This window comes from Struthio camelus, chromosome 1 (genome assembly GCF_040807025.1).
Source record: "Struthio camelus isolate bStrCam1 chromosome 1, bStrCam1.hap1, whole genome shotgun sequence".
Lineage (NCBI taxonomy): Eukaryota > Metazoa > Chordata > Aves > Struthioniformes > Struthionidae > Struthio > Struthio camelus.
Genome location: NC_090942.1, coordinates 188,411,998 through 188,484,086, shown reverse-complemented (window position 1 = coordinate 188,484,086; position 72,089 = coordinate 188,411,998). Strand labels below are relative to the sequence as shown.

At 39.1% G+C, this 72,089-nt stretch overlaps 1 long non-coding RNA gene across 1 annotated transcript; it reads right to left on the bottom strand.

Annotated features, from left to right (window-relative positions):
• Positions 1 to 17,312: 17,312 nt before the first annotated feature.
• On the bottom strand, positions 17,313 to 39,297 carry LOC104142496 (uncharacterized). Its single transcript, XR_693720.2, has 4 exons — positions 38,765 to 39,297; positions 28,069 to 28,175; positions 26,861 to 26,917; positions 17,313 to 19,546 (listed from the first exon to the last, which is right to left on the bottom strand). It is a non-coding gene; the product is annotated as an uncharacterized lncRNA (long non-coding RNA).
• Positions 39,298 to 72,089: the final 32,792 nt, after the last annotated feature.

Below are 72,089 nucleotides of genomic sequence, written 5' to 3'. Positions count from 1 at the left end.
ATTTAGACCTATAAGACAATAAGAACAAAATTACAAGATAGTCATAATTCATTACTGATTCTGTTAAAAAATATCTATACAGATGGAGCGGAAAAAGTATCTGCAATTTGGGGAAGTGTATAAACAGATGTTTTTACTACCTCCTACTTGGAGATAGCAACTTTGGGCTAGAACTAGCAGGTACAGTGGGGAATGTATTGCATACCTTGTAGAGAAATATGTAATGGACAAAGAGAATTTTTCTCCTCCTTACTCCTTAACGTACCATGAAGCCCCCAAAGACATGGCTTTGTTGGGTGAATAATCTGAAACCTTTGCTTATCTGTCATTGTCACACTGTCATTGTTCCCTTGCCCTCTCGCACGGCTTTGAACTCAGCTGCTATCTGTAACGTAGTCTTAGGGACACAGATTCATTTTTCTGTTTGCTTCCAGGACCGATAACAGTGAAGCCAGTCCATGAGTTTGTACTTTGGTAATACAAAGAATCAGTAAAGCAGAGGCAGACAAATAAGAGGAATTGAGCAACAACTAAGAAGCTAACAACTAACAGCTAAAGAAGTCCAGGTCGCTGAACTCAAGCTTCATGGTCTAGGTAGTTTTTTTAAACAGATCAGTCCATTGAATCCTGCTGCATGCCTGTAGGATATGAGAACTTAACGCTCTCAGACATCTCTGAAAAGCCCAGTCTTAGGATATGCTTAGTACAGTGGGAATGTGATTTGTCTAGTTATGGTATCCATTAAGTCCTTGCAACCTTTTTATCCAAGTCCTCACAGGTAATTGGTGCTGACCTGCTCGAAAAAGTAACCTGCATGTGAAACTTAAGCCAGTAGTAGATACAAGATGTCAAGAACTAGGTGGATAAATATTAGGGAGCTGGAGGAGACACTTCATTAAAAACAGTTTTCAGGCAAGGTTAGAAGTAAATTACAGAGTCAACCTGCCGCTAGGTTTGCGAGGAGCAAGGTCCCATGCGCTGAAATCTCATGAATATGGTCGTCATCAATTATAAAATAAAATATATGACCGAAGGCTTTTGTGGTCAGTTTTTTTGGCTGAAATAAATGGGAGAAAAAAAAAAGGATAAACTTAAAGAAAGGAATGGAATAGGGCAAGAAGGACTGGTTAATACTGGTTAAAGCAGTAGGAAACTGAACTTTGACCCGTTGTGTAAGGCTGAAGAGGTGACGCTTGGATTGCGCAATAAAGTGTTTAACATATTATTCTGTGCATCAACATTTTGATTTCATATTCATTTGATAAATAATGCAGTGAGAACAGGAAAAGGTGCATAGGAACCTTTTCTGACATTGATTGTAAGAGTGGAAAGGAATAGACTAGCAGTGCCTAGAATGTCAGTTGCCATACATACTAACAATTCTATAGAAAAAAACCTTCAGACAGCAAAATGCAAAATTATCCCCTTACAGGTACTCTGTTGTTGTGCTGGAAAGACTTAAAAAGTTACATTCCATATGCACGTACTGCAAAATGAGAACTGTATCTCTAGTCTATTTATTTTGTTGATGTTAGAGTTGGGCACTCTCAAACCTCACACAAAATGAAGGATGACCCTCAAACTAGGTCAGAATTTGGGTTCCTTATGTATATATATACATATAAATATAGTGGAAAGAACAGATGAATAACTGTAGCTCATCCAAGTCCCTGGGAGGAACCTCAGCAGAGACATGTAATCTCATCTACCAGAACAAACCAAGAGCGCCTTCCCTGTCCCCAGCTGACCCTCTTCTTTCCAAGTGCTTTTACTCCCTCCTTTTGGGTGGGCCCTGTAGCTTGTTTTCTGAATGAAAGCAGCCAGTGTTGTAAGAGACCAAATAATTACGTGCATTATCAATATAATGAAGTGAAATCATCATTAAAAAATATGAAAAAATACCCTTAGATGCCTAACATCCTTAGGTGTATAAATAGGAGTAAGGTGAAGGTTAGGTCCAGTTTAATCAGACTTGCCATGTTGTTTTCACAATATATGCTGGCAATAAGAGTTAGAATAGCGAATGATATGTCCTCTTTTGCAAGGTAATGAGGCTTATTGTTACTTTTGGCTTTTATTACAGCTAGCAAAATGATTCAATGAGCAATCAGATACGGCATGTGTAATTTTTTTATTTATTGCTTTGCTCACTATTCACTTCACAGTTTGACTTTAGATAGCTGTCATTTCAAATTATTCTGTTAAGTGCTGCAATTAGACATTTGATAGTCTCCTAAGTAATGCTTTCTTCTGGCACATGGTGACTCTTGAAGAATGATGCCATTTTCCCCATTGAGGCAAAGCTGCCGGGAACAGTGCATTCTGTTTTCTCCAAATTTAGACTGGCTATTTGAATTACTACAGCTCCTGAACTTCTGTAGTTTCAGCTGTTTACTTACCTGCAATGAAACTGTTAGAACTAAGACGGGTCTGCAAGTTGTTCGGCTTAACAGGTTTGATGCCTTGTAGAGTGCGTTACTGCTATGGCAAGGACTACGTGGGAATAAACAAACTCAGTAGCCTTGGTGTCGCACCTACATGAGACAGAAAAAAGGAAAGTTACTTTGGCTCATTTGTGCTTAAATGGGATCTGGAACAGCAAGTTACGTTTTTTTCTATACGCTTTTTGTGTGAGATAGCCCTGGATGGAATACAGGGTAAGTTCTACCAGATGACTGAGGATTCAGATTGTTTAAAGGCTTTCATAGAAGACAGACAGACAGATTATAAAGCAAAAAACAATATTCAGATTATGTTAGATTGCTGCCTGTTTCCATTTTTGCTACTGTCTTTGACCCAAATCTGGAAAAAAAATGTTGTCAGGTTTTGTTTTTTTCACAATTTTTTTCCTCAGTAATAAAATATCAACATTTTCATGCTTTGCACACTACATGAAATATAATATTTTGCTGGAATCCTTTGACCTTTTCAAAAAACCTATATTTTGATTGTCTGGCAATTCTGCTATTTCCCTGCAGGTTAGAGAGGAAAACTATGTTTTGTGGAGGAGGTGAATTTACAATGGCATTGCATTGGGTTCTGTGGCAGGTATTCAGAAACTGACTGGATACTCTATTGGATATAGGGATGCTGGCAATTTGTAATGATTAGTCCTGCAAAACACAGTGACCTGGACAGATTTTTTTTTTTTTCTTTGTGCCACTGTAATAGGATCTGCTGTGACAGAAAAAAAACTCCTCCGAATATGTCCAATTACCCAAGACGAAACTTCAGCTGAAACTTCAGCCCAAATCTGTCTTGCACCTGAAGTCATCTTCTTTTTTCCTTACAATACTGATAAACACCACTTTTTTATCCAGCGCAGAGGCTCCAGGCTAAAAAAAAAATCCCCTGCATGCTATTTCATGAAAAATGTCAGGGTTTTGAAAACTGTTTTCTTTTTGTATCAGAATGAAAACCCGACCTTTTAAAATGTTTTGTGAGAAAGAAAAAGTCAGACACTGCATCCTCTATGCAGATAGAAGATAAGCAAGAGACACACATGCCAGGCTGAAACAAGGAAAGCTAGAGCTAAGCCAAAATTTTTATCAGTCCAAATGAGAGTGGTGAACAGTAACTTAATACTTGTGGCAGCAAAGCTTACCCTGGCCAGGACTTCCACTTGGAGTTTAGGAAATGGAAACGGTTAGGAACTGACAGACTCATACAATGACTGGAAAAGTAAAAATATTTTTACTAGAAAATTTCTGCCCAACCCCACTCATTAGGGGAATGGTTCTTGGAGTCCTACCTGCCATTCAGCTCCCTGCGTTTGCCAATTCTGCCAGGTCAGAGCAATAAGATCTGTCAATTTTTGGAGCTCTATAGCTACCGCTTTGGTCTGTAGCAAAGGTCTGAGGCAAAGTCACTTGTCACTGTGAACAGTCCAACATTTTCATTTGCCTTTACAGCATCTTGCTCCCACCTATTTCAATCCATCCTAATGAAATAACAAAACTAATTTTTTCCTGTTATCTCTTACAGTCCTGTTATACACCTGACTGGGTCTTCACATTGGTTTCCCCCGCACCCTTTCCCTTTACATCCTTCTTCACTCTAATTTGTTTCATGATGTCTTCTAAAGTGAAGTATTTTCTCTTCATGTGGCCAACATCTTTTTTAAAATTTCTGCTGAAAATCAGCTCATTTTCCTTTTCCCTCTCAGGGTTGTGCGTATCTCATGCTCATATTTGTTGTTAAGGCCTGCTTCAAGTCTGTGGAAAATCTTCCTTTGAACATAGGCTTTTGACTTAAGTCCCTTGGGCTTTATTTTCCTTCTGGTAGGATGTGATGTAAACAACAGCAGAAATATTATAATCACAGTGTTCTCGAAGTATAAATAATAGGGTTGTTTTTCAAACGTCCCTAAGTTGTGGGAGATAGCAAAATACTCATATTACCTTTATGGTGCTCAGCTGCAGATGGAGCATGGCTTTCAGACCTTTAACGTTAACAGTGCCAACCTGGACACAACCTCCTGGGGATGAATTTCTTCTTAGCTACACTATGTGATTTAATCTGCCATCACACTATTTTTGAATAATAATTTTCTTGCCTCGTTATTTTCACATTTGACATTGACTTAAACCTTTCTTATACTGTAAAGAAAATAACTTTGATTTACATAGTTATGTTGTAATTTAACATTTGAGTCTTCATTCCTTAAGCAGCTCAGTTGTATAACATGTTGTCTTGTTTTATGCACTTGACCCCTCCCTCCCATCCATCAGCTCCCAGTAAAGCTATCTATACAAGTGGAAGTTTCTCTTCTTATTCCAGTTATGGAAAGATAGAAGGTTTTCAAGATAGTATGCTGTCTCACAGAAAATCTATTTTGATGACAGTATCAGATATAAAGAAAACGACTGATCTTAAAAACTCCATAACAAAAATTTCTACAGTTATATTGGATCTTTTGTTAGATTTGATTATATTGCATTATTACAGGGAGAAAAGATAATCACACAGATATTTTCTCTAGAAATGGGTGTAAATGAGTGAACTTCAGTTCTAAACTGGCTTGACTTTCTTCAAGGTAAAAGCCAGTACTGTGAGTTGGGACTGCCTAGGAGATATTTATCTAATATATAATTTTTTGAACAAATTATTCAAGACTTGAGCTTGCGTAGTGCAAAAATGTGACTACAATCTTGTACTGAAGCAGAAATAAATTAGCATAATCCTTCATGCAATAAGGGAACAATTTACAGTAGACAGCTTCTAAGATTTTATCATACATTGTTCTTATGTGAACTATTAGGAACCTCTTCTTGCACAAAAACGCATTATTGAATATTGGTCATGAAATGAACATTCTAGGTTTTCTTGCAGGGACTAGCTGCGGGATCAGATTACATGGGGTCATATAGAATCGTTTCCTTCCCTCCCTCTGGAAAAAAAATAGAGAACCCAGATTTCTCTTGCTAAGTTGTGCTACATCTGAACCCAATATTCTAAAGAAAAATATTCCTCTAAGTCCTGCTATTATTGCCTGCTCTCTTTCTAACATCTGTAGAGGTTCTGTAAAAGGAAGACATGCAATAGATGTAGGCAATAAAAGAGAAATAAAGTCCATCCTGAGAAATTGCATAGCAGACGTCTATTTCAAGAGCTTGGAGTTAGTTGATGCTGCATGGAGGAGTGCTAACAAGCTCCACTGCTTTAGTAACTTTCTAAACGTCAAATTGGATGCTAGTTTTAAAGGAAAAAAAATAAATCCTTCCTTTTGTAACTTCACTGAAGTTTTTTGCAACTATACCAGGTAGGTAATTGATCCAATATCTGCAATTGAAAATACTTTTTAAAAAGTATGTAATTGATAATGTTCAGCACAAAATTATATGAATTTCAAACTCGGATTGTAATTAGAATAGATTCAAATGCGAGTCTGAGTCTGATTCTGTTATGGCATTTCTCCAGACAAATGAATTTCTTTAGAAGACCGGATTTCTTGAGCCTATAACTTGGCACAAATGAGTCTTTTGTTTACTGAATATTTCACAGATATATTTTCTTTATTTTCTTGGAGACTCATTTTCAGGTCTTTATCCTCTTAAAATTTCTGTTACATTTTGCATAGATTTTGCCAGGGCCACTATTAACTGAGGTCTTCAGATTTTACCCATAGTCTGTGTTTAATTAGTAGAATCAAACTTCTGCAAGACTTAATACAGAAATGTACTTAGATACTCCCTTACCCCCTTTTTTTTTTGTTTTGTTTTTAAACTTCATTTTCTGAGAAACACTTGGGCAGTGAAGGTCTGATCACAGGTGAGGAACAGCTCACGCTGGAAGGATGAGATAATAGAGAACAGCAATAAGAAAAAATTCCCCTCCAGAACCTACTCTGCCTGTTCAATTTCTATTCTGTCCAGAGGAGCTATAAAACTGGAGAAAGGTGAGTAATAGATTTGAGAGGCATCAGAAATATAAATTATAGCTAGACATTTCCTATCAGCATCCCGTGCAGTTAATGATAAACAGTCAATGAGATGTATGCACTTCTAGCATTTTTATAATGAATCTATTGCTTCCATGACAGTTTACTGTCAAACATTATGCTTAGGAATTTATAACTCTTGATACCATTTTAACAGATGGTCTAGATACGTTACAATCTATTTTTTTTCTTTTTACGAGCGTAACACTATCACCTATACCTTACCTAATGAAGTCTAAATGGCCCTGCAAACACAAACACACACATTCTTTTTTTTCATTTCTTTTTTCTTTTTCTATTTTCTTTTTTCTTTTTTTTTCCCTTTCCCTTTTCTTTTCCCTTTTCCCTTTCCCTTTCCCTTTCTTTTCTTCTTCTTTCTTCTTCTTCTTTTCCTTCCTCTTTCCCTTTTCTTTCTTACTTTTCCTTTCCTTCTTTTTCTTTCCTTTTCTCTTTTTTCTTCTTGTTTCTTTTTCTCTTTCCCTTTCTCTCTCCTCTTCTCTTTCATTTTCTTTCATTCTTTTTTATTTGACTCTCTTTCTCTCATTTTTCCTCCCTCCCTTCCTTCTTTACCCTATTAATCTGAATAATGATATCCTTAGAATCTAACTGTTCAGTGGCTCAGAGAAAAAAAAAAGAACAGAATGGATAAAAATAGGATCATTTAAACGCTATAATTGTATAAAAGAGGATAACTTCTGTACTTGCTGCATGATTTATTATTGATTTTCATATCAGTTCTTTGTGAGTTTACAATATTATATGCTAGATGCCTTCAAAAGCATTGAAACGGTGGCCTGCTCTGCAAATCTGATTCCTCCACATCATTTCAGCACTGTTTGCCCACTCTAGAGTCAAGGGGTAAAGAAATGTCTCTGATTTCCATCACCAGAAAAGAAGGTTTCTTGGACATCAGTCTTTTCACTCATAAGTTTTTCAGTCTGATCATTTGTGGAGAAAATATTTGCATTAAAACTTTCCTGCCCTTTGAACCTGGCTTAACCCTACGGACGCCATGGTTATAGATGGTATGTATCAGCTTTTATCAGATCAAGCACAATTTTATCTCTGCAGTGAAGGTCTGGTTCTCCCCAAGCTACTTTTATGCCAGGTTAACTCTACTGATTTTATTAGCTGCCAAGCTAGGTGATCTGTTCATGAAACACCTTCCTTTCCCCGCACTGCCTGCCAGGCAGTCGCAGTCTCCTTGCCCTCAGACTTCTCTGCAGCTATGGCTTTCAAAGGTGGGTCAGGCTCCTTTTCCTGGTTTTATTGCTGCCCTGTTTCTTCCTCACAAGCTCTTCTCCTTTTTTGTTACTACAGGAGGGATGAGACCTCTCTTGTAGCAAAATAGTTGAGAAGAATAGATGGCATATTCAAGTCGTGTCTGGAGGTAAGTTGCTTATTGCAAGATAAATAGCATCGAATATCAAAATGTATGAAAGTGGCAGGCTAGGCCTTTTGTTTATTTTAGTACCTTCTAATTTGAATATTACTCCCTTCTTTTGGAAATGTATCACATGCTCACTCTTTTTTATAAATACAGGGAGGATATTTTTACCTACTTATAGCAGAAGTCTGAGCATTCGGTAATAAGCTTGGTTGCTTTTAACTAGATCCTTGCTGAGGCTGAAAAAAAGTTTTCTTTTGTCTGCTAACAGAACAGTGGACAATTTGGTAAGATCTTGTAATGTATGCAGCCTTCATGTATATTCTCTAGCTACACAGTCTGGGAATTGCTGCCATATCGTGTAACCAGAGGAGGAGTTGTATGGGAACAGATAGATAATATCTAACCCGTCAGACACTTGTGAAGGTTGCATGTAAATATGACAGCTGTGTGTCTGGCTATCTTACATAGTAAAGATGGAAGGGGAACGGATGAAAACATGAATGAAGATCTCAGCAGAAACGGGGACAGAGCAGTATAATGTACAGGCTAAATGGCAGAGGTTGGTAAAGTGGCAGCTTGAAGGCATGAGGGAGGTAAGAGAAGAAGAATTTGCAATGTGTGCTGGGGACTCTATAATCAGATTTTCAAATGTTATAGGGCACTTGGAGCAGGGATGTGAACAACTAATAAGGATTGTGAGTAAATTAGGATGGAGAGTGTACTGGGATAAGAAGGTTGTGAGATAGGCTAATCTTCCAAGAGATAAAGCTGTTTATAGTGTATGCTAGCTATCTGAGAGATTACTATAGGCAAGATTGTGGTGAATGGGTATATTGAAGGGGAAGCTGATAATGAAGCCACCAGTATGGATAAGAGAAAGCACAAAATAGAGAGAAGGTAAAATGCAGAGGACTACAGCATAGAAGACTCTGCTGGAGAGGGATGAGGAAGTGAATGGAGCTCCTACATTATTATACATTACAGGAAGAGAATTGACCTCAGTACAGCCCTGCGTAAAGAGGTTTTCTTCCTGCTTCACTCACAGGGACAACTGCAGGCTGATTTCTGTAATTTTACCTTTTGCTATATTCTCTTGAAGCAAATTATTTTAAAGTCTTCTTTCTGGTGAGTACGTTAACAGTTCATAACAAATCATCTCTTCCAGGAGATCATTCATTATTAGACATATTGACGGCATGTTTGAATCTCTAAAGTGGTAATTTATGCTATTAGCTGAGTTGTCTTGATGACCTTCACTACACTAGTATTTTACTCATTCTTTCATATTCTTGTACTTCATACATACCAGAGAATAATTCATATCCTTGGTAACCTTTGAAAATGATTTCCCCAGAGGTTTTTCTTCATCAATACCAGAGAAAACTAACCCATTGTCATCATCCTCTAAAAAGTAATTAGCCATGAATAATTGCTCCTTCCTGACATCTTTCTAACTTTGCACTGAATTGATTTTTTTTTTTTAAAGTAGATCTATTAATTGTGGAAGCATTAGGCTGCCTTCACACTTTTATTCCCCCATTCCTTATTCTCTGCTTTTGTTACAAGTGCTCTGGATTACATTTTGCTTGTCTTGTTTAATGTTGCTTGCACATTTCCCCACCTTTATGACACTTTGAATTCCAGACTGGTAGAACAGATTTTTCTATACAGTGTTATTAGATTCGATTTTGGAATACTTTTACTTGGTGAGTTATTTTCACGGAAGTCTTACGCTACTCTCATAGGACATGTTTTTTTCCTACTTGCCCAGTAGGTTTCCCAGGGTATCCCTTCCAAGCAAGTTCCAGGGAACAAACATTCAACCAAAGCTGCGGTCCTCAAACTTTTTGTGATTGAGACTCACTTGACATATGTAGCAGAGTCTGTGCTTCCTTGGGCCTTTTGGAGTCAGGAAAGCTACTGCCTCAGGCTCAGGGCTGTGGCATATCTGTGATAAACTTATGTCTCACCAGTGAAGCCAAGAAATACCAAAACACCAGCACTGTCAGTGTTTGACTGAACAGCTATCTTGTCTATGCTATAAACCTAAAAAAAAAAAAACCTGTCTCAAAAATAAACAAACAGGAAGAGAAAAATGCAATACTGCATTTTCAAGCAACACCCTTGAAGGGAGAACGTGTCTTCATCAGTTTTGACTCAGTTCCTTCACTTTCTATGGAGCTCTGTTTATAAAGACAGGTCATGCTAGAAATATTCTTAAATGGGCTATTAGGAAGAAATCTGCTTTCCTTCAATGTAAGGGGACCCTTCAGCCATATAGCTACACAGGGAGAAGTACTTGGTTGTTCTAAATGGCTACAGTTCCACCGAATTTAACAGAGCTCTCCTTTTTAAATAACAACTGATGATGCAGGCAATAAAGTATTTTGTATTTCACATGTCTATTCCTATGCTTCTGCATACTAGTAGAAAATCTCCCTATTTTTGCCTGCTGGCCTGTCCAAAACCTTCCTAACATTATGAGAACTGCTGGACCTCCATCTCTCTTTTACAAAATGCAATGGTGCTTAAGGTATGGTTCAGAAAGCTTTGCCTCTATCTTAGTAATTTAAATGACTTTTTTTAAAATTTCTAAAGATATGTAAAAATTGAAGCTTGCTATCGTGAGTGTGTATAGACCTCTTTTTATTGCTTTCCCTCCTGTATGTGTGGGCCTCCTTTCTCTGTAGTATATCTTCCCTCTCCCCTCAAAATATTTGTAAATGGCTTTTTTTATTTTTCTAATCAATTCTGCTATTTTGCTTCTCTGGTTTGTCTACACAATTATCTGACTAAAATGACTATATTTATGTTGATCTGCTTTCCCATCGCTAATATAATACAGTTTTTTAACTTCCTATGATTGATTGGTCTTTTGGCAGTTTATCCTCTGTATTCTAACCTTTTCTCTTCTAAGTCTAGGACCTTAATCATAGTGGTATTGGAGAACGTGGTGGATTTTATGCTCTCTTCCATTTTTTCCTATTAGCATCTCGGCTTTTTAAGCCTTCTGCACACCAGGTCCTCCTTGATTTCCATTACAGTTCTTCTTTTAGGATTGAACTCTTGTTTACTTAAATCCTCCAAGCGCATTTTTCCAGAATTGAAAAGCTTTACACTGCTTTATCACATGAACCCTTTCTTTACTCTGTTGGATGCAAATATCCAGTAGTCACTATGTTCAGGTTTCTCTTTTTTTTTTTTTTTTTTTCTATCCGTAAACATTAATGTAGACTGAGGACACCTTAGATCTGACTTTGGTAGTTACTTCCTGAATCTTAATGTTACCTTCTAAATGATTTAGATATTTGCTTCTGCACATATATCAGTGGAAATTCCCCCAGAAGTATAGCAACCTAGTATGTTAGTCCAGGAATATTTTGCACTTTCCTTTTGCATGTCTTGAGCAGATTTTCCTTTTCTGTCTTTGTATCCTAGCTGACATCTTCACTGTGGAAGTATCAATTGTTGGGATAGTGAATATCTTGCTGGACTGTAACGTCATGTGCCTTATCCCTGCTTTTCTATCTCAGCCTTGGACTGTAGTGCATACAGAGATAATACGAGTGCCATGGGGATCCCCAGGGAAGGGGACTGTATTCTATAGGGAAATTCTAGCTATAGTTACATATTCTAGTCATAGCTGCCATTGTGTCTTTATATTCATTAGTCATAATGTATGATGTTTATTTACCTATCTATGCCTGAATAGGATCAGATAAAATTGAAGATCATTCAGATTATATAAACTATATCTATGTGTACAGTAGGGAATGGCTCTTGTCTCTAAGAATTTAAAAAATGAAATATATTTTTCTCCTTTTTTCTTTATTCTTATAAAAATATACTGGACTCTACTAATAGTGGACTCAAATACTGCAGCAGCATCTTCATTGATTTATATCTCTCTAGCATAGCTCAATCCACAAGATGTCTACAAACAGAATGTAAAGATTCTCTCGGATGCGCAGTCCTTTCATGCCACCACATACTCGGAGAGACTCCTTATTATTACTTTTGATCTCTGTAGGTGTTCATATTATGAAATCCTTCTGTAAACTCAGCTGCATGCACATTTCATCTGTACAGAAAACACTTAGGTTGACTTTACATTTTTTTCCACCTTCAAAACTCTTTGTTCCTGTCCATGAGAAGTTAAATTTCTCAGCGGAAGAAGAAGTGAAACCTCGGTAGAATAGGAAATTGAGAGGAAAATCCCCTATTGACAATTGGGTATCAAAAAGATTCATAGGTATCTCATTGGGAGTGATATTTAACCTCAGATGCTTCTATGCTGCCTTATATATAATCCGATATTTTTCATTTGGAATCCAAGTACATCTAATTATTTCTACAGAAATGTAAAATAAATGTGCATATAAATTATAGATTAGGAATGAGGATACCCTGATAAGTAATTCCACACAGTTCAGCTACCTTTTTTTCTATTATATTATTGGTTTAAGTTTGAAGTGATATAATCCTTCTTTAAACTTCTTTGAGAATTGCTTGCATTATTCCTTATTTGCTCCTTCTGAAGCCTCTGTATATTAAAGGTTATTTATTGTGGCACTAGCATTTGCTAAAACTTAATAGGAAAAATTCTTGTAAGCATCACCATGGTATCTGTCACGGCTGTAAATAATAATTTTGTTTCCAAAATCTACCTGCTCCTTTTTTTTCCAGAAAAGATGCCTGCTGCTATGAAAATTGCATATGCTCCAGTCAAATGGACAGAGAAAAGACATCCAGGGCCTGGGTGTTTCCTGGAGGAACCCGCTGAAATTCCTTTGATTTCTTTGCTTATATCAGCAATTAATTTAGCCCCAGATCATTCTGGAAGGCATTTCAAAAGTTAACAATGTGTGTCTCAGTGTACCTAGAAATATTGCTGACTCCTCCATGTCACTTCTGGGTCACAATGTTGTCAGCTCCTGCTGTTTAAGGGAGTCTCATGGTACTTGCTGTTTTCTTCTTGAAGTCACAGATTCTGGGGGCATATCTCATATTTCATTTTTTTAAAAGCATTGGTTTATAGTTCACATGGTAGCTCAGAAACCCTTGATAACTGACCTGCGTGCACCCTACAGGCTCAGAAACTCAGAGTTAAATATAAAGAAACGAACATTTGTGAGACTCTTAAAAATCTCAGGGTGTTTGGCTGCACCTGAGTTTTATTCCTCAGGAACTGTAATAGAGATAGTTCAGGATTTCTGAATGCATGTGGTTAGCAATGCAAAGTCATTAATAAAAAAGAATAGTTTGCTTTTATTTGCAGTAAAGCATGCCTCTGGCTGCGGTTTGTGCTCAAAGTTCAATGAAGCCCAGATTGTATATCATGGCTAGCAGTTTTTCAGCAGAAGGCTGTCTAGGCATGGCCTTGGGTGAAATAAGGACTGAGGATCAAACCACAGATATCCTCTAGATTGTCTCAGTAACTATGGACAATCCATGCATGATTTCATCTCTTTAGTAACAAAATAGGATGGATGCTGTTTTTCACTTTGCAAGGCTGCTTTGGAGATTGACTCATTAATGACCTAGGGGTGCTCAGATACTGTGAACAGGGAGAGGGTAGATGCAGGTAGAAATTGGTGGGCAGATTAAGTGCTGAGGCAGAGTGAAATGTTCTTACCTACCTTTGGTGAAATCATGGGTAAAATTGTCTTTTTTGATACTTTGAGCTACACAGGAATATATATATAAATATATATATACCTACATATGTATGTGTATGTGTCTATACACACACACACACACACACACACACATAGACACACATACACATTTGCAGAGTTAACTGAAACTCTCATTCCTTTTCCTATGAGATAGGCCCCGCACAGCATATTGAGGGTATATGCAAACTCTGCTCATGCTCTGAGATGACCAAAAACTGTGTGCTGGAGGGGCATGATGCTGAGCCCAGCTAATGAGCACTAATTGGATGCTCCTTTGTGGCACTTTGAATGCATGTATCCATCCCATCAGCAGCTCAAGTACAGCTCCCACAATGATACGACGGCAGGTAACTGGCAGCAGGGCTGTTGCTAGGATGAGGACTGAGAGTTAATCTGCTCCCTGACTGCGTGAGTTAATAAATCAGCACAGGCTGCAAAAACAAATACTGCCAGATTGCCATGAGGTCCACCAGCATGGCCTGACGAGGTCTGCTGGTGCTCTACGATGATCATTGCTCAGCGTTGGGATCAGAACAGCCGCACGTCCCGTGACCTGGATCACAGACAAATTTCCCTTTCACCTTTTCAACAGATTTAGGTAGATACAGCCTGGGCTCATGTCTCCAAGTGACAAGTTTCAACTCTTCTCTTTCCTCAGATATACTCCTGAAGGTCACTGCCATGTAGCCTGGGCTACCACACCGTAGGGACTGGGGCTGTTCATCACAGTTTCTCCTGCAGCCACATTTCCTCCAGAGGTATTCAACACCTGCGTTTCCTCTTTGGGCACAACTCCTATCCCGAGAGACAATAATGACAAGATGACTTTCTTAAAAGAAATCGTTACTTATCATAACTGTAGGGGAAAGAAAGTAACATAAAGAAAAGAGGATTTTAAAACAACAGAGGCCTATCTGCACGTCTATTTCACTTGGATTACCACCAGACGCTGAGACAGAGATTCTAAATAGGCTTCCTGTTAGCTGTCAGCCCCAGCGTCTGTGGTTAGGACTATTGCCTCTGTCTGTCTCCCCTACGTAGCTGTGAAACTGCTACTCTTTCTATAGAAAGTCATACTCTGTTGCAGAACTCTTCTGTCCTCACCCCTTCCTGCATTTGTAAACCCCCCACAAGTCTGTTAAAAGGTATTTTGTCTGAAGTTATTTCTTTGCTTTCTTCTTGGTTTCTCAATTTCTGTGTTGATTTTGCACAATAGCTTTTTTCCCAGTAAGCCATAGAGTAACTGGGTCACAACTTGCTATTTGGGAACTACAGCAGAGCTGCCCCATTTCTGCCACAGTCTGTTTCGGTGTTACAAACAGTCTTTGGGTTTTTGGCAAATGCTCACTCCATTTTTTACGGTACCTGGTGAAAAAAGGGCCACTTTAACTGCCAGGGTGTTGCTACCTGGTAGGAAAAAATCAGTGTACGTTTTATGAAATAAAGGTAAGGCTGTTAAAAGCTTTGGAGTGCAATACAATCTTTGCACCTCTCCAAAATGTACGATTTCTTTTCTTATACTGTGAACTATTTAGATAAGGTTTTTACAGCAACCTTTCTCGGCTGGTAGTTTTGTGACTATTTTCTGTATGGCTATGCTGCTACTGGAATCAGAAGCAGGTATGACAGGGGAAATCCTAGTCCAGTTAAAGTGTTGCCATGGACTTAAGCCAGGATTTTGCCTGAAGTTTCTGCACAGCAGAAAACCTCCTGTAGGTGCAGAGGAATGAATTCTGATGCAGTTTCTTTTCAAATAGGGGTGGAAGTCAGCTCATCTAACCTAAGCTGCCTCAAAGTCCAGTGTCTAGTCTAAACCAGTTTTCCAGGCTACCTTTATAATTAATAGAAGGAGCTAAGCTCCAGAGGGTAACTCATGCTGCTTGCCTGAGACACCTACTTTAGGACTGGATCAATCTGTCTCTTCAATATTTTTCTTTCTTTGCTGACTATAGGTGGATGCTAAACAACTAGCTTAGATTAGATGGCTCTGGTTAGGGAGGTGAACAGGACTTTTAAAATCTGCGTGTTGCCATGCCTGGGGAGTACGAATACAAACTCCTGGAGGATCCCTGCTCTCTTGCTTCTTGTGGTTGAAAAGGGAATCGATGTTTGGAAGTGAATTTGCCTATCCTGTTTGCAAAATGCTGCCCTTAACTGTGAGGCAATAACTGCAGGCTTGATGTAGAATAAGACACAAATTAAAGCAGACTGCAGTCATAATACACAGATGCAACAGCTTGTAGCTACCAATGCCTCTGTCAGTGGTTACCAAACCTTCCTCTCAGGCACTGTGACTATTACAACGTTGAAGCTGAGCGCGCGGATCAGGCTTCCTACTGCCTTCAGCTGCTGGACAAGGATGAGATGTAAACACAACATCCAAATAAGAGACTGTCTATATCTGGTCCAGGTGAAATCAGGGATGTCTACTGCGCTGCAAGCAGTGCAGCGCCCATCTGAAGCACTGGCACACAGTAACGATGGGTTTCTAAGACGACAGGTTCTTTTTTTTCTGTAAGTCGTCCAGTCCTCGTGCGTTACTGCCTTCTGTTACAGTGGCATTTGTGGACGTTCATTGTTCCGCACATCACTATTTATAGGAGAAGAGCTAAGGGAGATGAGAGCTCACAATAGCTGTCTAAGACCTTGTAAATGACAAGGGGGCAGAGGCAGAGTTTACAAGTGAGAGACAGTTTACACTTCGACAGGCTAAAGCAAAGTTAGAAAACAACCAAACAACCAAGGCTCTAAGTAGTGTTTGTCTAACTATTTTCAAAGACGGCATTTTGAGCGTTATGTTGCTTTAGTCAGTGATGTGTTTTAGTAGAGAAACAACAGAAATCGCGTTGAGCTCACCTCGAACACACATGAAATATTTTACTATCTTTTCTTTTATCTCCCCTTTCAGATACAGCTCAGGAGAAATACGTTCCAAGTGACAGCATCTTTGACAACCTGTACTTTTTGTTCTACCTTTTGTTCTTCTTCCTCTGAAAAGTCATGTGATGAAGATTGCTGGAGAACATTGATACTCTCCCTACCTATGTAAAAAAAAAAAAAAAAAAAAAAGGAAGTAACCATACACTTCCCAGTAGGCCAGAGAGAGTCTTTAACCACAGCATCAGGAGAAAGGCGCTGGACCTCCAAAGCTGTCTAGGGAAAGACTTATTCTTGCCAAGATATGCCTAAAACAAGTGATTGGGCACTGAACAGAATTCCTCCCATTTTTGCCAACAAAATTCCACACAACTAGCTACTGATCCCGCACAGCACCATGAAAATGCCTCAACACTGAGTTTTGTGATTGTGCTTTCTCCTTTGGGCCAGAAAATTCTTTTTGGGTGCAGAGACAAAAGCAGTTTCTGAAAACGTGCAATGTTTCTTAACCTCATTGTTATCCATTTCTTCAATATGAGCAACACCTTTTCATTTTAAGAATTTAAAACATTTGAATTTTACCTTAACTGCATCTGTCTTGACCTATTTCCAAAGTCAGCAGGCATTTATGAATATATTTAACTTTACTCATATGATCAATACCAAGCCCAAATGCAAGTAGTTTTTGAGACGCTTTTCCCACAACTCTTGTCTCTGGTAGTGGAGGCTCTTGCAAGAATAATGAATTTTATTCACAGAATCCCAATGAGATAAAGCAATATTGCTATCCCCTTTGTACAACTGGGAGAAATGACGATATGGAAATTAAGTAATTTTCTTTAAGTCCATTTACAGTAAAAAAAAAGAGATTACAACTCAGAAATGATTGTTTTATTTTAAATTAATTGATCTTGTTGTCTCAAAGAGCTTTTCTATGTATTCATACACAAAGTAAGTGGTGCTTTTAAGTGATAGCGATCATTTTTGATGCACGAGCTCTACTGGGAAATGAGTAAAAACTGTATTATAATGTGAATGTGTGTGTCTGCATGTGCATGTATTGGAGCTTAGAGCTACTAAACTAAAATTTAGATCCCTCAGGTTTCTGGGCAGAACAGAAGTTTCTAAGGATGCTGAATAGAGTACACAAACCAGCGGAGATCACTGAGAAACAATGAAGAAACACACAGTGAATATTTTCAGAGCAAGGTCATTGTTCATTAATATTGCTAGAGAGAGTTTAGCTATACACCAAATTCTTCACAAGCTCTATTTATCAAACTGCATGATTCTCAAAATCATCGTCTGAATGTAGAGCAGTGTGACTAGTCATTCATTTACAGAGGTGGGAGAACTGGCTGAAATTGAGAGGCCCTGCCCTCAGACTGGTGTTGTTTTCCTGTTTGGATGAAAGATGACCTTTAGGAGGTGCATCCCACCAACTGCAAAAGCTCAGGAATGACCTATTATTTGGAGCATTTCTGGGCAAAAATTCGATTGATTTTGTTGACCATCAGGCAATGGGACAACAGAATGACGGGTGCACAATTCACCTGGCATCCACCAACATCCATATACATCCACCAACTGTATTACCAAGTCTGGAGTTTTCTCCAGATCGGGAAGCCATTTGATGAAAGAAATATCTTTTTAAGCAAAAGAAAGGCTGATCTCAACCAAATTTCAAAACACTGTTATCCTCATAGAAAGGAAAGAGATAACGGGAGATAGAGAGGAAGGGCACATGAACCCCATGTCAAAGATATAATGTGAACTAATCTCCGGTGCTGTGGAAATAGAGGAATGAGGAAACCCATATGGGTGCTGGAACTAGGGCAGTGGAAGAGTTAACGGAGGACACGGGGGACGTTGAAGAATCTTGGTGCAGAAGGTACGGAAATGGAAGCATAAGGAAGCCCTGACATACTAAAAGGAGAGAAATGCAGAGCCTTAGTATACAGGAAGGGGGATTGCAACAGGTCCTTAAAACAAAGGAGATGGGGAAGAGAGCATGCAGAAGCTTTCTGGAGACATGAAAGAATCAAAGATCCCTAGTGCCTGCAGTAAATCCAGGCTGCAGAAGCAAGAAGGCTTTTATCAATTTTGGAAGGAACATGTCCTTGCATGTGCCTTTCCATTTTCTAATTTAGTCAAATTCCTGTGCTATCTTTGGGAGGATGGGACAAGTACTGAGTTGAGCCTCCTCTCTTAGATGACTGTGAATACTGAATAGGTCTGAACCCTGATGCCTTCAGGGGGAGCAGCCTTGGCAACATACTTCCAAGGGAGATTTTGTGTTAGGTGTTGGGAGCAGCTCTTACACATCGGAAACTGTAGTATTTTTGATTCAGTATCCAGGAGCGACCGCAGTATAGTAGCCTGGTTGGCTGGGAAAATGAGCATGGTTTAGTTAAAACTGAATAGACAGTCAAGCTCTAAAGGCAGTAAAACTTCTTCTGTGGGAGAGGACTGCAGGATCAAGTGCTCTGTTACTAAATTTGCAAGAGATTTGTTTATTCCCTAACTAAAAGCCATTTGGATGAATTACACAAGTCCTTTCTCATTATTCAGTTAAATTTAATACCTCAGGCCTACCAGATGCAGGGATTTCATCTCCTTACCATCTTCTGGATTCAGAATACCTCAGAGGAGAGATGGGCCCATGACAATTCACTGGTTTGCAAGAGCTGTACAGATACATATGTTTTTCCCTTGAGCTGCAACTTCACATACGGAAACTGTGTCAAGGTGAGAAAGCAGATAGAGGCAATTCAGGAAGGCCAAGGAAGATGTTTTTTCTCACTGTTTTGAACCTAATTTAAAACACAGCTCCCAGCTACAAGAGCAAAAAACAAGATACAGACCATTTAGCTGTAATGGAGGTACATCCTCAGACCTCTTTGAAGTATATAAGAAGATGATGTGTAAAAGCAAAAAGAAATAGCCTTTATTTTAGATTCTCAAAGAACTTTGAAGGAATAGACCTCACATGCTCCCTGTGAGGAATGCATGAGCTGTTGTTCCCATTTTGCAGAAGACTGAACTGAGTCCTAGAAAGATTCATAGGTCTGAGGTAAAATAAATGGGAAGCCCATGACAGGTCTGAATATACCACCCCATTTCCAGGTCTGTGCGGCAGGAGCATGATGGCTTTGTGTTTTCCTGCAACAAAACAGAGGTTTAAAGTAACAGACAAGTTGTTATACATGCATTAAAAAATCCTTTTAAAATACATTTAGTTGTGTGTTAATGAGAAAATTCTACCGTGACTGCTTTCATCTAGTGCACAAACACTGCCAGAAAGGGAATGATATATATAGGTATGTCCTTAACAGAGAATACTGTTTATGAGAGAAGTTTGTTTTCTGTGTTACAGTTGCTATAATCTTCAAAACATCCAGTACAGCAGTTTGCTTTGGTAGCCCAAAAATTTTCATTTCTTTCTGTCTTTCTTGCTACTACCGGATGTTTCGTGGATCTTAGGATTTGCCTGGCTTTTAATAAAGTTACGTGGCATATGGATTAGGATGCTGGACCAAAAGAGTTTCATGTGCCTACAGCTGATCTAATTTTTGGCCCAAACAACACAACCAGTTTTGAGCAGAAGAAATAATCAGAAGGACATGCAGCTGCTAAATAAAGGCCATGGGAAATTAAAATGTTTCCCATAAGGAAACAAACGAAGAAAATACATATGCAGCTTGATTAGAATTCACATTGCAACATCATTAATTACTAAGAAGCCACAGGTGGGAATGACATGAGGCATGAAAATATGATTACAAAGGGGAAATGATGATTCTATGTCGATAGCACAGTCCTTACAAAATGTATATATAAAGGACTTCAAACTGATGAAGGGCTAAGGCAGTCAGAACAGTATCTCAGCAGACAAAATATTTCATAAGAAATAAGTATGAAACAATAGAATTTTTGTCATGCTTAACTTTTTCCAGTTCTTCACAAACATAACTTAATTCCTCTTTTTAACAAGAAAGTGTGTAAACGCTTAGCAAGTTACTGGCTTTCTGTAAACAATAACTTATCCCAGCAGATTACAATTTTACAGTTAGGGAAATGAAGGAGAGGGATGCTCAGGAAAATAAAATGAGTTCATATCAGAACTGAGGTTCAAAAATTTCAATTCACAGCACAGGGATGTGTTCTGGGCTCTCTTCAACTGTGATTTGTCTTGTGCTACCTTACTCTTATTCTGCTAGGTCTGTTTATATGCTTCTGCCAGGAAGATTTTCTCTACGATTCAGTCACTGGCATATTCCAGGCTTTAAAAAGTAGTCGAAAAATACACAAAAGTGTCTGGAGCTTCCACTTTTTTCTTTTTTAATTAAACTAGCAAATCGAAGTAATAAGGAAGAACACAAGGAATTGATCCAATTCATTATGCATACAATTACTTTACTGAACAAAATTTTAAACCAGTTTTACTGGACATGAGACTATGTAGGTAAAACTAGTTTAGCTAACCTTTATAAATGTGGGAGAAGCTGCCAACTAGTAACCAATCTTGTGCTAATCTTTTCTTGCCACAAATTGCAAAAGTAATGGGGAAATACTTGGAAAGATCTTTTCACACTTCTGAATGTAAAGATCTGCCCCCTTTCTAAGAATTCAATAGTGGAATTGATGGTTGACTTAAATCTTTCATCAAATGCTGAGAAACAGGTATTGATGTCTGCATTGCTAGCAAAATGAGTAGTATTCAGACAAAGAAGCTTTGCCCACCTTGAGGATGGGTTGAAAGTCTCCTCAAAGCCCAGGTGTGATGTAGAGAATTGTTTTATATTGACAAACAAAAGTGCAGCAACAATTCTGAAGACCGGGTTAGAGCCATGAGGCCAGACCATAGTGATTATCCCATCCCTTGCCTACTTGTGACATATGAGGTGCAAAAACAGGAATTCATGGATCGAGCAATTTGCACATGTGACTCCAACTGAGCACGCCGCTCTGCTTTCTGTTCCTGCTGGATGGCTTACATTATCTTTAGAACGGAAAGTGGCTTGGTCTGCAACAGCTATAGATATCTCTATGTAAGTGATTTGGAACACAAATTTTTATATGGGATGAATCAAGAGCAGAAGCAGAAGGCAAAATGATACTCATCAGGAGTAGCATGTGACTGTTCAGGAATACAAATCCTTATGCGTAAACAGCAGCATGGATGAGAAAGCAGCTTTAGAAGGCTGAATAAGTAATCAGTATAAGCCTATTTAGAGTCAACTGAAGTTTTTTCCCCCAAAGTAGAATAAAAAACTGTTTATCACTCCTTTTTCATATTTTCTGTGAAAAGAGGCTACCTCACTGTGCTCAAAACCAATCAGTAAAAAGTAAAACAAACAATCTGAACCAAACCTATCAACTTTTGTTGTTACATGATTGTTTCCTACCTCAAGGAAAGCAATAGAAATATTGATTGGTAGAGGAAAGCCTAAAAATCAAAATGATTTGTCTCAGTAGTAGTTCCTAGAAGAATGAGCTCCTCAGCTGCTGTAAATTGGCCTCCTTCTATTGACTTAGATTTTAGTGCAATTGTCACATGTGTCTGAAATGTCACAGGAACTGTGAAACATTAGATATTAGATGTTAAAAATAAATAGAAACTATCAAGGTTTGTCTTCATACTCAAGCCCTTCAGTCATGCTCTGCCTTGCTTGTTCTAGCGTAAAGGAAATCAAAGGGCTTTGCTTTATTCCCGCTACCACGCTTAGTTCAGCGAGCACTTACAGCCATGGAATGATTTTATCCATGAAACTCCGCTCCATCACCACCTGAATTTGGATCAATCAGCACTGCATAGCATGAGCCTCAACATGTTATATCAACAGCAGCAAGGTTTCTCTGCCTCTTACGAGACTGTGCCTCTGAAAAGGGCAGGATCCTCAACTTCCTTATAAGCAAGACGAGAGAGTGTTCTGGAAACCCCATTAGTGACATGTGTGCTGAACATTAAATTGTCATTCTCCCTGCAGAAAATGCAGATGAATAGAGATATGTTTTACTGGGGATTCAAGGACCCATGATACGACTGCTGCACATAAACGTTAAGGCACTTGGACAAGCAGAGGCCGGTCTGCAGGAGAGTGCGACCCTGTCTTCTGATGAGCTGCATAATACTACACGAGTGCAGCCACTCATTTTAATTCTTCATCCCCAGGTAAACTTGTCCTTTCTGGACATTCTGTCTCATAACATTTTTCACTTCCAGCCTTCTGTCCTCTTATATCCTCCAGTTATTTTATGTGCTTTTTCTGTCTTGTGCGTCCTCTGTTTTTCATTGCTGCTGCTTTAGCATGCTGAATCCAAACTCAGTAAGCTTTGCTTTTGGTCTAACAGTTGTGCCAGCTATGTCTCGCTATTAGAATTTGCCCTCTGTCTTCTCATCTGTCTCAGTAATTGACCTCTTTATTTGTTAGTTTAACATTTTCGTTCCTTACTCTAGTTATTGTCATTATTCTAGTTATATAGACTCACCAATGTTTAAATCCATAATCATTATATGGAGAAAAAAGCTGCAAGCAATTTGGAACAGCAAGTCCCTCTAAAAAAATTAGAGCAATTTTTCCCCTCTCCAAAGGATTGTTTTTCAAAGCTAATCAACTAATACAACAGAATAAAATACTCTGTCGAGAGAGTCAACACATGGTCCTCTGTCCAGTGAATGAATATGAAACAATGCCCCACAACTGTCTCAAGGAGAATGAGATTTTTTTTTTTATCTTCCACTTTTGGAAGGGAAATGATGACCAAAATATTGAGTGCTGATAATTATTAAAATGTCCCTTGAAGGTTACAGTAAGTAATTGTTTTAACTTAGGCCAAGTCTTCAATTCATGCTGCTTCTACAGTTTTAATTAGAGAAGATGATACACTTTTCTGTTTAAACTTTGCAGTATAGTTGCAAAATAAATTTGCCATATTTCCCTTCGGAGGCAGCAGCTTGGCTCATAAATCTAGCCTCAAATGACCTAGACAGGCCATTTCAGCCATTCTTAGCCTCAAGGCAGAATCAGCTATAAGTAAACCTTTTTCTGTTTCATGTATTCCTTTTAAAAAGCCTGGTGGCAAGAATCCCTTGTCAATCTCACCCAATCCTTAATATTAGGAAGGTTTTCTTAATGTCTGGTCTAAACCTTCCTTGAAACAGTTTAAGCTTATAGCCTCTTGTCCTACCTCTAAAGAGCAGAGAAAGCAATTTATTCCTTTCCCTTTTGCTGGTAACTTCTACATATTTGAAAATAGTGACCCTTGGTCTTCTTTTTTATGGCTAAATGGACCCAATTCTTTCCATCTTTCATGCTAGAGTGTGTTTTTTAGACCTCTGGTCATTCTTGTTTTCCTATGAAGTCCTTCGTGTTAGTCCATGCTTGTTTTGAACTATGATGCCCAGTCAATAACATAACATTACACTGAGGCTTTACCAAGTGTTAAGCAGACTATGAGGTTTGCCTCATATCCTTTACGTACAACTCAGCTATTCACAGGTTCCAGTACGATGCTTTTTTTTTTTTTTTTAATAATGGTCATTCTAGCAATGCTGACTAAAGTGTGGGTCATTAGCCCAGACTCAGATGAAGCTGCAAAATATTAGAAAAGGTGAATTTTAATGCTTGTCCTTTGTTCCACACTGCCTGCACCCACCCCGGGGCTGCAAAGTCTCTGACTAGTAAAAGGCTTTGAGAGCTAATATTCTACTGAGCTTTTGAAAGAGACTTTCTCTTTTGTCCTCCTATGAGGAGCAAGTAGGAGTGCTGATCCCTCAGAAATGTGCACTTTCTGCTTTCCACGTACAGGATTACTGCTTCCCTTTCTCTGCCTCTTTGAGAGGACTGGGCTTACAGCTTCCCTAGCAACCCTAAAACTCTTTTTCATAGAGGTGACTGCTTTCAGAAGATGGTAAAGCCTTGTATAATACTCAGGTTTCATTAAAAATGCACTTGATCGCCAAAGCCTGTGAGCTCATACAGTGTAAAGAAGGACAGCGGCGTGTGATACTGATCAACGATATTTTTCTTTGCATACACTTTTCTTGTCCTCAAGCCACTTACTGAGTTATCTTAACTCTAATCTTCCTGGCACTGAACTCTAGCTGAAGTTAATGGGAGAGCCGCATGCAAACTTCCAGGTTCAAGCCCTTTCTCACAAACAATCTCTCCTACACCTGCAGACTCTGTGATATCATGAAAGCTTTACTGTGCTGCTGCGTTCCTCTTGTAAACAGGATCAAAGACAGCATGTCTTTTCTTTTTTTTTAATATTTTGGTCTGCTGTCTGGTTGCTGTCATCTCTTTCTTTTCTGGCTCATCGTGTATTGTACCTTGAACATTATATCTCACAGCAATTCACAGTTTGGTTCCACCCTTTCTATGTGGTACATGACACATTTGAGTATTTTTTCCTATCAATATGGCATTTTGTATGATATATGTTACTCTGCTAAGCTAAATGTGATAAGTCGTGCTGCTAGATCCACTACAAATGTCCTTTTTTCAAGGCTTCTCTTATACTTACATATCCTTCACTTTCTAAGCATGAAAGTTCTGTTTTCCTAATTGATCTATTTGTGCGAGAATTTGATAATGCAAACCCTATTGCCATTTTCATAGGACAGAAAAATACAGGCTTTTCTAGATGATACCTCAGAATGGTATGGATAATGAAAAGGGCCTAGGTTGCAAGTGACCTGAATGTCTCAACGTTGTAACTGTAAGTATTCAAACAATATTCTTTTTCTTTAACTCTTATTCATAACCCTTTGGCAACACTAACCTGCTGCGCTTAGGAACCTCTCTCAAACCCCAAATTACAGTAAGCAAGGTCATTTCTGCAGTTCTTAGCATCTCCATGAAAGTAATTGTATTCTCTCCGTCAAAAAGGAATCCTCAAAGCCATTGTCCTTGCTTCTTTCACATCTGGATTTAGACTCCTACCCTTCAGGAGGCAGGCAAAACGCCTCAGACGAAGCACTTGCTCCCCAAAAGCAGTGATGAACAAATCACAAAGTGAGTACTCAAGCCTAAGTCCTCAGAGGTAAGTGTAAGGAGTTACTCTGAATAATTGCATAATACCATACAATAACCCTAATGAACCACTGTGGAGGAAAAAAGAGTGCGTTTTAGATATATAAAAGTGGGATAACTAACTAAAACTAGTGGAATGATTTTGCAACTGTATTGTTAGCAATACTATGAGAAGATATCCTCAGCTCAAGGAGAATGTGGAAAATCTAATAGGGAAAATGATAGAACTTGCCCCATTCTATATCCCGAACAACCTCATTGCGAAGCAGTCACTGGATTTATGTACTTTTGACTGGATTTAGTTACTTCTCTAAAGAAAGGAGTTCTAATAGCAGGGTGGGGGTGACAAAGAAGGAGTCGGTCCGGCTGGCACGCACCTGCTAGAGCATTGGGTCTGAATGCCGAAGTTAGAAGAGTTCAGCCATTAATAACAACATGTAAATTTGTATCAATGAGATTTAAATGAGATTAAAGGCAGTTCCTGAAGACAGACTTTGAACCAGGATTACTGAACAAATTCTATGGATTGCTAGCACTTGGGGAAAACATCAGACTAGATAGTTACTATGATTCGCAAACCCACAAATTACCTGGTCCTTTCATCTCTACTCGGGCCACAGAGAGAAGAAGCTGGGCTTTCGCACTAATATTTGCAGCCATGTGTTAAGATAGTGATGACGAGCAAAAACGATTTCATCGGGAAAACTTTCCCCCAGGACAGAACTGGACAGTCGTATTTGCCATTTTGCTGTCCTTAGAAGCATCGGGCACGGCCACCGCTGCGACTGGGTCCCTAGGTGGAAGGGATGTGTGCCCTGGAGTGGTACAAACAACCCTCCGAGCTCCGTCCCTGCCTGCTACCCTGGATTTGCATGCTCAGAGGTGAGGCTGTGTTTTTCCCCATCTCAGAGTTTTATCCACACCAGGTTTTTACAGCTGTAAAAGAGTATTGCACCTCTCTGTGTTCTGGTGTTGCAAAAGCATTAAGCATTTGTGGTAGCTTTGTTTCTGCTAATCTCTGCCTGAAGCATTTAGCAGTTAGGTCTCAAGGGGACTGAAATGTTTTAATTTGAGTAAAGTTACTGGACTTACAGGGGAGAAACGTAATGGCCTGTGATACAAAAGAGGTGACCTTCAGCTCTGATTTTAAACCCCGTTATGAATTCCTAGGCACGGATATTGCTGAGGGAAGATTTTTGGCACAATATGCATTTAATTTAAAAGTCTTATTTGTTCCAATTGTACAGAGGTGTCCTAGCATGTAGGAAGAGTTAAATCTGACGAGTGTCATTTTAACCAAAGATCAAGATGAGAACTTACATTATAAAGATACTTAAGCAAATGCACCATATTTAATCTACTCTCATCTTAAAGTAACTTACAATTTGCACTTTCACTTACATTTCTAATGTAGTGGTATTTATTACCTATTGCCTACCTTACCAAATGAGCAGCAATCTCTAGAGACATCTCCTCTCTGATTAGAAAACTCCTGCTGCAAAATAATAGATTTATGAAATATACATGAAGAAACCTTTATCAAAATTACATTAATAGCAAAATTCTGCACACAATTACACTTGGCCATTGTGAAGTCAATGAATTTCACCAGGATAATAGAGAGCAGCATTTGCCCCTAACGAATACTTTTAGCTGATTAAAAACAATGAAATGAGATATTAATATTGACACCCCCTTGTTCGGTGGACCCAGGATTCCTGATTTAGGACTTAGCCTGGAAGAATAAAGCCACTCTGCCAGCTAGCCCTGACAGCAAGACTATATATATTCAGACAGATGGTCTCATGTATAACTCTGCTTTGGGAAGGTAAAAGGAGGAGAGTCTCATTCTCTCCTGCTTTGCACCAGTGCAGAATTAATATTCCCCCATGGTGCCTGCTAATACATACCCGAGTAAGCTTTAAACTAGTTAGCTTAGGTATTGAAAGCAACGGAGCTGCAACAGCATGCAGTTCAATAGAGGCTAAGCACACAAATATTTACTCAGTCTGTTCTGCCACTAGCTAGCTTTGGTACCTATTTTAGGTTAGCTACAACGTGAGACTGGCTGCAGTCCAGCTAGTGGGTTTATTACCTGTAAGGCAGAGCAAGGTTTATTAGCCTGGGTAGAGCACTATGCTAATGGAATAATATATATAGTACTGTACAGATAGGGAAGTAAAGTGGCTTTAATTCTTCTTGTATTCAGACTAGCTCATGGCTCTGCATTTTGTTTTGTCCTCTGAGGGAATTATATTCCCCATCTGAGGGAATATTTGGCTTACACAAAAAAAAAATGGGGTTAATGACTGGGCTGAATTGTTTGCACAGTTAGGCACACCTTCCGGGCTGAGGAACAAAGCAGTGCCCATGAAGGATGCAAACTTAGACAAGGAATCAGAAAGTAAAAGAGCTGCGTGGGAATACATAGCTGCTGACCAAAATGTAGTTACTGACAAGTGCTGTGGCCCCCCTGTGCCACAGGGCTGCACCCTGCATTTTACTATTTGCTTTGAACTGGAGGCTTGTGCTGCAGGAAGGTTTCTGAACCACATGAGCACACCTTATCTCCCACAGATGGATGATCCCAATGTCTTTTAGAGATGCACAGGGTTTTTGTGCAGCTGCTTTAGATGGATTACTTACCAGCTAAAGTGTCCAGACCTCAACAAGCTTCGCTTGTGCCTTGCTTGTATCGCAGCTCTGCAGTATGTTGCTGTTACCAGTGCTAGTAACTAGGTTTGGTGCAGAACCTATGACAGTTAAAAGGAGATGCAAAGATGATGTTAAAGAATTGTTCACAGCTTTGAAAGTTTTAAATGTCTGTGTCCAAATCAGAATGAGTAATCCTTCTGAAGCCTAAATATGGCAATAAAGAAGGGCTAAAACCTCGAAGTTGCCGAGAAAAAGAAAGAGTTTGGGTAAAATGATAGACTAGGAAGACCCACAGAAACAAAAAATAATTGCGCTTCAAACAATACAGTCTCTTCTTTCTGGTTCAGATATTAGGAGCCTGAAGAGAGGTTAAGCTGAGGAAGGAACTGTAATGAAAGACACACCTAATCTCTTTCTACTTCTGTTTCACGCTATATTCCCAAATGCTTTGTTTCTTGGGGTGGAGGAATAAGCTATGGCTTTACTTGAGGAATTAGACTGTTCAATCACTTAATTTGGCTGCCGTCACAGTCCCCAGATAAGACTCGTTGCATGACTGGGTTTGTTCAAATAGGACTTTGGGGCTGTATTAGCCAGGGCCTGGTTTGAGAGCAGATGGATCAAGGAGTTCAGCCCCTCCAGCTTGGTTCTGTACTATGTTTCCGCCTGAGACCCTTACCAGGGGTATCACTGCAGCAACCCCCATTGCTAACATCTACTACCATGGTACTCTGGTATAGATGTATATTCTCTGGAGACCACTTGAGCCTGCAACACAGAGCAGCAGAAAAGGGCCAGGGAACAGGACCCCCGCATCCCTCTCTTTGTATATGCTGAAAGGAGCAGCTGGATTAAGATGCCTCTTTCCCTTTGCAACTCTTCTTATCCTTACTGAAATCACCAAGGCGATAATATGCCGGATGTCTAAGGACTTCAGAATGGATGCCCTATTATTTCTTTCTTTTGTTTTGTTATAATATGTGTGACCTTCAGCTGCTTTCACACACTTTTCACTCTGTAGAGAAAATACCATGCTGAATGGCTTAACTGTGATTTCAATACAAAACCAACCAACAAAAAGAGCGTTTGGGACAAAAGCAGCAAAAGCGGGCGACGACATTCAGAAGTGTAAGAAGTAAATCTAACTGCACACAAAGCAGAGTTCAGTTAAGTGTCACTGCCAAAAAAATCTTCTGTTCTCTATGAAAGGAAGTTGGGAAAGAGCAAAATGGAGTGCTAAAATTCACTGGATGCATAAAAAAGAGGGAGAAGGGGATGTGCCTGCTCTGGTGGCCTGTGGGCACCTGCTTTGCATCTATGCATATTTAGCAGTTAGACATGAAGGAGAGAGAAGGACCAGTCTCTCAATGTAAAAACATACAGCAATTTGCCTGTGCTGAGGATCTGCTCCAAGGTCTGTGCTCAATTCTCTCAGGTAACACTTCAGGAAATAATCAGATCTTCCTTCTTATCCGGTTTTGAGTGTACACCTGGAGGGAAATGCTGAATCCCTTCTGTTTAAAATATATATTGATAAAATAACCATCTATTTTCATTTGCTCCCTTATCTTCATCTGCTCTTCTGTCTCGATTTTACTGACATTTGGATTAGATTCAGTCCTACACATCAGGGATGGAAAATGTTGCCTGCATGTGTGGAAGGAATAGCCAAAGACCCCCGTTTTGCTGAAGGAGGGTGCGCTACAACATACCAGTTACTCTTGGATGCAAGGGGTAATGTGTAAGCTGGTGCTTCATTTGCATGCTAAGGAAGGTCTGCAAGTCTGCTCGTTCCCTCGGATCACAGCAATATGCATGAGTGAAAAAGGAGGATAATAACCAGTCTAAGGAGTTGCTTTTATTAACATGTAAAATGCTTTTGCAATTTTTCTTTAGATGAAAAACGTGGAGGGAAATATTTGCTTCCTTTGATTGTGTGTAGGAAAACATTTTTTTTTTTTTTTTGTATTTCAAGTATTAAAAATAGGAAGGAAAGGATTTCAGTTTTGATTTTTTAATTATAAAAAAGAGGGAAAATGTCCATATGGTTTTGATAAGAGACATAAAATGCTCTCACTGAAAATACCCTTTCCCTACCAGCTGCAGTGAACAGGGACCTTGATATTTACCTCAGTTTGATGCACTGGCTTGTGCTCAGGGCTTAGCCTTATGTCTGGTTGTGTGGCCTCTGCTCAGGCTTGCCCCTGAGTACATCAACCTCATTGACCTCTGTCATGTACTCCATCACGTATCAGCACAGCAGCATCGTGTGTGACACTTCAGGTGAGATGTTTGGCAGCCAGCCAGTCCAATTACCCTGCGCACCTTGCACAAATAAACACTTAAAGGAACCAGTCCTTGTCTGATGAGGTTTTTTTTTGTTGTTGTTTTTTGGCTTTTATAAACAGCACAGTTCAGGAAGGTTTTAATCATGCTGAGGATCTCAGGCTGCCAGGGAGAGGAACCATTAAAATGTCATGTTCTCAACTACCTTTATATATGGAGCACAGGAGAACAGTGGTCACTATCCCCGTCCGCTTCATCATTGTATATTTTTTTCCCCTAAATCTAGGGAATGTATGGTAAAGGAGATATTTTACTTTACACAGAAAAATGGCATCAAGGAGCAACAGACAGGAGAAGTAGCAAACATTCCAAAAATAAGTGCTTAAGAATCAGAAGGAATTAGAGTACCTTGTTCATCTATATTTTGCAGCAGAGAATGAATATTTATGCTTCAAATGTTATGTTAAAACATTCTTCCTTAATATGTATTTATATACAACCTTCCACAAAAAGTCTGCCTTCAAAAGCAGCAGGCGCTGACATCCTGTCTTGCCAAAAACACAACATCTCATCAGATGCTCAGAAAGAATTTATACGAGACTTTGTGAAGTGCCTAACAAATAGCAGGCATTCTACTGAAGAAAGCATCAGCATTTCAAGATGAAGAAGTAAATCTGTTTAGTGCTTTAGGAGTTTGAAGCGACTTTAGGAGTTTAAAGTGACTTCTTTAAAAAATGTAGACTTCCAGCTTAATGTTTCCTTTGGACCCCTCTGGCTAACAAATGGCTTGTTTATAACATTTCTAAATATAGATCCAGGTAACTCAGATTAAATCTCATTCAAAGACCATTTTATTTCTAAAATAAAAATAATAAAATCTTATCATTCTTTGCTATACATCTTCACATGTAAAGAAAGCCCCTGAAAATGCTTTATTAAAGTGAATGTACTCATCGTTCTCATGTAATCTGAATACATCATCCTTTTTCCAAATACATAATAGAAATATTTTTTGAACGCTGTTGTCTTTTCTGCATTATTCTTGATAGACCTACCCTGTTCATTTAGGACAGAACTAGCATCTTTGCCAGGATTTCTTAGAGTTGGGTTTTTATTACCTACCACAGTAATGTCCCTTGCTTTTTACCTGTTTTCTTTTTCTTTAATCAGTTTCTCCGACTTTCCAGCTTCTAAATTTATACGTGTTTCTATCATGTTCTCTTTTTTTCATTACACATACACACACACATACACACACACACTCAGATCACAAATATATTTTCGCTTTTGTAGTTGCTTTTGTTCTCCCCGCTGAAGTCAGGTTGTTTTATAACTAATGTCACTTCATTTTTCGGCTGTGGGATGGTTGCTTTTTGGCTATCAGATAAAATATTTAATTAGTTCCCAAAAATTATTCATACTTTTCTCCAGTCGTCTCAGCCTGTAGCTGTTTTCAGCTTTATGAACCTGTCTGTTTTAAATCACCAATCATATTTATTACTGATTTAGGATTTTTTCTGTCTGTACATAATGAATGTAATTAAGTCATGGTAACTTGCTCCTAAAAGTCTTTGTTTTTAGTTCTTAGATCAGTGCCTTTTTATCTGCCAAGGTGAAGTCGAATTTATCCTTCCCTGACACTATTTTTTTGAGTTAGGAAATTGTCATCAGTATTTTTTTCAGAAATTCCAAGGCAGTTTTCATACTGACAGATCTCCGATATATATCACTCACATCGAGATGTCAACTTTTCAGCTTTCTTTCCTTATTTAGGACAGGCAGGTTTTCATGGAGCTGTTCATGCTGTTCTGAAATGTAGTGTGATGGTCTGGAGCTGACACTGACTTGTGCCCCACCTTGTACTATATTGGCTAGAAAATTGATCCGTAGCCCTTCAAGATCACTTGCACAGGATTTGTCAGTGGCTCAGACACGAGCATTTTGTGGAATTTGAACAGGTGCATAAAATGGTCTCCTTGACTCTTGTGCTATGAACCCTGATCTGCACTACAGTTTCTTCTTCAGTGACTAACCCTTGCTCCCTTGAATCTCCCTTCTAAATGTGCTTTCTGCAAATATCTCTCCTTTATGTTATGTGATGTCACTTCTTGCCTTTCTAACCAAGGTATTTTTCCCTCTGATCTTCCTTCATTTGCCTGGTTCCAAAGCACGCCTGGCAAATGATTTATATATAAAATCTTTTTGCACAGTCTCATTCCCCCAGCGGTCTAGGAGGGATTAGCTACTTGCTGATTTCCAGCACTGTTTCTGATCAAAGACCCACTAGTCACGGCCAGATGGGTCTCACAGAAGCACGGACAAGCCAATCATTAGGTCTGATCTGAGATCTAGAGACTATCCCCATAGTCCTCCCAAAGAGCAAAACATGAATAGATAATATGCACACACACACACACACACATGCCCCCCCACACGCTCTCATCTCACTCACCTCATCCAACTGCGCTACCCCTGAGCGCAGGGCCTGCAGCTAGCCCTCCAGAAACTCCCCTGTTAGCTGCTCTGTTTGCCAGGCTCAGCTGTTCCATGCAGCTTTTTGATTCTGAGTAAAGTTATTTTAATATCTAAACAGAAGGAACGATGCATGCAATGCCCTTCTGGATTATCCCTGGTTATGAACTGTGAGTGATGGTGCAAACAGTAATAGACATGTATCACGCTGGAGTGAAAGATGGTCCTAGCGATTACAACAGAGCGGCAGAGAATAAACAGTTGCCAAAAGCAGCCTTGCTGGCTGAAAGGTCTGTTTTTTACTAAACCCAAAAGTGCTAAAGAACGTATTCAAGTTTTCTGAAAGACAGACGGAAATGTCTTAGGGAACCTGACGCAAAGCAATTATAGATGCTCAAACACAACAAAAAATTTGAACATGAAAAGAGAATGCTAAAAGGATTTTTATACTTGACAGTTCATTTCATTGTATTCTCTTTTTATATTAAATTATTAAAGAGAGTTATATCAATGTGTGTATTTTCAGTCCCTTTTTGCCAGTTTAACTTATTGGAAAAGTTTTAACATTTCCCAACAAAATATCTTCATAATATTCCACAAATGTAACAAGTTTTTTCCCCAAAATTGGCCTTTCCGTCTGATGGAACACTCTTCCTCTCTCAGATGAAACTTTTTTCTTTAATTTATAGAGTACTGACACTGGGATACAGATAGAAGAAGTGCTTAATCATCTTATTAGATTACCTGACTACAGGTCTTTGAAATACCTGGAGTTCTGAACCCTCAGCTGCATACTGTGGTGTTATGCCTCTGAATTCAACAGTACCATGATTTTCAGGGGTTTAGGCCCCTACAAGTTTTAATAGCACATTAGAATTAAATAGACATTTAATTCCAGAACTTGATGATTCTTTCCCGTTGTTGAAGATGGTTAGAAAAAAGGTAGAATGTGGGGATTACAAACCCCCAATTTTTACACTGCTCAATGCTTACCACTTTTAAAATTCATAGGGATCACCTTATGCAATATAATCTGCAGACCACAGGCATCTATTCTGAGCTGATCACATGCAACACTGCTGTAGTGCAGCGAGACAGGGACTCCTTGAGAGAAAGCAAATCATGCCACCTCAAGATAAGTGTCTAAGTAAAGTCAACTTGCATTTACCTGAAAATAGCTATCTCTTTCCACTGAACGTAGAAGCAGCTTGGAGACTAGCTCAGTCAAGAGCCAAACATTTGGATTACTAAAATTAGATAACTCCTACAGCAGGAGCTCTGGTTTGCTGTAGTCAATGAAGACGCAGGAGACAGGAGCCTAAGTTAGGAGTCGGAGTCACTCCATCAGCTGTACAGGGACTTTGTGAGTTTAGCTTAGGCATCTACAAGAGATGGTGTAATGTAAAAACCTCAAATGGGATACATATGTGATAAAGCATTTATTCACTCTACCAGGACGCACAAAGAGGTTCACAATGACACGGTGTGCTGAGGGTATCCAATTTTCCAGGAATTTGGGTTTGCAGCATGCTTACACGAGAATGTTGCTACACATGTCTACTGAGCCACAACAGAGTTAAAATCAACTCAGCTGGCTGTGTGTTGCTATTGTGGGAACTATTATCTTCTTTTTTCCACCCGATGAGTTATTATCTTCTGCCTAAATGCAGATTATATACAGGAATCAGAACTTTTATTTGACTCAGAGGTGCCATGTACTTTCTTGGCGCTATGATAGCATGCAAGGACTTGCATGCAGCCAAAGTATGTTAATGCTGATAACCAATATTTTAAATTCTCTGTAGAAAGTCAGGACATACCTTCTTCTCACAGGAGCTACCATACCTGTCACATAGCTCTTGAATGTTAACTTGGCTTTGAGCAAGAACAAAAAAAGACTTTGTTTTTAATTTATATTTTCTTCTTCCAGCATCCTGGCCCACTACAGTTTCTTTTTACTGCTCAACAAACGCTTGGAGTATTGAAGGAGTTTTCTAGCCTGTCAATAGGAGCTGGGAAAGCTGGACATTACTGTATCTCACAACTTGATGTGTGCTCCCTGTGGGCTGCTGCTCTCCAAAGAAATTTAGAGTGGGAGGTGTGCTATTTGCAGAAAAAAAAAAAAAAAATTACAAGATGTGGGTCAAAATCCTGACTGTATTACCAAAGGTGTTTTGCTAACTTCACTGGGAATTAATTGCATGACTAAAGTGAGCAGGATCTGTTTGCTGCAGAATCAAAGGGAATACCACCTGGGCCCCCATGCCCTGGACCCGTGTCTCCAGAAATGTGTAGTCATAGTTGATACGCTCCAGGTCTGGTGTCCATGACAAAGAGCAGTAGGACATAATAGGCCGAGTGCTGGACAAACCTCGGCAGCCTCTCCACAACATCCTGAATCAGTCCCTGGCAAGAAACAAATCACCCTAGACAGCAAGTCAGGATAGCAGATGGGCCTCTAGCCCTGCAGCCAGGAGTCTCCCACTGCTACCACCTGCCTCTTCTTGGTGTTGCTGCATGGCACAGAGTCAGCTCACTTGGATCTTTCACTGGACGCAGCTCCCAGCCCTCATCTGCTACCAGGGTACTGAACCTATTCTGTAAGTGCAGAAAGGCAGGTGGGGCAGAAGTCGTCCTCTTGGTGACAGAAGTCATGACCTTCCAGTCTTCACCATCCTGGTATTCTCCATTTCCCAATCCAATAAGCTTAAATCAGATGGTGTACCTCCTTCAGTATGGTTGGTGGTTCAGGCTCTTGTATCCTGCAAGGTCTCAGAGATATAGTCAATCTGTTTCTCATCATCTCTGATGCTGTACAGCCTTCTGACCTCCTCCTGCAGCTGTTATTGGTGACACTGGCCCTCCACCAGTGCACATCTCCCGTGAGGAGCCCGTTTCCCAGTGCCCCAGCCTCAGTGAGAGGCCCCAGGTATCCCACAGCACCAGACTGCAGAGCTGCATCCTCTCATGAGCTCATTTTGAGCAAAGTTTCTGGAAGGCCCCTTTTCTGCATCTCTCCATAATCCAACACTGGCACAGGTTCCCCAGAGAGGTTGTGGAGTCTCCATCCTTGGAGATATTCAAAACCTGACTGGAAATGGCCCTCGGCAATCTGCTCTAGGTGATCCTGCTTGAACATGGAGGTTGGATCAGACAATCTCCAGAGGTACCTTTCAACCCCAGTGTTTCTGTGATTCTGTGAAACTGCTGCACAAACTGCTGCATATGCTGGCTATCTCTGTTAGCTGCAGTCTCCTGTCATCTCTTCTTGTCTCTCCTTCCGTCTCTCCTTCCTCTCTTCCTCTTTCTCTTTTCTTCTCTCTCTCTTTTTCTTTTCCTCTTCCTTTTCCTTTTCCTCTCCTCTCTTCTCCACATCTCGTCTCACCTCTCCTCTCCTCACCTCACATTTCCTTCTGAAGAGCTGCTATATTTAATCTAATTTAGCACACTATTTTGTTGTTTTGGCTAATCCTGTTCCCTTTTGCAAATTAAATGAAGAATGGAGCTATCTGGTTCGATGAATTTTCCATGTGAATCTTTTCATAAACAGACCAGAGTACCAGGGGCCATGAACACAGAGTTTTTCACACAGTGATTGGTGCATTAATCCATATTTACTATTATAATTTTATGAATTTTGAAATCTGCATTCGTATCTCATTCAGATAAATCTATTGAAGGAAGTTTAGCCTGTGTAACAAATGGGTAATAGATGAATAAGACCTTCAGGATTTGGCATGCTAATGATTATAATTTAACACTACTATAGCTCTTTCCATCTTCAAAGTGCTTCACGAACATTAACCAATCTAATTAATTTCATTTAGAGATGTTCCTACTGTATCTCTTCCTCTGCTGAACACCATAGTACGCTTACTGCTGTATTGTAATTCAAAGGTTGTTATGGTAAAGATTTTGACAAGAACAGAGAATCCCTTGTGAAAATTTGCAGTTGTGCTAATTACCTCAGAGATCAAATGTCAAGATTATTCTTGAAACAGATCCTAGTACATACTATAGGTTTATTAAGTTTCTCAGTAGAAGAACTGGATTTGGCCAATCCACAACTTCCTTTGGTATTTGCCTGCTATAGGGATAAATAGTTTTAATAACTTGCAAAATTGAACGAAGGCCAGGTTAGCATTCAATCTCAGGCTTAGAAAATGCACATGAGAAAGCAAAGAACCCATGTAACTATTCGACCACAACCATTCAACTTGTCAAAGGCAGATGAAGTAGGACAGAAGAATGACAGATGATTGCAAGACAGCGAGGCATCTGTTTCATAATTTTCCTATCCTGAGATGCATTATTCAAAGTGTTATCTTGTTAGTCTATCTTACTAGGATTTACAGAAGACAGTGTAATAGATGCGTATGTGTCATTTGACAGATTGGTCCAACTTTCTCACTGTGGGCAGCCAGCTGTCAGTTTTGAGATGCCTCTTTACAGGCCTCATGCATCTGGCAGTGGTAGGTTGTGAGCGTAAAAGCCCAGCTAGGCATGGATGCAGACGGAGATGACCTTCTGTTGAGCCTCACACGCTGTCTGAGCAGCTTTTCTTCTTGCTATTTTCTCAGACAAAGCTGTAAGAAAGCACCTCTTGGAAGTTGGGTAGCCAGCGTCCCAATGTTTTGAATGCCTGCACTAGGATACTGTGGAGGTGTCCATGGGGATGTACCCATCAGCCCTGGAGTAGTAGTATGTGATTCTGTGTGTGAAGAGTGGCATTTGAATGTCTAACTAGAACATCTGAAGATGTCAATAGAGTTTTGCAGGCACTGCTATTCAAAGTGAGCTCAAAATACATTGTTTTTTGTTGTGAGGTGCTGAAGAGAATACGATGGGGTGAGGGTTGCCCAGCCAGTGTGATACATTTGGAAAATTCACTGATGAGCAGGGACCTTTGGGCAATGAGTACATTACTAACTGAAGGAAGTCCAGAGGCCGGTCCCTGACCCCAAGGCCAAGTGGCACCTTTTGCTTCCCAGTTATTGCTTAGCACTGCCTGCCTTAATAGACTCCTTGGAAAGTCCTAATTGGAGGTCTTCAAAATGAGAAAGGAGATGAGCTAAGTAGTGCTGGGGATGATCGTGGAGCTTGTGCTCAGTCTCCTTCCCAGCCCTCTATTCTTTAACAGCTTCAGCATATCCCTACCAAATCCATCTATCTTTTTCGGACAAGTTCAAATATTTTCCTGGAAATTGAGAATAACATTACAAGATTGAAGATCACTTGGACCTCTGAGAAAAATTCACCCCCTGCAGAAATCATAGCTCTGGCCTACACTGATTTACTTCAACGCTGCGTCAGTCAGACATCTGTTTCCATGGTACTGAGCTGGCACATATCTTGAATGACCAAATGCAGAAACAGACCGTAAGTATTTATCTGTGTACCAAAGGGGATCTTATGTTTAGTAGCATACAATTGTAATTCATAGGAAGTCCTACAACTGCCTCTCTGATTTCTCTTTGAAAGACAGCAGGGAATCACCCAGCTGTTCCTATGGGGAGAAATCTGAATTTAATATTATTTTTTAATCACATAGTGGCATTTAACAGAGTATTATATTCCTGCTATGGCCAATTAAAAATAAGGAATAATTCATTTAATTATTCATTACTATTATTAAATGATAGATGTTTCCAGAAGAGCTCCTGCAGAATCTTATCACATTTCTAGGGAATCTTATTACTCTAGTTACTGTTGGTTTTCTTTCTTTCCCATCATTGTTAAATCTCTTAACTAATGGTGGCCACTGTGGTCAAGGAATTTCATTTCTTGCATTTGGAATCCAAATAGTACCTTGTTTGTTTATGAGTAAACACCACAGTGGATTTCTCTTTTTTGCATGTACTGCTCTCAGTCTGTAGAACATGACCAAATCCCAGTTGCTGACGTTATATAAATTTCTTGATGTACCTACTCTTTTTCCTGAGTTTCTGGATAGTTCTGAAGCGGAATTTTAAAGTGGAGTTTAACCAGTAGCACATAGCCCTTCCACATTGAAACTGTGTTATGTGCGTGTTTCCAGCCAGCCCTGCTGCAGTTTCAGAACGAATGATAGCGTGGAGATTAAATGGATTTCGATCAAAATATTTTAACCATAGATACAGGAAGTTTTAAAAATTGCATCACTTCCCTGTCCTGTGGGAGAAAGGCTGGGTAGGTTGGCATAGTGGTCCCAGCTGTGCAGTGTGTAGTCCTGGGGCCAGGCTGTGGGGTTCCTGGAGTTCTTGCTCTGCTTCCAGGATTCTGCGAAAGTCTCTCAAGTTCTCCTTTCTCCTGGGCTCTCTCCGGAGTCTCTCCCCCAAGAGTCTCTGTCCCTGGAGTCACTCTGAAAATTCTTTAGCTTCCCTTGTTATAGCACTGGGTAGAGAATAACTCCTTGGTGACTTCTCTCTTCAAACTGCACTGTTGTTTTCTGATTCACTGTTGCTGTTGGTGCTCACAATCTGCTTTTTCAGGACGCTTCTGGACATTTGCACTTTTTAATGATCAACAGGTTATTTGCATAGTTTGTCTGGCTACTGCCCTGAGCACACAAAAACGAATCAAGGTTCATTTAGTTTGGAACAAGGAGTTGGTCATATTTTATCTACTTCTGCTGAAACAAAAAGTTGATTAAAATTTAGGGGCTTAGGCTAACAGCCATACTAACTGGGCTTAACTCATGCTAACTGCTACAAGCCCTCAAGCCAAGTCTGGTTACCAAGAATTGCTGTTGCCCACAAGTTGCCTGGCTTGCTCAAGGCCACAGGAAGAAAGGCAATAGCAAACTGAAATTCTAGGCATAAATGGAGAAAAGGTTCAGGTGGCTAAAAACCACCTGCATGCTCTGGGGATCCCATGATACTGGAGGAATTTGTTCTCTGGTATAAAATAGAGGTCGGATGCAGGCCACTGTGTAGAGTGACCTGGAAGTAATTACTTTGATCTCTGTCAATATTTTCTCCATCTGCCTCAATTTGCTTGCACGAAGAGTTTCTTCTCAGTTTCCTGAGAGTTGCTTTCATACCCTACAGAGCATCTTGACTGAAGGAAGCACCATCTCGAGGGATCAATCAGCCCAGCATTACTAGCACTAAGCACACTCACCATCATTGCCCCTTCAGGATTCCCAGTAGACTGAAATTTTAATGTTTCACTCTGATTCCTCAGATACTGTGATTTAGCATGTAGAAAATATAGTGAAAAATTATGTTAAAACGGTAATGAAAAGTGTTTACTGTACTTAATTGTCGTAAGTTATTCTATTAAACTGTTAAGGAATATTAACAAGGGATATGATAATATCACCATCTAAAGTTCATATACATTTTTTAGCAGTTGTAAAATGTGTTATAATTACTTAATAGCTTTACAACTGGTTGTGCTTGATAATTAAGTGCTATTGGTAAGGAACTGTGTTGATATTGCAACTATCTGGAAAAGCCTCAATTTAACCTGATAATTACCCACAAAAAATAATCAGGTGGCAAGAAGAAGAATTTTCTGTTTTTCACAAGAGCCAGCATTAAGGTAAAATTAGTCTATACCTTCCAAATGTGCTTGTTTGTTTTGTCTCCACAAATATATGAATTAGATTACCAAAGTGATCTCTACTCAAGGGCCACGTCTAAAACACCCTACAGAAATAGCAAGGCACTACTATTAAAAAAGAGCTGTTTTGGCTATGGCCCTAGAAAGGAGGATTTCATAATCCTCATTATATGCCAGTTAATTGCAAGCTTTGTGTAGGGGAGAAAGCAATGGGAGGAATAGTATTGGTGATGATCTACGAATCTCACTTTCTAAGGTATTTAGACAGGTGCTTAGGTGCGTTGTTTCACCCTAGGCAATGAAGGTCCCTGCTTGTACATCCTTGGATTCTGCTAGTCAAAAGGACACCAGTACCTATGAGAAGAACTGAGGGGAAACCAGGCATGAAAACATCCAAGCTGAAGCTCTCTGCTTATCTCTCACCCAAGCACTGAGAAGACTTAGAAGCTGCCTCTAGAGATGCCTCGATTTTTAAGTTCTAAACTCCTCAAGAACCTTATGTTCTGCTTCTGTAGCTGTTCAGAAGTCCTTAGTCCGAGAGGACAGAGGGGGAAGTACTTAGTTCCCACCTAAGTCTGTGCGCGGACAATCCCCCTACCAGGTGATCAGACTGATTAGGCATTCTCATAAAAGGCCTATTGCACACCCAGGAGATATCTATTAAAAAAGTGCATTGGTGGCTGCTGCTTTTTTTGAAAATGTGCACAGAATAGCGTCATGTTTGAGCATTCATCCAGATATAGGAGACACAAATTCAGCTCCTTTCCCCAGCTGAAGCAGTTCAAGTCCACTTTCTTTCCCCCCACGCCCCAAAAGAATGACAGAAGACCTCAGAATCTTCTTACTCCTCACACACAGATATAACCTAAATCCTACTTTAGACAATAAACTCCCATTTTGAGTTTAGGCCTGAAGGTGAAATTAATGGGAGATAAAGGTGAAAGAATGCCTGATAATCACATGGGTTGTTTACTTACATTTTGGCACCTAAATATTTTGAAGTCCTGTTCTAAATAGTTGAAGAACTGCTTGCATGGGAGCCTCTCCCGTGGCAACATCTTATTGCAGGTGTTTTTGATTTGAAGTTCTCTCTGCCAAGCTAAAGACGACTTTCCTGGGTGGAAATCTCAGCTGTGGTCTCATGTCTCCACATGTAAGCATTAGGAATGTTGACATTCAGAACATAAAACCACTTTGGATAAGTATGTCTGTGTGTTTGGCAGAAAAAGGGCTAATGGGGTCCCCTTATCCACCGCTTCCTTTTCCTATGACAGGTAGCCTGTAAAAGCTGGATGAGTTGTGTTTTGCCTTGTCTGTGTGAGTAGTTTGTGTTTTTTTTGAGTCCCCTGGTATGCAAAGGTATCTATTCTGGCTTGTTATTATATATCAAATAATTAAATAAAATAACCATGATCAGATTATTGACAAACTGGTGACAATAATCAGTAAGTCTGAATGTCTGGAAAGCCTACCTCACCTCTTCATATCCTGCCCTGCTACCAGCTACACCTTGGTATGGATTAAACCCATAATAAACGGAGTTTTTCTTTTTTGCTTCCAGTGCTTTTTTTCCTGAAAGGACTAAACCTTGCCTGGTACGTTGTACTTGCTATCTGATCAAAGCCAATGAAGAACCTCAAGACAGAATGCAATGGAACAATAAATGAACCAGGGAAACACAGGGGTCAAAAGTCATCCGCCAGGTAGCACCATCAGCAACGTTACTTTTTGTGACACTTTTCTGGGGGGACCCTTTTCTTTAGCTGATCCTAGCATTATCTCTTTCTGGCTGCCAGCTCAGCAGCGATTCAGCACTGTATGCCAAAACTGAGACTTTAAAGCAGCTGATAGAGCGGTTTGTAACAGGAGAGGGAGCTCTCACAACACTGATGGAGATTTTTTAAGGATGCTGTTTATCCAAGGAAAGCAGAAAGCTGTCTTTGTTTTTAGCAAGGAGGAAGAGGGTGCACGCATATGTCCTCATATTAGCTCATGGGAGGCATTCATAGTTTAGGTTGCCTATACCACGAAAAGAGTTGGGATTTGAGAGTAGTCAGGAGCTACAAGTAGCCAAATAAAAAAAATCTGCAATTGCTTTCCCTCTGGCTTGTTATAACTCATGGAAAAAGTGTCCACCTATGAAAGGAGAAATCCTGTGGCCTTCCGCCTGGGAGGCAGCTGAGCTGCTCTGGTGCTGGTGACCACTGTGGTATAATGTGACACCTGGCAAATCAGGATCAGAGGTGATTTTGAAGAGGGCAGTGAAACACAGATGAACCCCCTTAGCTCACTGGAATTCTTTTGAGAAACTTGCAGAGGGGATGCCAGCAGAACTCTTAGTTGCTTTCCCACTTTCCCTTGCAGCCCTTCCGGTAGGTCCATTTTGCTCTACCAGAATTCTTATGTCCTGTGTGCTTATACAGGCGGAGAGTTAAACTAAACATGTATGTAATGCTTCTAACAATTTAATACTTTCAAATCCCTTTTTTAAGAAAAATGAAGAGAGAAATTATTTTATTTAATAAAAAAGTTTTAGGAGGACTTATACTATTCTTTTCATGGATTTTATTTCTGGAAATTTCAAAAAAAAATAGACTTAGAACCATTCCTGGTCAACATCGTGCTTTCAGCCACTGACCTAATCTTTTCTGCAATCAGAAACCTCTGGGTCATAAAAATACATTTAAGTAGTGAGTAATATTTGATCTGTAATTATTGCAGCACCTTTGGTTTATTAAGGACAGTATTTTTAATATTAATATTTTTGAGAATATACACTAGCTGGAACTAACATCTAGCTCTTCTTAGAAATTGTCAATCTTTCTGTCAATTCTTTTTTTACTTTCTGGAGATGTATGCTAAAGCCCCAAGGTGATTTTGTAACCTGCAAGAAAGCAGATATGTACCTCCTCCTTGCTCTTTGCCTACATCCTTTCTAGACAAATTCTCTTGCACAATATAGAAATTATTCCTTTTTACTTTTTATTTCTGTGCTCTAACGAAAGAGATAATAATGATAGCACAGCTACAGGGAAATGAAAACATAAAAACATGTAAGAACAGATCCTGCTCTCACTTATAATGATGTAAATCCCAAGCTTCTCTATTTACTGCAGAAAGCAGACTACTGATTGAGGCTGTAAGCTTGCACCAAAATGGCTGTATGTTGAAGACTGCTGAAGGACATCATTATTAGTGTCAATGAGACTCTACTTGGATACTCAGGTTTTTCCATGGGGAAACTCTGTGTAATTTCCAGAGGCCAAGGAATGTGTCACTGGAAAAAGAATGAAGCTAAAAGACTCCAAATGCTAATATGAAACTAACCCTTTTCACTTGTCTTCATAGATGACAGGAAGAGCAGTGAGTCAATCTGTCATAAATCTGAGGCACGTCAAGTGAAGTCAGACAGTTTCTTTAAATTGAGATCAAGAGCAGAAAGTTTTTGTAGATTTATGAAGTACACAGAAACGTGATGAAAAGAGTATATGGCCTTATGAGGCACAGAACTGGATTTACAAGAGAACTTGAAGCAACAGAACATCAGTGTCATAACTAATAAATTGTTTCAAGTCATCTCAGGTAGTTTTGACTGTGTCACAACTTTTCTAGCAGACAGAACATTTACTAAGGGAATGTAGTTCTGATTGGCTTGACGATGTTCATAAATCTCAGCCACACTGTAAAACAGTTTTTGCTTAAGAAAATGTTGCAAAGTTACGAAAGACTTATCCTCACTTACCATTGGTGCAGGAGTTAGAGCAATTGGTTGGAAAGTGGGAGAAAAAGTTATCAGTTCCTTCTTCTATCTGAAAAGTATGAATTGTTATCAGAACTTCCTAAATGCCATTCTGCTAGGGATTTCCAGATTCTGTTTCATCTTGTAAAAATAATTAAGTATCAGCTGGAAGAGGAACTGGAAGCTGTTTCCTGTGCCAGTGAACTACTCTCTTGCTGGAGAGTCAACCTCATTGCTTTTTTATTTTTCTCAGTAAGTGTTTATATGTGTTATATGAAGTAGAAAAGCACTAATAAAAGTGCTTTTTTTAATAAGAGAAGAAACCTCATTTCAAAGAATACTTCATCCTAGAGGCCTAGGATTTCTGTGTGGTAAAATCAGGTTCAAACCTCCTCTCTACTTATTTTAGCAAAAGGATTTGTATCAAGGAGAGATCTTCACTGCTGGGTACTGAAGATGTGCCTTAACCCTCTACAAAATACTTAACCAGTTGCTGGGAATAACTCTCCAGTCAGGTAAGGAAGACACTCACCTGAGAGGGAGAGTGGGGCTATAGTCCCTGCTCCAGTACATGCTTACTTGGCTCTGCAAGGACAATAAGGCCCCTGGGAATATCCCAGTATTTACTCCAGTCTCATGGGTGATGAAGTGATGCTGATTCTAATCCCCCTAGGGAACTAGAAGGGAGCTGAATTTGAATCACCCATACATACTCTTGACCTATGATCAGATCTCTTAAGTTTTAGGTAAAATGGAGGTGATGGTCTTTTCCTGCCATTTTCTAAAAATAGGACATCATCACCTTCCTTTCTTATAGGTTCTGCGAACGAGATGTTTGCTGTCAGTGAAATGGAAATTTGATAAGAAAAAAGGAAACATGTTAAATATGTTTCCTCTGTAATTTTTTTCCCCCCGTTCTTCAATGGGGCAAATTTGCCAGGCAAATAGAAAAATCAGTGATTTCTACAAAGTTAGTTTTGATGAAGTGTTACAATTCTTCGATGCAGATTCTCTTAGAAAAGAGAGCTTAGCCTGTTTCCTTGTCATAAAATTGATATCTGATCTTAAAGTAGGGAACAGAGCAACAAAACTGACTGAGAAATGAGAAAGTAAAATACAGAGCAGGTGAAAGATTAGAATTTATCTAGGCTTAAAACTGATTGTTAAGAGGGAATTTATTGAACCTTATAAAATCCTCAATTGCATGCATAATGTCCCTGTAGCTTACTGTTTCCTCTAATATAAGCTAAGGAATTATAAATATGGAACAGATGGTAAGAAACACGTTTTACATACAGAGAATCATAAGTGCATCCTCGTGTAGAAAGGTTATTGGAACTATTTCTAGGGGGAGTAAAAAATTCTGACCTGTATTTTAGCTGAGTGAAAATATAGGCAGGAAGTTTTGACCACTGAAGCTTGTATTAATTGCTGAATTGTAACCACCTCTACCTACTAGATCACTTGAAATATTCAGTTCTGGAAGAAGTAATCATTCTAGAGTTATTGCACAGTTGGACTATGCTGAGTGCTGAGGCATGTCAAGTACCTGTAAAGCCGGTAGAAAGGGAGAATCCTTACAATAATTCAATGTGCAATATTCTGAAAGATAGTCTTTTTGGTTTCTCTTTGTATTTTTTTAATTTCTCCTCTGGTGTGTCTGAATTCCCTTTCTAGCTAGGGAGATATATGCCTAGGCGGTGCCTATGTGCAGATCACACGAGAATTTCTGAGCTGGCATTTCCCAGTTGTCTCTGAGCTACCTGTCTATACCTTTCACTCGACAACGTTTTCAAGGCCTATTTACAGGAAGATTCAGTGAAGAATTCTGCTGACTGATGAGCTGGCTTTGTGGCCATAGGGCATGAAAAGAAATTGAGAGGAGGAACCCAAGGCTGTACAAGCTGGAAATGTGGTTGCTCCCAAAGAACTGTGTAGTCAATGAAGAGGGAGAAATACCTCTTAAGGTTGATTTAGTCCATTTAGGAGTTAGATTCCTCTTCAGAGGTGTCTTTCTCTCTCCTTTGACCGTTTATGGAGCCCTTTGTCAAAAAGTAAATCCTGCTCTCATTTACGTTGAAATTATTTCAGATTTATAGTTTTGTAAGCAAAAAGTGAAATGATAATGATCAGTAGAGTGCTTCCGACTGAAATTACAATCTAATTCTGCTTCCTCTGTTATGTCAGGGTAAATTAGGAGGTGTTTGATGGTGATTTCAATGGCATCACTATGGATTTCTAATGGTTAAATTGAGAGAAATTTGATCCCATATCCTTAGAAATTGGGGTTATATGTGTCTTTTAAATAAAGAAGGATGAAGAAGTGTATCTCAAAGTCATATCCATGCTGGGGATTCAATGACCATGTAATTAGACGTAAATATCACATTTCCCTTTACTTAAACATTCTTTACTGGCTAATTTCTCCTTTATTGTTACTTGCATTGGATCATTTCCCAGACGCTTGCTTTAGAGATCGGTGTGCCCAGTGCTAGACACTGTACAAGCACAGAATGGCTCTTCTGCTGTGAAAAATACATGTCTTAAGACAAAAATAAGGACAATTTATATCTCTGTAGATGTTAGACATAAGTAGACAGGAATATTTCTTTTATTTCTTTGAACTGGCTTAATGCAATATTGTCCCAGTTCAGAAGCTATATAGCCATGTTACAATGACGCTGTGCCTGTGGATGTATTGACAGAGCGTAGAAGTTTGGACACGGTGCTGTACTAACGTGCTTGTACTTCTGCTGGACTGGAACTGGCCTCCTGCCAGTTTGGAGCATGGGCAAAGGACATTGGATCTGTGTTTCCATCCGTAAGAGGTACGTAAAACGAGGCAAAGAAACTCAGCATGGAAACCAAGAGAAGCTATCCACCTCTGTGAGATTATGGGAAAACAGGATGTTGCTGACAGAAAAAGAGAGAGTGGTGTCATTACGGACTGGCTCAGACAGCATGATCCATAACGTAGCACCAAAAAGCAGGAACTCCTTATTCTTATCTGCTTCCATCTACAGCAATTCTCTACTGTTTTCGCTTAATGCAGGCTTCCATTTACTTCCATGACAGATTTGTCCTTCTTTTCCCACTCCCTGTATTTATTAACCAGATAATCCATCTTTACCATATAGCCAGTGCCATGACTGCAAATCCTACAGGTTCTCAAACTGGCTGTAAAGTAAAACTCTTTTAAGAGCCTCAGGATGGTGACTGGTTGCATAAAGCAGATTATTCCTGTCTGGGGTTTCCAGAAAATTGTTGTATTCCACTTATTACCTGTCTTTGAAATGAAAACATCAAGATAGTTTATCTCTGAAATGCTACACTCCACAGTATATGAGACCAAAAACTTAATAGCATCATGAATTTCATATAAAATAACAATACATTTATCCAAGATAGCTTTCTCCCTATTCCACATCATGAAATCATAGTCAATAAACTTATACACCATTGCACCATATAAATGTATTAAAATCCTTGATTGACTGAACTAATCTTTCTTCAAAATAGACTGTAAATAAGTAGGCATGGTGCAGGATACAAACTTTGGCTATGTGCCCCTCATGAAGAGATAAATCCAGTAAGGTTCTGGTATTTAAGAGCAGTTTAAATAAAATGTTAATGGGCAGAATGCACACTTGAAGACTCCTGCAAAATAGAAGTTAATCCAAGTAGTCCTTAATGGTCTTCCTATCTATCGACTATCTTTTGCTGTCACTTAGATCTCAGCAATTACTTGCTCTGCAGCACAGGGGGAAGGAGGTGTAGATTTAAATTATGCATAGGCATAGAGGCGTGGATTCATCCTACTCAATTTAGGTACTTTGCTGAAGGGCTGGAGTTAGGAGTCTAGTCACCCTAAACGCCATAGTCAATGGAAAAGGACAGACACCTCCAGAGGGTGATTCAGTTCTTAAGCAGGCAGGATTGTTCTCTGGAGGTCCTTGTCTCTCTACATTTACTACGGAGAGAGCCTTAGGCAAACCTGCTCTCCACTTACGAGCCTCAGTTCGTTTGGGTGAATCCAGGCCAGCATTTTTCTCATTTTACAGTGGAATGAATAAGTTCACTGAAGTCATTGAGTTCTCACTGAATTAAAATACATATAAGTGAGAAAATAGCTCCATCTATTTTAGGAACTAGACATAAAGAAGAAAGGCTGAGAGAGTAGGGACTGTTCAGCCTGGAGAAGAGAAGGCTGAGAGGCGATCTCATCAATGTGTACAAGTATCTGAAGAGGGGGGGGGTGTCAAGAGGATGAGGCCAGCCTCTTCTCCGTGGTGCCCAGCGACAGGACAAGAGGCAACGGGCACAAACTGAACCACAGGAAGTTCCACCTGAACCTGAGGAAAAACTTCTTTCCTGTGAGGGTGACAGAGCACTGGACCAGGTTGCCCAGAGAGAGGTTGTGGAGTCTCCTTCCCTGGAGATATTCAGAACCCGTCTGGATGTGATCCTGGGAAATATGCTCTAGAGGACCCTGCTTGAGCAGGGAGGTTGGACTAGATGATCTCCAGAGGTCCCTTCCAACCTCAACCATTCTCTGATTCTGTGATAACCATCAAAAAGGGGTTTCTCTTAGCTACCAGGGGTTGGACAAAGATAAAAATGGCACATTCACTGGACATATTAATTTTGGTATTCCACTAATTAACTGTTAATTGTTTCTTTATGCTAATCTTCAAGTCCTTCCAGAAGTTAATTTCTGACAAAAATTTGTGCTTATGACCCAGGCACCAAGATACCAGATCTCATTTCACTGACCTTTAACTCAACTGATCTCAACACATAAATGAATCCCCCACTCTCTCCCCCAAAGCAACAGTAACTGAGCTTTCTGTGAAACAAAACTAAACAGTAAACTCTTGAGCCTGCAGGGTCTACAGCGATGTTCCTGTGGACTCCCCTGAGCCCAAGGTTTTGCCCAGTGACCCTGGAACAAATGTGATCACTGCTGTCGTTTTGTATCTCCCACATTTATTTGTCTGTAATGCTGCTTGTAATTTTCGTGTTTTAGATTTTAAACATTTTTATGTAGGGACCCTGCCTGAATATGTCTGTAAATCACCTATCACACAGCTGGTGCAGTAATACAATAATAATAATTAATTAATAATGGGCCTGTTCCTTAGAAGTGTCAAGAACTGGCAACTGACATTGATGTCAACCCCTCTCAGAGGAATCAAGTCATTAATAATAAATAATAGCAGGAAAATAATAATATCACATTCTGTTTTTTCTTACTGCTGTGATGATCAAATCTTTCTTTCCTTTTGCTAACTGTGTGGGTATGGATCAAATTACACAGGACATATACCTGTGGTCATAATAGCTAACTGTCCTACATGAGCTCTGGGCTGTCTTCAGATATTTAGCAACTAAGTGAAGCTTGCAGTTTCTCCAGAGCCTGATAGTAAAATGTTTGGGTGATCGGAACCCGAAGTATCCTGCAAAATAATGATGTGAAAATTAAGTAAGTACATAGCTAGCTATATAAGGTCATTTTCAAGTCTGTTTCAAATAAACCCTAAATAAGCTAATCTCCATAACAACACTGACACTATCTTCTCTTCTCTCCTTAAAATTTGACTACTTTTACATCCCATTGAAATTCCCATTGCAAATCTGCATATCTAGCCTGCTATAGATACCGTAGTAATCCAGTCACAGGCACTACTGATGTAGGGAGGAGGTTTGTTTCAGTGCTGGCCACAGTGAACTTTGCTGCTGCTACACAGAGGACTTCATTTGAAGCTGTCAATCAATCATCTTTCAAGCGTAAAAATCATTTTATAACGAAGGGGTTATTATCCACATAATTCTCTGCTTTTCTTAACTGCTGTTTTTCTGAGTCCCTCATGTTAAGTTATTACATCAAAGTTGATTGAAAGCAGTTAAATGGTAATCACTTGATTTTTAACGTTGCTGGAATCTCAAAGGACTGTGTAACTTGTAATTACAGCATTTTTCTTTACTTCACTCTGAATCTTGGGAGACAATGCTTTCACCAGTGTTTCTGGTTAATCTGCCTTTAGAACAGCTTTGTTTCTTCAGCTCATCAATTTTTTGTAATGCTAGCCAGTAAAAACAAAACAAGGAAACTGCTCAGTAGTTCTTCTGCTATGAGGCAAAAAAAAATAAAAATATATGTGTATATTTCTTGTCAATATATATATATGTGCATGTGTGTGTGTGTGTGTGTGTATGTGTGTGTATGTGTGTATATATACACTAGCACTCAAAAATTTCAAGGCTTCAACCTAACAGAAAAATTTAATTCTCACATAAAATTAGGATTCTGCAATCTTGACCTTTTATAATTAGGGTTTGCTTAGGGTTTCCCACTTTATCAAGGCGCTATTGGAGAAGTCAAAAAAAAAAAGTGCCTGAGTACAGCTGTTCTCAGGCCATGGTTTGACATAGCAGGTGTTTGAATTCAAGCAGGTATTTGATAAGAGGCATAAATGCATAAATGTCCCTTAGAGCAGGACCCAGAACTCTGGCTGCCTGTGCCCTTATTGAGTGGTGCAGAGGTAATACTCACTTTCTGGCCTAATGAAGCTTGGATTCTTCATTAAGTCACCTATTCTTTATAAAGCTTAGATTAGTTCCAGGAAAAAGTTCTGAACTCTTGCCTTTAGAGTACTGCTTTTTATAATTGAAAAATGATTTTATTCTCTAAATTTCTTCAAAAGAATCTCATCATTATAAAGTATATTCAAAAATGTACATTATCACACCTTAAGCTACACTATTAAATAGAGAACCAATTTGTTTTGAATCATAGTTTTATAATTTGTTTCATTACACTTATTTTAGTAAGTTTTTGAGGGGCTATGGTATTCATTATAAAAGGAGTGGGTTCTTGGCCTCCAAGAGATACATTTGTTAGGTGTTGGATTAATATGCATGATCAACGTCACTGTAATGTCCCCTGACAGCAGCACTACCAGAGAGGTCTATCCAGAAATGGCTTATCAATATGGAGCTGTTTTAGGGTGCTAGTGAATGATGCAACTTTTAATCCACAAATCAGTCCATTCTCATAAGTCAGCTGTTGTTTGCATACACTACTGGTTGTGTATATTTTTGAGGGAGCAAGAGGATTGAAATAAATTATAGGTTCCTTAGTGTAAAGATGGTAGAAAAATGTAAGCATTACAGCCATTTTTTCAGTAAATCTTTTATAAAGCTTTGTGCATTATGACCTCTCATGCTGTCATTTTCCTCAGCTGTAAATCTATTTTCCTGAGAGATAATACCAGAGTCACCTCTACCAGTGGAGTCAGAGAGAACTTCATGCCTCTCAGTTAGCCATACCTGAGCGTAGGCTATGACAACAGTTGTGCAATGTCAAGCAGTGCAATACAAGGCAGAGCAAAGCTGTGTGGTGTTCACTGCACCTGTAGAAAGTGTCTCAGGTGTGATACAGCTAGTCTCACTGCTGGAAGAAGAGGAGGTTTGTCATTGGTGTGAAGCTGGGCTTTGAGTATCTTGTAGGGACATCCAAAGACAGCTGTAAAACCAGAATTGCTCTCCAGACTTTATTATATATATCATACAAGTGCAGACTAGTTGTATGTAAATAAGGACCTCACAGAACTAGGGACTTGTTTCAGAAACTTTTCTATATAATCCATTTTCTCCCATGGCAAGTGTTAATGTTGTCCTCTAAACTCCTGGCTCTGAAACTGAACAAGAAAGGTTTGTCCATGAAGTATTGCTGAATTACATTTTTATGTTTATGAACTGCTTTGTACCTCAAAACACAGTTCTCCTTGAAAAAAAGAGATCTGACTGTGAGAGTATGTTCTCTCGCGCTTCAGCCATTTATACACCAGATGCTATTTAATTTTTCTCATCCAATACTTCAGTGGGACTTCTGATGTGACTAAGGACAACTTGCACGACTAAGAGCTTCTAGGATCAAAGGCTTTAGAATATTCTGCTCCTGTTAAGTCGCTGACGGCAGTCAGTGAGCAGCACAAAAAAAAATGACACAAAGAACTGCTTATGAGCAAGCCTCATTTGAAAGCAGGTGCTGTTGTAGTTATCCTGCAGAAGACTCAGTTCACAAGTTGTCCGCACACTAGAGAAGAAAGAAAGTTTAATACAAAAGGATTGTCTCATTGACCCAGCTTGATCTGTGTTTCAAAGGCAAAGCTAGAAGTGTACTACAATGAACTTCACATATTGATCAGTACAAGGAAAGAATGACACAGCTCAGCCCATGCCATTGTCCTTTTTTACCTTTTATCTCGTGCCTCTACCTCTTTTTAAGGTAAAAAATTGTAATTAGTTCATCTTAAAAAGATTAGACTTCCTACTCAAAACCTGGACAAAATCCTGAGGAAACACAGATATCCTGAAGGGAATTATTTTCCTTTTATGCATTTTTACTTTATACAACAAATGAACATTTTTAAATGAAGCAGATGCAGGAGGGAGAAAAAATAGAAATATTTTTTCTTTCCTTTATTCTCTCTCCTTCCCTCTCTCATACACATATACTCACGCACACACACTGCTTTTGCAAGCTGAAATGAATATGGACATCATTGTGAATAATCTCTCAGCTCCTCATTTCCCATTTTTGTGGGGATAATGAAATCAATTTAAAAAGACTAACAACAGACTGTTTTCCCGTGAGTCAAAACTAATTTTCTGATATGAATGAAGGAGTTATATGCAGTGAATACTGTGGCGTATTGGAAAAATTTTAAAGACCTAGATTTGGGTTGGCTGTGCTACTCACAAGTGGCGATGTATGAATTATATAGGTCAGCCTTAGCAAAATCAGATGTCTTAGCGACCACAAGTCTCATTTGCAGAAATCAGAAAAAGGAATTGTAGATAATACTTGCAAAAACCTTTTGAAGGAGTTGGTGCCTAGATATTATAATAGCTGAATGTTGAATGTTGTCAACTAAGCTGTATATACCCAGCCATTTAGTGGAATTTGCATCATCCAAGTTAGGTCCCTTGGACAATGCAGCGGAACAATCAGTTAAACACCTATGAAGGGATTATACCAAAGCCAGCACACTGACTGCTCATTGTCTAAGATAGTTAGTAGATAGCTCAGATAATACAGTTGCACTGGTTACATCCAGCAAAATGGACATTTTAAGCCTTATTTTCTTCTAACAAGTTACTCTGGGCCTCCCAGAGCTGCTCCCACCATGGGTAATGCACAGCTCTTTATTCTCTCTGTGCATTTGACCGTGTATCTTTTCAGGATTAAGAATAGTTCAGGCCTTTACAACTGCAACGGAGGAGGAGAAAGAGATGCTGTCACATTTATATGTTCCCAATCCCAGTGATGGGAATCATCCTAATAAATGGTTCAAATAAATAGGTTCCGGCTTTCTCTGACAAGGGCAGAAATTGTATTGAGAACTCTGGGGTCTGAAGAAGTGCTCTTGGTAGAGGCAGCTGGTGGGTCTTTACGCAGCTGAGAGGGGAGACAGGCAGAAAGCTCTCTAGCAAGGTCAGGTTTAAAGTGTGCTGGTCAAGCAGGACTTTGGGTACTAAAGCAACTTTGTAGGTGCAAATGTAGATGGCTTAAAAGTGTAAGGCCTCTGTGTGCCTTCCTGGCTAGGCAGCAATTAGGTGGAGGGCTGAAAGAGTTACATTTGGACTGGAGATATACCAGTGGCCATGAGTTGTTTACTCCCTTTTCTAAATCCCTTAATGGAGCTATTGCCCGGTCAAAGGTGACACCAAAATGCTATAGAAAGATGTCTCCAAATATGAAAATATTTCCCTTTTCATCTATGTTTTCATGTGGGGAAAATGTGCCCACCTGTTCCAAACAGCTCTTTTCTATACATAGAAATGCCAAATATTAAAATCTTCTCTCTGGAGCCTCTTCAGGACTTGAATCAAATGCTTTTCCATGTGGGAACTTGGGAACCTATGTTTTCCAATTGCATATATCTTAATTTCTAGGCCTGCAGAGCCACAAGACTTTGGACTTGAAAACTTGTATTGCCATTCATAATAATTTTACTCGGCTTATTACTTGCATGAAAAGTAAAGCTATGCATTTCAGTCATTACAAAAGGCCATTATTAATTTATTCCTGATGTGCTAAAACTTGATAGTCTGTCTGTGTACTTAAAATGCCTTTGTATCTTGTTCTTTGTTATCTACTAGGCATGTAATTTAATTAACGTATGTACACTGCTTTGAAGATGTAAAGCGATATATGAATGCTAAAAGTGCCAAATTAAGGCTTTCATAGGTGAAGCTCTGGGGCAGCAGGCAGGAGGTATACAAGCACAGTGCTTGAAGGTAATTATTCCTGCAAAGGGCAGAAGCAAGTAAAATGCCCCAGAATTGCTGTGGGAGACAAGAAAAACAATGTCAACCACTGAAAAAAGCACCTGGCTTTTGCTACTGTCCAGGGTTGAAAAATCAGGTGCCTGCTGATATTCAATTCTCTAGTTCCTCTTAAATATGATGGATTATTTTTCATGGTGACTTCACCATGAAATCCTGGAAATGAGGAAGCAAAATATCACGGGGGAGCATAAGACTTAGCAGTTTCAGCCTGTATTCTGCCAACTGCTAAAACAGAAGAAAATTGATTCATTAAGTTCATGTGATTAAAGTTAAAGAGATTCATGCCTGTCAATTGAGTACAGTACTGAGTAATGGATAGGTTACATTATGTCATCTTGCTTAGTCGGGGGTACATCTCATCAGAGTTATTTTACAGTGAAAGGTCATACTTAGCAAATACTACTTCAGGACTTCAGTTGGGCCAGTAATATTAGTTCCACAATACCACAGTAAAATAACACAGCATGTTATATATGGGGATGTAAAGAGTACAGGTGAGGGGAATGAATTGGTGGCTAAAAGAAATTTGCAGACTTGGGACCCAGTAGCCTTCTGATAGTTTACAAGCCTTAAGAACCAATTTTAGGCAGCAGGGATGGAACCATCTAGTTATACATTATAGCCATTCAGTGCCATTTGAGACGCCTTAGTGTATCTGAGCCTGGGCTAGCAGATATGATACAAGACCTGTGGGAGATCCATATCCTTATGGGCAGCAGCTGAAGCTCAGCAGAGCAATGATGGTCAGTTCTGCCTGCCAGCCAGCCCTGTGTGGATGTTAGATTATATTAGGATGTTTCAGATGGCATTAGCTACCTGTGCTTATGCAAATGAATCCCATCCATGCAGTCAAACACCACCATTCGTCACCAAAAAGAGTGATAGTGTCATAATTTCTATTCAATTTCCATGCCATTGATCTTTCTTTTTTACGGAATCTTTGCATGCAGCACACATTGTCTCACTAGCACAGCTGTTAGTTACAGTCTGCATTAAAAACGTTAAGATTTTAACTGAAAAAAAAAAAAAAGTTGCTGCAGCACATTTTGCAGGTGGAATTCCCTACCGATGATTTGATTCATCCCATTTAGGTTTTATCAAGCACTCTGTAGTTGACATGCCTTACTATGGGACCCCCCACCCGAAGACCAGTTTTGATCAACACTGATATCACATTGTACATTAGTACAAGAGAAGCACTTAGTTTGTCTCAGCTGGCAATTGTTCTTTGTGCGTTTTCTTCTGATCTTGATACTTGTTACCTGGTGTGGGAACACATTGTTTTTTTCATATGTGCTTTGTCTTGTTTTGGGTAGAGGTGGGAAAGAATCAACAAATCGGCATATTTATTGCTCTGACTGGCACATTCGCTTCTGATAGGTTTCATCTTGCATGTGTTTATTATATTATTCACAACAGGATCCTTATTATGAAGCGAATGAATGTTACTATTCATTTAGAACAGACGCACATTAAGTGACAGCCACTGAATCATTGCCTTTTATATGTCAAGGAAATCAGTACAAAGTTGGCTGTCAGTTGACACAGTTATATCAGTCAGTTTGCAAAGGATAAGTATCCTTTAGTACCAACAATACCATCTTAATTTCTGTGGTATCACTTGCTGCTGCCATGTTATCCTAGCTTGTTTTCTGTTGTTGTTATTTTTAAAAGGGCTACCAGATACCATGAAGCACTACTCATTATCAGCTTGCTTCAGTTGCAGAGCTATATCTCTCTCTATTCTCTTTGCTGATAAACGGCGAACAGGCAAAAAGGTTCATCTTTTCTACAAATATGTAAAGTTCTATAGCTTCTAGTATTCCAGTTTTGACTTTCATTCTAATTGCCCTGGAAAAAAAAAATTACAGATTTTAGCTTTTTTTCCTCCAGAGATGCGTAAATTTTCAAATTCAGTCATTATAATAATGAACATATGTTGAGGAAACATTCTGAAAGGAGCATATACCTGTCAAGGAATTATTATTTTTTCAGTATATCCAGGTAAAATCTATCCTAATCATCATATCAGTGTTTCAAAGGCAACAGAACAACAAGACATTTCTGGAATTGCAGTTAATGATGACAGCTGAAAGATATAATAGTGTGTGAAAAAGCCTATATGTAGAGTCACATTTCTCTTTTTATTGCTAGTTCGCTGTATCTTGTATATTCTCTTGATGAGTCTGTGTAGTCTTAGCTTTTGTACAGATTTAAATTAAATTAAGGAGGTGCTGTCATATCTTTATTAGCAAAAAGTTTAGATTTTCTCTAAAGGAAAATCCTCTCATGCCAACACATCAGCTTTCACAAAGCTCTGCTTTGCTGTCCCATATACGGCTGAAATTTGACTCTGATGGTTTGTAGAATTTAGTTTCCCTTTTTCCTCTGTAAAAATAAAAAGAGCAAATGCATGTACACGATCTAAAACTAATCCATCTATGTATCTCATTGCCTCAGTAGGCTGACTAATGATAACTGATGATTATCTGCTTGGAATATAATGGGCAAATTTCCCTTGCTGTAACTTCACTGACTTCAGCCTGCACTGTGTTTTAATTATGACATATTCAAACTAGATTCAACAAAGAAATAGTAGATGTGCTGAAGGGAAAAAATCCTCTTTTGGTCGTATGTCAGACTATTACTATTATTTATTTAAGTGTTTCTAACGTGACAGTCTTGACCTACTTGGTCTTTTCTTTTGCTAGTAGCTGTGAAATTGAAACAATTCATTTGGCATTTTAGACTGTCATTTAAAAAAATGCCCAGGAATGCCAGAATGGAGATGTTTCTTGCCCATTTACGTCACTACAAGGTGTTTAAAAGAGTTACTTTGCTGCACTGCTCACAGCGAAGAGGACATAGAAACCTCCTGCAACAAATTATTGTGCTTGGGATGCAAAAGCTGGGTAAATTCATTTCAGCTTCTCCATGATTAGGCATTTTCGAAGATGTAGACAAAATCTTTGGAACAATGGAAATCTTCTTGTCCAATGGGGTCATAATTGAACTCACAGCACCCTCATCACATTGCTTAAAGAAATCATGAAACGTCAATTCCTGTAGTGGAAAATTCAGCTGATGCAATATGAACATTGAACAGCACTAGGGCATCTTGTTACTGTGAAAGTCTATTTGAGGAGCGGTAAAGAGTAGTGGAAAGAGGAACTGCAGGTCCTGACTCTGATGTGAATTTCATCTGGGAGTTTTTCTGGGTCCTTTATCCTGCCTCCCCTATTTATATATTTTTTAATCTACACTTTAAAATTTTCACTTTTCAATTAAAGTGATGTCTATTTTGCATTTTAATCAAGCATTTGTAAAATACTTTATTGATGAAAATCACAAAATGAACGCTATCCTGAGCATATGAAGATCTACAGAAGTAAACATTTAGGAAACAAACAGTCTTCAAGGATACTAATGTAAGACAGGGATGGGAGCACAGATGCCAAAATCAGCTCAGAAGTGCCAGAAGCCATATGGGTGGCATCCATACATAGAGAAAGCAAGTGAAGTCTTCTTATGTAGCTAAACCCAATTTTCCCCTTGCTCTCAGCTTCTCATCAGCTTATTGGCATGAGCGCTTATCTAACAGCTTGTAAGAAACATATCCCCTCCACTCACATCTGTCCTTCTCCTTGCTTATGCCGGCAGCTGTCTCCTTTCCACCACCAACAGCCTTACCCCCATTGATGCTCCTCAGCAGCAGCCTTCCCTCTCCAGTCCCTCCAGCAACAGCAGCAACTTAGCCTCCCTCCCAGTGCATCTCTCAATTCCTCCTACTTTGCATTTCTTGACTTGTTGCAGAAGTATAGGATATTTCTCCTGCCTGAAGTTCAGGACAGAACTGCGAAAGGAGGCCCCTTCCTCTCTCCACTACCAGCCTTGTTCTCTGCTTTCCTTTCTAAGCCAGCCTAGCAGCCACCTGAATTGTGTTGCAGCAGACAAGGAGGAGTTCAGCTTGTTGCTTCACTCCTCAGGGAATCTTCTCTAAGTAAGTCAGCCTGGGTTTGCAAGCTGCCAGATGGACTATGTTGGTTCACATCCTCACAGTGGTAAGTCCAACAGGGTTGAAGAATGTAGCATAAGGTGCAAAGGACCGTGCATTATTCCTTTTAAAAGGCCCCAAGGTTTATAACAACCCAGAATAATTTTTCAATTTATCCAAGCTGTCCTCTCTGCAAGTGAACTGAACAATTAAAGGGTATTCACTTATTTTTCATGCACTGAAAGTATGAATTTTTCATTACATTCCAATTCACATTTTTTTCCCAGCTTCATTAACTGTCTAGTGTGAACTTTATTGTCTACAAATTCATACACTTTAACTAGCTAGTATGTGTGGGGAAATGTTTTGCAATATATGCCTTCTCTTCCTCTCCTTCGCCTCTCTGCACAAGTTTTGTTATTGCCTGAAAGGAAAAAAAAAAAAAGGAAAGGGAAGAATAAATAATAATTAAAAAAGCATGTTTCTTTTCAGGCAGCAGCACTCAGCAGTCTGCTGTAAACCACGCTGAGCAGGATCTTGTAAAGCTTGATTGGAAACATATTATCATATTAAAAGAGTGTATATCTCTTCCCCCTACCCTTAAAATTCACGTTTTGCATTCAGTGGAAGCAGAGCATGGGTATCAAGGGGATTTTCTTCTGACAAACAGCTATGTTCTCTACTAAGGTTATACTTTCTATAGAGCCTCAAAGTAGTGAGTTTTTAAGACCTTATTAAAGACAAAGTTGGAGCAAACAGAATGGCAGCATTATGGCCTTTTCAGGTGAAAAAGATAGGACTTTTCAGAGCCTCCTCCGAAGGTGTGAAATGAAAACTGTTTGGGAGATATCCCCATTGTGAATGGCCAGCTGCCTCACTCAAATCTATTGTAGCAGTTCAGGGATGAAATAGAGAGTGACCTGACCTGATTAAGCCTTGACAGTGCCCTGCTACTGACAATACATGTGCCTAAGTGCTGCCCCCATTCACAAGCATGCGTGCCCGCTGTTAATATCTTGGGCTATGTTTACAAAGTCATTGAAGTCAGCATGATGTTGGACAGTGGCAGGAACAGTCTATTCCCATCTAACGCACAAAAAGGCTGTCACACAGGAGGAGAAAGATTACATTTAGTTGCAACGTAGCTGTGAAAGTGGACTATTAACTTCCAATATAGCTCTTTTTTTTTTCTTCTGGAAAGCTACAGAGACGTGGCATTAAACTTGTGACTGCCAGAGAAAGCGAGAGCAAGCAGGGGCAGAGTGGCGAGGTCTCAGGTCAGGGTGTTGTGTCACAAGTGCAGAAGTTCCCTCTAGAGCCGGCGACTGCTGCCCTCCAGCCTTCTCCACCTTTAATGCTTTGTAGGATCCGCTCAGTCAGATACAGACCCCTTTGGAAACCTAGTCCAGCATGCTACCAAGTGGGGAGAGAGAAAGAAGGAAAAAGGGTATGAAACAAATCCAGGTGACAGGGCTGAGATTTTGGCATCAAATATTTTCCTTTTGGCTGCTTAGGATGATAGCATCTGGCTAATTAGGCAGTGGCAATGCTACAAGGACTTAGATTGTATGAATTCAGCACACTTGGCCTGGGTCTGCCTGAAAAATTCCAGTCTCTTAATATGTGCATATCTGACTGCATATTAATGTTGGTGGTTTTGTATTTTACTTAAGCAACAACTTCTGACAAAAGCCTGAAGAATTGCTAGCATTTTTTCTCAGATGTTCCCTTTTCCATTTCTTAGATGTTACACAGTACTGACTCAAGCTTTAATGTCTCTAGAGAGGGAGATGTGCATTTAATGATCAAAGCAAAGTTATTCTGAAAACACTGGACTTGATTCAGACCACCTAAATTCCAATAAATGCACACTTCATTAGATTTTAAGCACCTAGCTCTCAGACAGCAATTCAGAACATCTCCCTTCAACCACTAGCCGAACCCTGAAGTCAATGCAAATCAGTTGGGACCTGCATTTTGAAACCCAAGGTTTCCTATCATCTGGAACAGATAATCTGAATCAAATTATTCTAAATGCTGTGTGAAAGAGTAGGAAAATCTGAATATAAAAGAATTAAGTGATTCATTATCCTATCGTAGTAATATTTTAATAACTTTGACCCCAGCCTTCCTCCTAATCTAGTGTGCATCAAATAAGAGATGACAGAAGATGGCAGTTTCGTGACAAAGTTGCTGGCATTTCAGACATTTATGCTGGTAATACTTTTTCTTTCTTACTTAAATATTACTTGCTGTTTTATGAAGGTTTCTAGAATTTAAAAGATGGCTCTCATTTGCCTAGATTTAACCACACTTTATGAGGCTCATTGTTCGAATGGAGAGACAGCCTACATTTTGGAATAATTCAGTGAAACTTTGGAGATATGTTCTAAGTCTATAACAAATTACTCTCTTGTTACCTCTAGTATTTATATTACCCTCTGGAGATATGAGCTGAGCCTGGGATCTGCAGTGGCAGATCATCTACTTATTTGTTGTAAGAGACAGGTTTTAAACATTTTTGATAAAAATGAAGTATTTTTGCTGCCATTTTACAGCAAAATAAGTAGTCCATGGAATTTAGGAGTAGCATTAGGCACTGAATCCAGATCTTCTGAGTCATTCTTTGCAGAACTATTATTCCTGTTCAGATATATGAATAAACACTTTTCATTTCATGCATAAATTCCCTAGCAACCTTAAACAAGCTGATATTTCAAAGTCTGATTCCACATTTCAGAGTGAAGGTGTGACAAACGGGGAAAGAACTGGAGAAAACCACGTCATAATAACTGGAAGATTTTACCTCTGACATTTGTGGAACATATCTGTGAGTGAAACACTGTCATGAATGAATGAATGTTTGCTATTTACGCAAACATTGGGATGTCTATTTGTATCACAGTATACGGTGAAACAAGGGCAGAGTTTTCTGTGTGAACTCTAGGTGTGTCAAGAAGAGATTTGTGAGAGCTTCAATCCCGCTAGAGCTGCTCAGCCAAGACTCTTGCCTGCTACAGGGCTGAGCACTGCCTGGTCCTTGACACTGATGTGTGCAACTATAACATTTTTCAGTGAGGTTGCTCAGATGTAACTAAGGGTAAAATCTGGGCTGCAATATATTTATTTCTGGAAATGATGCACAGAGTGGAAAGAAGATACATTTTTTTTTTTTTTCCAAGCTCAGATTGAATTTGCAGGCTGGTAGATGGAACAAAAATATCTTTGTGTGCAAAATGAGTGAATTTCCCTTGGATGTCTCCAAGGGACGATAAACACGGAGCCCCCTGAATCCTGAAGCTGATTTTACAAAGTCACTTTTAGAGCAGAACCACACTTTAACCGCAAACTAATATAAAAGACCATGCCAAATTATACATGCACTATCTGAATAGGAAAGTTGTACTCTAATTGTTGGATATAAGCTTGACTGCCTTTGAATTAACAGTTAAAGCTGTATTCATTAATCTGAACAGGGAAGAGCGGGCAGACTGTCACAACATACTTCGGTTCAGTTGTCGTGCAGAGCAGGTGAGAGAACACTAGCCATTTACAAAGTGAAGCAGCTGATCTCCATCAGCCCCATCATTTAATGATGAAGAGAAAAAGGCAACCAACTGCAATATCCAAAAAAAGATTTATGATTTATCTAAAAGTCCAGAGTCCCAACAGGCAATGTACAACCTACAATTACCCAGAAAGATTAAACTTAATGCTTTCCCAACTCAAGAACTACTAAGGATACAATTCATAAATGCATTATGGTCCATTTGCTGTATGTACAGGTTCTGGGAAAAATATTTCCTTTGGGAAATAAGCCTGAAATTCATTACTTTTGAAGAAAGAATTGGGAATGATAAAGCCAGTTCAGATAAAAAAGGAACTGACCCCAAACTGGGGATGAGGTAAGGCAAATATGAATTTTCTCCAGGTTGCAATTGATGAAAGGAAGAACCTGGAATCAGAGTTCGTTTGGCCTCAACTTCAATGCCTACTGAAATGTTCACTTCCTCTGTACCTTTTTTTTCTGTTTAAGGGTTAGAGTTAGTGTATTACTACTGAGGAATCTGGATATTTTATTGCAAGGTTCCTGTTGGTTCTCTGTTACATTTGTGCAAACTTAATTTGTACAAACTTTAGATGGTTTTGTTGGAAAGTGCTAACATACAAGGCCCATGACATAAAAGCTCTAGCAAATCTTACTGCAATTATTTAAGATGTTACTGTCCTCAGCTGTCTGCCGTACCTATCTATCTGCCAGAGGATACCACCATCACAGTGGAAGTTGGTATAAACGAATTGCCACAAATCCATCTGCTGCTCTGCTTCACGTTTTGGCATCTTAGTTAAATCTACCTTCACCAGCAGTCTCAGCAAAACAAATTAGATTAAGGAATCTAAGCTGTGTCTCCTCTTTGCTACTGGGGTGATGTCTGCCAGCTGAAAGGTAGGGGTTGGAGTGAGATGAGTGAAAAGCATTTTAAACACAGCCAGACTTACAAGAACTAGTGTATCAAATCCCTTTTTTTTTTTTTTTTCTTTTGCTTCAGTCTTGCCTGCTGAAAATATTGTGGAGTGGAATGCAATAGAGGCAGCAATTCATTATGAGAAGGAGCATTCATCTGAAAGAAATTAAATTGTTTCTGCAAGTGTATCTCAACTGGAAGTGTAGTCACGATTGGAAACAGCTTGGAAATCGCTGTTCATAACAGTCTTGTAAACATCACTTTTGAGAGGTCGGTGCTGATGTGAGCTACCCGTCCGGATCACCTGGGACAGGTCTTGGAGTGACCATTGCATTATGCTTCCGCTGAGGCTCTGAGCTGAAGCAAGACCACTCAAGAATAGCACACTTTCTGAGCCCTGATAAAGTGTACAGTGATTTGCAGTTTTCCCACCTAGATGTTGGTAGTTACCCATCCAGGGATTCTGAGCAGCACCAGCTGCACTATGCCTCTGTCACATTTTCATGTGAGGCTCACCTGGGAAGAATTCAGAATACTGGTGGGAATTACATGTGCTAACAGGCAGCTTTTGGTAATGAGATGAGAAACGAGAGCTCTCATGCAGGGCAAAGGTAGTGTGATCAGCCATGTGGAGTCACCATTTCTTCAGTACAAATTAAATCTTTTGTATCTTCATTTTCCCTTTATAGGAGAAGCTTTGTAAAATCTGCTCTCACTGACAGAATCTGATTCATATTTTCTCACTGTAGCTGGATCTGGATAGCCTGGAGATAGACATTATAAGGAAGAAAGGAGGTTTCCAATCTATCTGAATAAAGCATAGGTGAAACTTTCATGAGAAAGCCTGTGCTCCTTCATAAGAGATTTGGATATGTCTCAGAAAGACTGCCTGCTTCTGAATGCTGAAATGACACGAGTAATGTATACTATGCTATTCTATGACAGTAATTTCTGTTCTGAGATGAATAGCCCATAGCCAACCCATAGCCTCTGATCTATTTTCATGCTTAGAAAAGACAGTTTCTTGTGAAAGCATGAGGCATGAATAATCTTGCTTTTTCTTGAAAATTTTTTACTCAGTGCCGTAGAATTCACTTCCCTACCTGTAAACAAAGTATTGGACTGTGAGGCAGATTTATTATTGACACTGTGCTATATTTAGTGTGGAATACCAAGTCTCCTACATGAGATTTTGTGGGCATTCCAGCTGCCTAATCACAGATGTGTTGGTATTTTCTCTATGACTTTACACAAATATCCAGAAAAAACAGATTTATTTGTGCCTATCATGGAACCTAATGATATGGAGTGCAGAAGACAATTTTGCTCAAACAACGTTTCCTGACTGCGGCTCCCCTGAGGACGTTACATACCATCACAGAACATCAATGCTTACACTGATGCTCAGCCAAGTTATGTTATATACCTTAAGATGCATGTGATAAAAGTAAGTTCATTTTTTAAATATACATTACGTACTTCAGGATTTTAGTACTTAGGCAATACAACTTCCTTAAATTAAAGTTAGTAATTTAGCTTACAAACATTCATAATGTAATCAAGATAAAGTGAAAGATGAACCAAATGTTGTCTACGTGTTAAATTTATAAATGGTGTTTATATATTTTTCATGTCAGTTTATATTTCTTGATTAATTTTTTGTTCCAGAGCCAACCTGAGCTTTTTGTTCATAACTCTGCATTTTCTGACTTTTTTACTTAACCAGTGATAACTACTTCAAGCCTGTAAGATGCCATTATATTGGACAGGATTTGAAGTATGCTGCCTGAGCAACGCTCACACCATGAGGACAAGAATGGTGAGCATGTCGGGACATTCTGAAGAAAAATGGACTGATACGTTTGCCAGTGTTGTGAACTGCACTTATCTCTGTGTACATATATCTTGGTCTCCATCATCCTTGTACTCTGAGGATACTCATTTGGCTCCTCTATGAGCTGACCACATGAAGAAAAAAGAGAAAGCAGCACATAAGCTTATTTATTTTGAAAGTAAAAGTGATGAGTTAATTTCTTAATTTAAAGCCTAGGTGCTCAGCTGTACATCATATAATATTTTCGTTAATCTACTTTAACAGAAAAGGAGCAGAGTGCTGAAGCATACTTATTCAAACTTCAGATACACTTCCTGAGCATGAGTGAACACAGCATTTAGTCCTCCCGTTTGTATTCCTGGCTGCCAGCTGGAAGGTAGGAAAAAGGGCTGAGTATTCTTATATGAGGACAGATGTGTAGCATCTGCATTGGGCATTGCATGATTGAGAAAAATGGCAAACGCTACCAGTTGTATTAGTCAAGTCTTTACATATATTCCCATGTAATGTTTAGAAATCTAGAAGCAACATGTTGGTATAGATTTTGATTTCCAAACTGAATGGTGAGCGGATGATGGATTCCGTGCTGTGCTTGGACATAGTTCCCAGCTCCCTCCTACTCTGTGAGAAATGACAGCAATCATAAACCCACCACATAATGAAGACTTCAGTAGCAGTAGGAAACACTACCACACCAGGAATTTGCAGGACATCTGGTAAATCAACAACATTATCACAAACCTCATGGCCAACAATCTGAGCTGCTGCAATAGTACATTCATTTTCCAAATGTTCCAACTGAGAAAGCTACTCAGACCATTCCCACCACACACCAGATGGTTGACTGGTAAGCCAATGTTTTCTCTATACACAGTAGCTTACTCTTCTATCATTAGACAACATTTTGCATAGGGAACAGATATTTTATTAGAGATAGGATTTTCTCTGGCTCACGTTCTGCTGAAGAAAGATATGTACTGTAAAATATACACACCACAGCATGGGCAACTGTAAGATATAGGGAAAAGTATCTTGGTCATTTGTTTTGCTGCAGTCCATAGACATCAACTTATGAGAAGCCTCTGTGACAAACTGCTTCCCTCTCATTTGCAATGATGCTGAATATATTTTAAACGAATGACAATGCACTACAGTGCATTAAATGTGACACAATATCAAATGTATATGGAAATTAATCACTTTATAATACTGTAGTGTCAGAAGCAAAAAACTAGTGTAGCGATATGATAGCTCAGGCTAGTGTTTAGTAGTGTGGTAGCTCAGGCTACAAGTAATTAGCATCACCCAAATTCTAGTGCCTTAGTCAAGCAAATCCGTGAAATCAGTGGAAGTCTGGCCTAACTGAATGTGTTTTTCAGATAAAACTTGAGAATAGAAAGCTGAATTGACTTTGTGTGTTGACTTTGCAAAGCGCTCTCCAAATTGTAAAGATGACTTTGTCTACAGACAGAGAGAAAAGCCCTATATTACTATAATTTTCAGTCTTGCTAGTAGTCTGATAGTAAGAAATAGGTTTGATGCAAATGTTCTATTCTTTTCTGTTTGTCTGTGCTATAGTAGTGACTATAATCCTTGGGCAGGTTCCTAGTTCCGTTACTTCAAACTTTGGCAAATAATGTCCTATAAAACCCAGGAGTTTTCTTAAAGATCTTTCAGTGTGATAGTTGTTTTTTCTATGAAACCCAAGTGAAATATATTTTTATATATGGTGCAGGTGTTACTGCCTATAGTTATGACTACCTGGTACACTTTTTGTTAAAACACTGTTTTTGGTTTTTTTTTTTTTTTCTTGCAGCTTCACCAAACCGTAACCGCTTAGCCCCAGCGTTTCCATGACTGCTGTCTGTGTTCAGCTGACTTTTTTTTTTTTTTTTTTAGGAAATATCAGCAGCAATAGTAAAACCTTTGCAAAGTGCTAGGAAGGAATGTTGTTCTATTGCTTTTAAATTCTCATGGAGTTTCTCAAGAGAATTCCAGTACTATGTCGGAGTAAAGATTAAATTTGGCGGATGGATTTATCTAGCTATTGGGAACATGCCATTTGCTGAGTTCCACTCCCATGAGAAATCTCAGTTTGCACACACTTAGAAGAGACTTGGCTGAGATTGAAAGCTACATTCTCTGAGGCGTTCACACCTTGTGAGTATTATTTTTCAAGACCTACAGAGGGTGAATTGGACTTTCCCTGAAATTTCTCTTCCTGACAGTTAGAGGTGACACCCCAGTCATTAGCACAGGATAATGCATTGGTGCATTTCAGTCAGTACTTGCACACCTAAGTACACTCACTCACAAAATATCTTAACAGATTTGTGCCTATACGTTTAACTTAAAACCTATTCTTCCTCTCGGGTTCCCACATTTTTCTCAACTTCTCCATTTCACCTCTTTGAATCCTGATGGTACAAAGCCATATTTATATGCCTAACATAACAACACTAATAACACTGAAGCCAATAGAAGTCGTATATGTAAAATTTCAAATATTTTTGCAGAATTGAATATTAAATTTGAAGTCTGAGATCTCTGAATTTGCATGTCTAAGAACTTCATGACCTTGCAATCAGGGATTATCTTCATTTCCTACAGAAATGGTGATGGACAATAGTGCTTAAGAAAAACAGAAGCTTTTCTCTAAGGCAGCACTGGCCATCTTTGGATAGAAGTGTGGGATTACTTCTATTACAATAGGTGAAAAACGGAGACAACACAGAGGAGTCTTCAGGCTGGATCAGTCCCGACAAAGTAGTTCAAATTCTGGTCTCAATAAAGTAAATGGCAGCTATGCCCTGACTTTAACTGTCAGCGAAGAGAAATGACTGTGTAATTGCTAAAATCTGATACTGAGCTGGTACCAAAGAGGCCACATTTCATGGTTTACAGAAATGTTAAAAAAAATAGCAGAAAAGTCAAGCCAATGCATTGAAACAGGATTTAACAGAAACAGTTAATTCTGATCTTAGTTTGTTTAAAAAATAGAAAAAAAAGATTTAATATACTTTTCAATCATGTCAACTGAAATGCAACTTTCCCCAATGATAGACTTGCCTACATCTATCACAAGGTAAACAATCTGTGCTAAAAGCATAAAGACTTATTTTTCCTTTATTCTTATCTCAGTGAAACAGTCCACTGACAGAAACGCCTTTTGTCTGGGAGAGATTTGGTCATGTTTCACCCTAAACTAATGCAGAAATAGAGGCATATTAAAGATGTTTTGCTTGCCAGTGGCAGTGGAATCCATTGGCCGTTATTCTGTACTCTAACAAATAAACACAACTTATTGTTGCCAAATAGCTACAGGCAGATTTGTAATTCCTTAAAAGTAATTTACTTATCAGATTTGTCAAGAATTATACTGTCATTAATGAAAGGTACTTACAGAAAGAACAGGAAGAAGGATAAAAATGCAATAACCTAGGAAACTTCATTTTGACAGAACTGACTCATAGGGATCAGTGTCTCTGGAGTGCTGATAATCCAGCTATTGAAACTCTAGGACAAGAGGTATGCGTAAGTTGTTAAGGGGTAATATCAGGTGGAAATTAGCTAGGAGGTATTTTAGGTTTGGTTTTGTTTTGTTTTGTTTAATTTTTATTTCTTTCAGAGTTGGGTCCTATACCAGACTTCCATGAGTCTGGGCAGATGATGGGTAATGAATATCCAATTCAAAACTGACAAATTTCGATGCTTGACAGTTGGCATCTGTCTCCAGTGACTGAAGTCTAGAAGAATCAGGATGGAATTTAACAACCGAAGCCCTCTAGCAACATCCTGAGTGAGTGCGGATTGCTCGTATTAGCATGTCTAGGGGCTTCCTTAACTTACGGAATAATTTTTGGGGGCTTATGTCAGTCATCTGCAAAATGAAAATACTTTTACATTATTCTTTAGGCCTTTTCCATCTTCTTAAAAAACATAGCCTGTCCATCTTCTGGAATCTTGTTTCAGTACAGATGACATGAGTCTGTTCTGTTTTGCACATTTTACAATTAATTTCAGTTGTACATGGCCACTTACTGAAGACAGTAAAAATTCCAGTTTGGTAGTTTTTATACTCCATTTTATCTGGTATTAAATGGTCCATCAATTGTAGGCATGTAAGCTACAGTCCCATAATGATCCAAAATTTTGAAAGAGTGGAGTATCCATGGAGTATCATGGAGCGTCCATGACAGATTTAGGTAAATCATATGAATATTTTTAGATAAATATGAATGTTCTGTACTGGCAATAGAAGAACAAATTTAATGAAGGCACTTATTTTAAAATTTAAAAAATAAGTTAGTGTTAGTTGTACAGTGGTAGAAAAAACTCAGTTATCTTGCCACTCTCTGTACATAGTATATCATGTAATTAAATTGCATGCCTACATTTGTTCTTAGTTTAATTACAGTCTTTGACGCTTTCTTAAAACACTCCTTATTTCCAGCCTTTCACCTTCTCCATGCAAGGTCCTAATTACTTTTTCAAAAGGAAGACTAAGTATGACTACCTCGACCTCCCTCTTTTCTCCCCTTCCCTCGCACTCTTCCTAAAGATTTGTTACATTTCTGGTCACAGCTTGCTTTTTGGTATTCTACCCATTTTTAAGGTTTTATGATTATTCACACTTGGTTCTCCAGTCACTTCTCTGGCTGGTCTTCTAGTCAGCCTTAGTCAGAGAACCTTCCCCTTTCTGTTGTTAATCATAGGATTTTGGTAGGGTCTGATATCTCTGTAAAACAAAATTTCCTTTACTATTTTTACATTAGTCATTCTCACATCAACATCTTCACTGTCATCTCTCACTTCATAAGGCTTGCATTTTGCCATGTCTCCCTTAAGACTTTCTGTATATTCAGCCTCTCCTGAAGTGCAGTGGAAATAAAAGCCAATCATCTTCTGAAATTCTGTCAACTGCCAATTCCCCACAAGTGTCACTAACAAAACTCATTGACAACCTTTTTAACTGTGGAGGTCATTTTAGACCCTTCCTCTCTCTTGCTTTGCATGAGAAAGAATGTCTCTCTGTATATCAATACTGCTGTAAATGTTGCTTCTAAAAAATGTCCAAGCTCCTTCTCTTTCTGAACAGATATTCAAAACATTCCTCCATTCACACAATTATACAGTTTTGGCTCTTGTTATCGTTTCCTCAGTGGGTTGCTTAGAAGTCATATAAATTCATTCTGCTAAATGTACAATCACATCCTTTTCTACACAATTATTTTCTGTATTGGTGCCTTACTGATTCATATCACTGGTTCTCTGCTTCTGTATCTGCTTCATATTTCTTGCTCATCTGCCTAAGCCTTCCTGAACGTAATCTCATCCCAGCTTTTATGGGAATGGTGGAGGATGATTTGGCAGAGAACATCCAACAGCCTGATGAGTAAAGCACTTTTTTGGGTTATAGTAGTATTAGGTTCAGTGTGTAGCTGAGATCCTTAGAACCCAGGTCTCACAATTTAAGGGCGGGTGGTCTAGGTACTTAAATAGAAGAAAGGAGGTACTGAAGGAAGAAGATATCCTCTGAATTCTTTTTTTCAGAGCTACTTTTTGTCAGCTTAGGAAAAAAATTAAAGAAGCAAATCTGATATAAACAACCACTTATAAACTATTGTAATACCCAGCTGGATACCTAAAATTCTCCCGTTTTAGGCATTTGATCTCTGGACACCGAATTCAGCTTTGTGTGTTACGCTTTCAGAACAAGATATGTAAACCACTCTAGTTAAGGATTTGAGTTAATCACACTAGAGCTGCATCCTTAATCTTAAGACCTCTAGAAAAGATTTGAACCTTTTAAAGCCCTTTCTTGAAAGCCAACCGAACAGCCTAGCCTCTGGAGGCATTGGGCTACCAGACTGATTACATTCTCCTCTTCTAATTGTTTCAGAACTTTTTCTCCTCCCACGTGTTCCCATTCAAGTGATAAAAGGATTTGTTTGAAAGGTGGCTTCTAAACAATGCCAGCAGATGGGCAGAGGCTTCCAGAGATTCCTTACAGGGTAAAATGGGCAGTTAAGCAGGAAGACTCAAGAGAGAGATGAAGTAAAATAGACAGTTTATTCTAGAGGCTTAACGTAAAGACAGCTAAAGTGAGCTGCATTAGATGAACATTACGCTGAAGTATTGCCATTTTTCCAACAGGATGTATACATAAGGAATTTATTTGAGTACAGGAAGAAATATAGCTGCAATACTAGGCTATTCCAACTCTTTTAGCACACCCGGCATCTCCATGGGGCTAAATAGCCGAGGGACAATGCAGTTATGCCTTGTGCTTGTGTGCCTGTAACTCTCCGGCTATGACTATGCTAGCAAACTAGACTGGTCCAAGGCACAGACACAAGCATTGTTAAATGATCATCCATACTGTTTAGTTGGTAGCATTTTAACTTGTGCCAGTGAGCATTTCCTAGACAATGTCCAAAGAGTATCTGTTTCTAACAGGCAATATGGACAAAATCATCTGTTTTAGAGGGAAAGATTGTTCGGCTCTATGGCTATAAGTCATGCTGTATCGCTTGCTTTCAGGGCTAGAGAACAGGGCTGGACTGTTTTCTTTACTGATATAGCTGCGGACTTTGCTGCTAGCCCAGCTAGCCCTTCATGGCGTGACATTTGATAGATATACTGTTAGTAGCTTTGTAGAATTTCATTACTGGGCATTCCTGAAAACGTTAATGTTTTTAACAGATATATCCCTTTACAGTGGGGAGCAGCAGCTAAAATAAAGTCTTGGTATGTCTGCACTAAGCTCAAAGTTCAAACACCATACGAGCAGATGATTACCGGTGGGAATGAAATAATAACTGTTCAGTGACTGCATCCACACTAACAGCTCATAGTTTTAAGGTGAAGATCCTGGAAATGGTATAAGTAATTTCACTGAGACTCTGATGTTGCTACTGAAAACTTTAATGGCAACTAGGTCTGAGTTTTTATTACTTATAGGGCAAGATGTAGGCCCTATGATGGCTAGCTAGGAAATTAAATGCAACAGCGTGACCAGATCACTGTTATGTGGTCTTCTCACATCTCAGCTCTTGCTGTCAGGAGAAGATAGGGAAGTCTGTATCTAATTGTCACCTTATCTTTTCTGTTAGAGAATGTATTTGGGGAAGATGATTTTATTATGAGACTGCACGACAGAGCTGAATCTACAGAGGAGGGATGAGTGATAAAAGGAAATTATACCCTTTGGAAACCAAGGGAGAACTATGTGCTTCTCTTATTTAGGACTGAGGGAAAAAGGCAGATTGATCCCCAGTCTCCCTCTAAGTACAACAGTCTAACCTGATACAGAGTTTT